This window comes from Narcine bancroftii, chromosome 2 (assembly GCF_036971445.1).
Source record: "Narcine bancroftii isolate sNarBan1 chromosome 2, sNarBan1.hap1, whole genome shotgun sequence".
Taxonomy (NCBI): Eukaryota; Metazoa; Chordata; class Chondrichthyes; order Torpediniformes; family Narcinidae; genus Narcine; species Narcine bancroftii.
This window is the reverse complement of record NC_091470.1, coordinates 235682588-235745309: the sequence shown is the minus strand read 5'-3', so window position 1 is coordinate 235745309 and position 62722 is coordinate 235682588. Positions and strand designations below refer to the sequence as shown.

At 40.3% G+C, this 62722-nt stretch overlaps 1 long non-coding RNA gene across 1 annotated transcript; it reads left to right on the top strand.

Moving 5' to 3' along the window:
- Window positions 1-29678: 29678 nt before the first annotated feature.
- LOC138752632 (uncharacterized) lies at window positions 29679-51904 on the top strand. Its single transcript, XR_011350787.1, has 3 exons — window positions 29679-29814; window positions 36509-36562; window positions 51823-51904. It is a non-coding gene; the product is annotated as an uncharacterized lncRNA (long non-coding RNA).
- The last annotated feature ends 10818 nt before the right edge of the window (window positions 51905-62722 follow it).

The following is a 62722-nucleotide window of genomic DNA, read 5'->3' as shown; positions in this document are numbered from 1 at the left end:
CAAACCCAGTCTTGGTTCATTTCTAGCATTGATCATTTGATCCTGATGACACTGGATTTTGTCACCGCTTTCAACCAAATTTAATTTGCTTGTGCATACTTCTTCCATGGTTCCTATTTCCCATTGGTATGAGCTCCACATGATGAAAAACATATGTTTATTCCTTGAAACTCGATTGCTTCTGCTTAAGGTCACAATGAGGTTTATGGCTCAACTCCTATTCAATTCTGGAAGCCAAATGTGATTGAATCAAGCTCAAACCATCTCTTCTTTTTTCATGTATATATCCTATGGTATTCAAATAATTTATTTTGTACTTCAAACAGGAATCGGGCATGCTGAGTTCTGAACATATTCATGTCATGTAGTTATAGACCTTGACCCCCTTATAATATGTTCTATAGTGGATTATGAACATGTGTTTGATATCTATCGATTTTAATGACCATCAGAAAACAGCCATTCCTTTTTTTTAAAAAAAGTCTATGGTACTTTCTGAAGATAAGCATTTGGACATCATTGGTTCTGCAAAGAACATTTTCATAGGTACCACCCAAACCTTCTAAATGAGATTTCAATAATACTTGATCACTAGGGAAATGAGGAAAGCAAAGAGGAGTTCCTGCAAATTCTTTCACATTGACTATTAAAGCAGGTTTAGTTTGGAGGTTTGGACAAAACGATTTCTGTCAAAGATTTTCAATTGTATCTAGACCATAACTCGATCAATCACAAGTCTGCTTCAACACTTCCACCCCCACCTGTCTTAGCACTGGAGTGGACAGAAAGAAATTTGCTGCTAAGTTTCTCCTGTGGTCACTTTGTGGCTCTTTGCACCATATCCATTTCCAACAAATAAAGCAATAGTATGAATACCGTGCAAGGTCTGGAAGTGATAATGCACAGTGATTCAGCATCCTTAACAATAACATGAACTCTGCTGCATTTTAAGGCTTTGGTACATGGGTGATGTCACCTATTTTTCTAATTCACTGATTGTAGGCCTTTGGCATTAACTTTTAAACAGAGGTATATTCTTTAAAAAAAAAACATTTGTTTCACTTCACCTTTATGTTGTGCTTATGTAATCTGTGGAACATTTCTTCAGTTTCACCATTATGTCTAGAGTATAAGCATCATTAATTTTTCTATCGCCATTTTGTTCTAGCCAGTCCAGTTCTTTCTAAAGTATAGGGGACTCCGCCTACCACATTTCAGTTCCTTATGTGGTCTGAAACAAATGTCAGCTTTGTACCCTGTCGTGTTAGTACAGCTGTCTCTGAACATATCGACAACCCTTCCCAAAAATATCTCAAGGATCATATCGAAACATTCTCCCATTTTAGATTGAATTATATCAGACAGCCCTTCCCCATTAAATCTGCCTGTTTTCATTGATTGCTGCCATAATGAGCATCTGTACTTGATGTCCTTTGTGTTAGACTGTGCATTTCATTCGTTCTCAGATAAAGTAAAGGAGCTTTATGCCAGTGGGATAACTGGTTGCAGTTGTAGGCACGTAGAATGGTAATCAACATCCTAATTCAAAGGTCTGTCTGATTGCTGATGTAAATTCTAATTGCAAAGATAGCTACAATCCTTCTTCCTCATGGTCTAAATGAGCTTCCAAAGTATGAGCCCTTTCTTTCTCTTGCTGACGTTGTTACTAAAATTGACTTTATTGCTTGTCCTGGCCTTGGATCTTCTGGAATTTAAAATGTGGGCTTTCTTTAGCAAAATAAAATCTGCTGGTGGAGCTCAGTGGGTCAAACAGCAATGAGTTGTTTCAGGGCAAAATTCTTCATCAAGCCTTTGCTCCCAATTAACACATTCCCCCCCCAGGTGTCTCAACAATTTACCTAATTCACACCATATTTTCTCCTCCCTCTCCCACCTCCACCTTTCCCCACCCTAGTTCACCAATCTCCTACTGACTCCTGCCTCACCTCTCCTAAGGCACTTTCAGCCGCACGTTTAGGCAATATGCGGCTGTTTTGAGGCCACCTGAATGTGCAGGAGGCGCTCTTGAGACGAGAGGGATAATCAGCTCAGCTCAGTGGCTCCCCCAGCCACCTGAATGCAGCTGACTGAAAGAGGATGCTTAAGGGTCAGGCTGCTGATCATAGCTGACACTGGGCAGGAGCCGGAGTGGGCTCAGAGCCGCATCCTGGGCAGCTGTGTCTTTCAGGTGGCCACCGTTGTGCTTTAAACGCTGCCACCTGAACGGCAATTTAAAGGGCCGCTTCTGCTTCTTCAGGCACATTCTTAGCGGAGAATGCACCTGAAAAAGCCTCTAGTCTCTTCCTCATACTGGCATTTTTCAGATTGCACAACCAGTTTTTACCTGAACCCGTTCTGATACAATCATTGAAATGATTATGACCTTCCTGTATCTGCCTGAAATGGACTCATTAGCATGGTGTTGTATCTATGGACAATGCCTTGCCCACACATTGAGAATGGTCATGCCACTAGAATGCCCACCATAGGCAGACAAAATTCTCTAACATTCTTGTATGCAAATTGGAATGGCAAATGTTGCATCCTCGACTGCTTTGACTGGATTTGCTTACCTGCCTGATGACAGTTATATACTGTACATTATCTCAAGCATAATCTAACAGATCCCATGATTGCAATAGGAAAACATTTCAAATGAAGGAATATACCTGTAATAATTAATCATCTAGCCCTTCGTCTGGTAGAAGATTTCAAACTTTAAGTTCTAAGTTGCTTCTAATGCACCTGGTTGAAGTAATAATCCAATTTTTGCAGATCTTTTGCACATCCTTCATCTAATATAATGCGAGGATCTTTATCAGTATGCCATGTCTCTGAATCAAGCTTTGTCAGAAATATTATGCTCTCCCAGTACACCATATGTCATCATTTTCCCCTTGGATCATCAATATGTTTTTCTTTACTTTAAATGTCTATTTATTCGATAGTCTGTGTCATATTAACTGAGGCTCCAGCAAAGCAGCTGGGTTGTCACTGAGAAACTTGATAATGTTTAAAATTTGACTTTAACAAGGTTTTGGAAGTAAAAGTTTCTCCTCTGAAATTCTAAAACTTGGCAATACTGGAACTTGAGTCACGTATTCAAGACTCAATGCCCATATCAGAAATTAGGACGACCTGCTACAGATCTCAAAGAGATATAATCATGACCACCTTAATCAAAATAGACAAATCCAATGGCAATAACTACAGAGTGGTCTTCTTAATGTCTGTCTGAGAGGAAATCACCAGCAAGGTAAGGGCTCAAGCCCAAAACATCAGTGATACATCTTTACCTTTGCTACATAAAGGCACTGTTTGACCTGCTGAGTTTCTCCAGCATTGGTGTTTTTTTTCCACCACCAAGGTCTTCCTTGGTTACCTTTTCCTAGTGGCCAAAGCACTGCTCACTAAAGCACAAGCATTTCTGACAAATTGAGAATGATCTGAGTGTGACTACTCAAAATGTATCAGAACGGGTTCAGGTAAAAACTGGTTGTGCAATCTGAAAAATGCCAGTATAAGGAAGAGACTAGAGGCTTTTCCAGGTGCATTCTCCGCTAAGAATGCGCCTGAAGAAGCAGAAGCGGCCCTTTAAATTGCTGTTCAGGTTTAAAGAACAATGCTGGCCACCTGAAAGAAACAGCTGCCCAGGATGCGGCTCTGACCCTTAGCAGTAAAAGCTATTATACATAGATTTAAAGGCATTTGGAAGGTCAAATATGGCTATCAATTAAAACAGACTGTTGAGCATCCATCTCCAATTTCTGGGTGACTCGTGATAGTGTTCAACTGAGATCATAACTAATTAATCCACAACAGATACAATCTCAGTGTATGAGGGTGGCAAGCGAGGCTTCATCATTTACCCAACACTTTCCTCAGTGTTTGTCTTCATCATGCTGCACCTCACCTCCAACAAGTTGGAGGAGGATTGAGCTGCAGGACAAATGGAAAACTATTCAACTCATGCCAGCTCCAGTCCAAAACCAAGATTACCCTGTTTTTGTCAATGAGCTGCAAAATGTAGGCAATGCCTGCAAACCTGGATGGCCAGACACTGAGCTTCATGTCATTCAGGTGGCCAAAATCCCCGATTGTAAAGCCGCATATTATGCCAATATTCTGCTGTCGGGAGGCCACTTGAAAGCGCAGGAGGTGTATGCGAGGCAAACTTTGTATCCCTCCTCCGGGAGGGATAATCGTCGGAGCACTGAGGACCCCACCCCCTCCTGGCACCTGAATTCAGCCACCTGTATTCAGCTACCTGAAAGTGGCTGCTAAAGGGATGACAATCAGCTGGCGAGCACCTGAGAGCCCCCTTCCCAGCTCCCCCTGCCCCCCCACCGTGGGACGTCAGAGCAGGAGCAGCTGGTGCAGGCTGTCCCCATACTGATCCCACGCCCCGCTCTCTTCCCACAGCCCTATATCAGTCCCCACACTGTGGGGCGGCCAGTGCTATCCCAGCTCTGACAGGCAGCCATCCCGACCCTGACAGCATAAAGGGACAGGAGCCGGAGTGCGCTCCAAGGCACCTCCCTTGAAGCTGTCCCTTTCAGATGGCCAGCGCTGCACTTTCACATGTCTGAATCCGCTTCTGCAGGCACATTCTAGGTGAAGAATTCACCTGAAGAAGCCTATTGTCAACTCCTTCACTGAAATGCACAAGAGAATAATAAGCCTTACACTTAACACCCACAAAACCAAGATCCTCTACCAACCACACTTCTCTCTACAGCACTGTCATTGACAAAACTCAAGAAAACATTATAGACCATTTGTCATTTTCAGGAGATTTGGCTCAGCAAAAGCTGACATTAATAATGATATTCATTGTGTCAGCAAAGATTTGGCCACCGGAAGAAAAATTCAATGTGCGAAATTTGACAAAGATCATGGTAATCAGGCAACCGTGTCCCCTGATTGCTGTATGTTTCTGAGACATAGAAATTTCTGTCTACTCAGAGCAGAAATTTATATTTGGTTGCATTGTTTATCGACATGTCTTACCTTAATACAGTGAAAACATTGTTTTGTGTCCAATCCACACAAGTCATCCTTGTCAGTAGTGCAAATTAAATCAAAGCCCCAGAGGGTTACTACAATGGCATTTCCGTAAATTATGCCAAATACACTCCAAAGAAAGGGTCCTGGGAGTAACGTGCATATAAATGATCACTAGCTCTGCTAGAAAAATCTTCATTATGTGAATGAGTGAAAATAAAATCTGCATCTTTAGTTGACTTCTCAATGGAACTGGTGCAATGGTACACATCTCATGTACAGATTTTACATGATTTATTCACTTTGAAAACATCTATATTATGTTTATCTTGAAGAAAAGAACACCATGTTCAACCTGAAAATGTTAAGTTAAACTGGCAAATTCGAGTCCTATTTTCTGATTTGTGAATACCTTAAAACCTGTTTTCATAAAATATTATTTCCCGAGGCAACACTGCGTACTTGCTTTTAATTAAAATTGTATTGAATTTGATGTTGGCAAAGTTCTCATCAATAGTTGATTAGTTCTGTAAAATAGCTGGAATGTGCAGGCAGCGCTCCATCAGTGAAGGTTACCTTAAGCTTGTCAATCGAAAGCCACAGTCATCCTAATGAAGTACTATTGAAGATGTGCAGTGTTTGGCTCATCACAGACAAGTATTGATTATTCCCAACAGCCTCTATTTAGAATGATTAATAGTTTAACATTGCCAGCATTAACTAATTGTACATGGCAGCAACAAATTAGTTATAAGTTCCTGAATCTAGATTTATAGAAAATACCTTCCTATAATCTTATGAAACTAAGTTCCAACCAGAGTTGGAAGCGTTAGGTTGGTATTTGAGTATTACAATGGGCAATTTTAAGACTATGCACAGCAGAAAGCAGGTGGGAAATGTAAATTGCTATTTGGGTTAGCCTAATCTTCAGGATTCTTTTAAGGTAAAAGTTATAGATAGCACAGATAAAGGCTGATCACCCCAACTGTCCATGCAAACCAAGCTATTTGCATTCATTAACCCCATAATTGTCCCACATTTTCCTTTACATTTACCTGTTGAAATGCATTTTAAACCATGCCTCTGCCACTTCCTCCAGCATCTCATTCCATCTATCGACAACCCTGTGTGAAGAAAGTACCTCTTAACCAGCGTGGGGGACATGTGATTCTCCAGGACGTTTCGAAACCTGACCGGGACAAGTGGGTCAATGGTCTCGAAGCCTTGCAGTGTGCCCTGCACCTGGAAAAGACCATCAACCAGTCTCTCCTGGACCTCCACAAACTTGCTTCTGACAAGAATGAACCTCATATGTGTGACTTCCTGGAGATTCACTACCTGCATGAGTAGGTCGAGGCCATAAAGAAGCTTGGAGACATGATCACCAATCTGACCCGCATGGGCGCTCCTCAGTCTGGCATGGCCGAGTATCTGTTTGACAAGCATACACTAGGAGAGAGCAGCTAGGACAGCACACCTCAGGAAATCAGTGTGCCAACCATTCCATTTTCAGCACGCTGATGCTTTTCTCTAGATTATCTTTTCCCCAATTGTGAATCTGTTTTGGTGACGTCAATTTTAAATGGTGTTGACTTGTTTGTGAATTAAGTGGGAGAAGTAAATCAAATGTGAAACAAACTTTGTACTTGGTTTCTATTAAAAGAAGGAAAAACATGTAAACTGGCACAACTGAGAATCTGTTGCTAAATAAAAGTTGGCAAAAGTTAAAAAAAAAGAAAGTACCTCTTAGATTCCTTCTAAATCTTTCCTCTCTCTCACCTTAAATCTATGCCCTTTAGTCTTGTTCAGTTATAACATGATGTCCCTGCTCCTGTATACAGTGCCCTTGACCGATGAAGGTAAATGTATTTTCTCCAATCTGTCTGAATACCCAGCCATTAAAAAAAAAATGATGCTCCTATACCTTCAAGACTCAATTCTGCAAGCCTCTCCATGGCTCTCACCTTTCACTGTGTAAGCCCCGTTCTGGTTTAAACTACCATAGTCAAACTATCAACATCTGAGTTAAATTTCATCTGCTATTGCTTAGCTGACTTTTCTCATTAATCTGTATCCTGTTGTAATCTCAGATAACTTTATTCACTGTTGACTATGCTATCAAATTGGTGTCACCTGCAAACCTATTAATCAAGCGAACTCCATTGCCATCCAAGTCATTAATATAGGTGACAAACACCAGTGGATGAACACTGATCCTTGTGAAAACTGCTGAAACAAGACCAAATACACTTGATAAATGTGATTAATGTATAAATGAAGAAAGAACACTGTCATATGTTTCGATTATGTCCTTCTCTTTCCAATTTTTGGGAAAGGTTATTTTGTACCTTGTCTTTAGTTCTTAATGTTAATTTGACTCCAATCCTTTTATTGCTCTTTTTTGGAATAAGTGGGCCATCTGATTTAAATCTGACTGTTTCACATGGTTGCCCTCGCCTCTTCTATCGCAAGAGGCTATCCCTCCCGTATCAATAGTTGATGATTTGTTGGCATGTCTGACTTTGGAAAAAATTAGATGTTCCACAACTGAAATTAATCTCAACTTTGTTTCTTTATGGCGTTCTTTTCTTAATTACACTTTCAACATTTGTAAGATTAACTTGTTTTTCGTGTTTGAACCCAATGTTTACCTTTTTTTATTATTAGTGTTGGGCTGTTTGTGTTAGTCAGTAGCCTCCGAAGGGAGGGGATTGAATTAGATATTTAGTATAGTGTTTTTCTTTTTGATGTAACCTATATAGCTATTTATAGTGTTATATAAGACTTGTTAATACTTTATTTTATTGTTATATACCTATGGAACATTAATTTGATAAAACCAATAAAAATATTGAAAAAGAAATATGTTTGATAAACACAGTGTAAGTCCTGCTATTAAAGTAACAGTAAATTTATTAAGAAAATTATCAGATGTATCACGAGATCACAATCTTTCCTCATAGCTCCGAAACACAACTGATTTTCCATTGCATAGAGAGAGAAATTATTTAAAAGAGACCAAGGGTTGAAATCTCAAATAAATTGATCAGTTATTCAGAGTAGAGATGATAAAGAAGTTGCAGGTTAGTGATTCTTTGGAATTCTCCGCACATTATTATTGTGGTAACACGTTGCTCAGTAAAATTCAAGACAGAGTTTGATGTGGCTGACAGCAAATTAAGGAATATGGGGTTAGTGCAGGAAAATGATACTGGATTAAAGGTTAGCCATTATTTAAAAGAATAGTGGAGCAAACTCAAAGGAGCTGAATAATTCATCCCCCTTTTATATCTTGAGTTTTCATGCAACTTAAAACCCAATCTGGAATTGAAACAATTTTTTCCCAATTACAAATCAATTCAGCACCAAAAGGATATTACACTTTCAAGGTGCCAGATTTCATATGATGTGTGAACCAGAGACCCCTCCTGCCTATTCAGGTGATCTTTGGTCAGCACAATTTAAAGAATAGCATATTAACAGATTACAATGCAGGATAATTATGAAAGAGCACAGCTAAAACTCTCAATCAACAGACCATTGATCTCATCGCGGTTGCATAATCTTGCTATGAGCAAGTTTCCAGATATGTTTGTCTGCAGGACAAAAATGGTCAGTTTTTGACTTTAAAAAAATTAGACATACAGCACAGTTACAGGCTATTTCAGCCCAATTTACACCCAAGTAACCTACACCACCAGTAGGCTTTGAATGGTGGGAGGAAACCAAAGCCCCCGGAAAAAGCCCAAGAAGTCACAGGGAGAACTGGCTGGCGCTGTAAAGGCATAGTGCTAACTTCTACACTAAATGCACCGCTTTATTTGTTACAAAGTTAATTTGATCGAGTGAGCTCTCTGTTATCATCATAAAATTTAGTGTTCAACTCACACCGATGTATAACCCTTCTTCGCAGCTTTATTTCTAAGAAAACATTTTATCTTGTATTAAGTCATATTTAATATTTATTCTGCAAGCTTTAGGTCAACAATAATAAAACGGAATCGAAACCCTCTTTCCATCAATAATTCAGTGTTACATTTTAAAGATTCATTGCTTCAAATTTAAGAAAATATGAACAAACAAAAAGTACAAATATCAAGAAGTAATGGTTTCAAAATTACATTCTGAATCCTGAAAGATTTATTTTATTTTATCTACTTGCTCATGCTCAAGTCTATCCAACCAAAACCAGCCTTTTAAGACATTTCAAAAATACCAAGTTAAAGCATCTAAAATATTATATTTGACAGGAATAGATGAGTGAAACCTGCACATTACAGGGATAACTTGTCCTCTCTAGGATTTATTTTGAATGCCTGGCCAGCCTTCATTTCCCTTTGACCAAATTAAAACAATGGTCTCAGGTACTTTTTGGGCTCTGAGCTGTTGAATTAGTGTGTATTCAAATCTGGAGAAATAAGCTGGGGAAAGGGTTGTGTTTCTAGAGGTGTGGTGCGCTGTTAGCCAGAATCAGACACACACAAGGTAAAGACTGTACAACAGGCTTTAATCCACAAAGACTTCCACTACAGAGCCAGGCTGGCTGTAGCTACAGTAACTCCAAATGAGACTTCGGGAGGCCGGTGCAGGCTTATATCCGAGAGGGTGATTGACACCTGACCGGGTGGGGCTTGATCCATTCAGGTCAACTGATCGACAGCCAGTTAGGTGTTGTCCTGTCCCCTTACACTCCTCCAGGTACAGAGGTTTCCCCCTGCAGTAGGCCGGCGGTACACTCCTGCAGGTACAGAGGTTGGCCCCTGCAGTAGGCCGGTGGTGTACCATCACACGAGGGTTGGACGCACTTGGTGCCCAAATACATCTTCTCAGAATTCTGAAGGGCATTCTTGCATCCATTTACATTAAATGAAATGATTTATCTTTCCAATATAATTGGACAACTCATTAATACTAGGCAGAATACACACATTATGGCCCAAAGTAGGCTAGAGCCCAACTTAAATACAGAAAATAGTTGTGCCCAATCTTTGGCCTAATGCCATGGCTCATTATTCTGAGAACTCAGACAAAATATTCGTACCCATAGCAATTGCTTAATCCCTCCACTATTTACATACTTTGGCATTAAAATGTATAGCACCTATAAAATGAACTGATCTCTCATCTTGGTCCCTCTGAAAGCATCTGCTAACACTATGCTCTCTATTAACCACTAAGGTGATGTGGTTAGTATAGCAATTAGCGCAATGACACTAGGTATTATTCTATTTAGTTGCCCATTCAGAGCCAGCTCTTCAGCGCTTGATGTCCTGCTTTGCGGAAACTGCCAAAATGTTTGGCCTGGAAGTCAGCCTGAAGAAAACTGAGGTCCTCCATCAGCCAGATCCCCACCATGACTACCAGCCCCCCCACATCTCCATCGGGCACACAAAACTCAAAACGGTCAACCAGTTTACCTATCTCGGCTGCACCATTTCATCAGATGCAAGGATCGACAATGAGATAGACAACAGACTCGCCAAGGCAAATAGCACCTTTGGAAGACTACACAAAAGAGTCTGGAAAAACAACCAACTGAAAAACCTCACAAAGATAAGCGTATACAGAGCCGTTGTCATACCCACACTCCTGTTCGGCTCCGAATCATGGGTCCTCTACCGGCACCACCTACGGCTCCTAGAACGCTTCCACCAGTGTTGTCTCCGCTCCATCCTCAACATCCATTGGAGCGCTTTCATCCCTAACGTCGAAGTACTCGAGATGGCAGAGGTCGACAGCATCGAGTCCACGCTGCTGAAGATCCAGCTGCGCTGGATGGGTCACGTCTCCAGAATGGAGGACCATCGTCTTCCCAAGATCGTGTTATATGGCGAGCTCTCCACTGGCCACCGTGACAGAGGTGCACCAAAGAAAAGGTACAAGGACTGCCTAAAGAAATCTCTTGGTGCCTGCCACATTGACCACCGCCAGTGGGTTGATAACACCTCAAACCGTGCATCTTGGCGCCTCACAGTTTGGCGGACAGCAACCTCCTTTGAAGAAGACCGCAGAGCCCACCTCACTGACAAAAGGCAAAGGAGGAAAAACCCAACACCCAACCCCAACCAACCAATTTTCCCCTGCAACCGCTGCAACCGTGTCTGCCTGTCCCGCATCGGACTTGTCAGCCACAAACGAGCCTGCAGCTGACGTGGACTTTTTACCCCCTCCATAAATCTTCGTCCGCGAAGCCAAGCCAAAGAAGAAGAAAAGTATCCCAGTTTTAAATAGCCACTGACTGCAAGAAGTTTGTAGGTTCACCCCATTTTCACATGTTCCAGATTCCTCCAATGTTCCAAAGACAAATGGGTGTAGTAGGTTAATTGGTCAGTGCAACCTTATGTGCCAGAAGGGCCTGTTTCTTTATTGTATCTGTAAATTTCAAACCTGAGATCATTGTTTTAATTTGGTCAAAGGGAAATGAAGGCTGGCCAAGCATTCAAAATAAATCCTAGAGAGGACAAGTTATCCCTGTAATGTGCAGGTTTCACTCTTCTATTACTGTCAAATATAATATTTTAGATGCTTTAACCTGGTATTTTTGAAATGCTCCAAGCTCTCCTCCAAGTTGTATGCTCCCTGATTTGAAAATGTATTATCATTCCTTCATCATATCTGTCTCCAAACCCTGGAACGTTTTCATCAAAACCATAAAAACTGCATGCATGCAAGCTGATGGCTTACCATAGATTCTCAAGGGCAATTAGGAACTGCCAATAAATAATGGCTTTGCTTGTAGTATACATATTACAAAATACGAAGTAAGTATATGAAGGAGTGCACAATGTCATGCTCTCTCCTCTAATTTGGGGTCATAATCTCATGCTTTTCTTACTTAGCAGATTGTATCTCTCGATTGATGGAATTAGTTTGAGTCTGAAGTTCTAGTTCAAGCTTACACATCCATCTAGAAAAAGTAGGGCCAAAGGAGCGACTTGACTGACTCAAACTCAGGTTTACCACTTGGCCAGACACTTCATCTACAGAAGTCATGGGAGCACAGGAGGTGGCAGAGGTGGTGCGATTCACAGACACTCGATGTCTCTGAATGGACTCTCTTTTGCTTCCCTTTCTTGTCTTAATAGTGCTGTTGGACCAGGAGTGTCATTCTGTGTGCCTTTATGGACAAATAAAAATAAACTAATTTTGTGTGCATATCAATGAAAAAAAGAAATCTTGATCTTAAATCCCCACTAAGGGTTAAGATGCCTTTTATGTTAAATTACCAGTCAAGATCAGTGCATGGAATCAGGCCCAAAGAATATACATCCAGAACTGTAAGAGGTTCAATGACATGTATAGTCAAGGTCAATGAATATATCTTTGAAAGCATTTCTCACCAATCATTGCTGATACTATATCTGTCAAATTGGATTTGGACCTGATATTAAGCACACCCTCGAACACTTACCATTATTCCAGGCTTTATGTGGTCCTCTGACAACATGCTGTCTCAGCAGCTTCAGCTAAGCTAGCAATGAGGCGACCATGAATGGTGTTGGAGGACCACGCTAGGAAGTGTCGGGACTATTGCGGAAAGAGGCAGAGCGAGGTCTTGACAGCCAGAGAGGTTGGGGCAGGGCTTTGTGCAAGCAAGTTTAAAAGGGAGCAGAAAGGGGGGCAGCTCAACTGGAGGGTCCAGTGTAAAGATTCCAGTGAGTGAGTGCCACAGTGAAGGAGTGAGACTTTGAGTCTTTGGCCCTCGAGCATTCAGCTAGGAGGCACAGGTAATGCTTTTGCAATGGTTATATAAAAGTCACCAAATTACAGGTAATTAAATAAAGTAAGTATGCAAGGTCAAGTGATGTAGCTACATGATGTGGGAGCAAGAAGACCCTGTTGTCCATCCTGATGACTACATCTGCAGCAAGTACTGGTTGCTTGAAGAATTCAGGCTTAAAATTTATGACCTTAAATCTGACCTTCAAACAATGCGGCACATCAGAGAGGGGGAGAAGTACCTGGACACTGTTTCAGGAGGCAGTCAAACCCATTAGAATAGCTACCACAAATTTGACCTCTGATCAGGGACAAGAGAGTGTGAACAGGAGTGAAGCAGGAAGTGGGATCCAAGAGACTGGAGGATCCTCAGCCCTTGATTCTCTCTCACATCCAAGATTCTTACTCCTTGTGTTGGGAAAAAAGTGAGGGCTGTAGGAAGGATAAGCAACTTCATCAAGGCACCCAGGTTCAGGAACCCATTCAAAAGCGGTGAAAATAGAGAAATGTAGTGGTAATTTGGGATAGTATAGTTAGGGGAATAGACAAATTCCTCTGTCACAGGTTTAGAGCATCATGAAGGTTGTGTTGCATGCCTGGTTCCTGGGTTCGGGACATCTTATCTGACCTCCAGAGGAATTTGCAGTAGAAGGGGAAAGTTCTAGTTATCATGACCTATGTGGGGATAAATGACGGAGGTGGAATGAGGAAAAACATTCTCCTAAGGGAATTTGAGGAGCTTGTAAAGGTTTTTGCTTCTTAGTAATTTTGTGTTTGTTTCTTTAAGAAAAGTATTGTTTGCAGAGATACCGTAGCAACTGTGACATGATATGTCATAATATCCGTGCAGACTAAGAGCTTCCATTGCATTCTTCGACGAACTATGAAGGGAGCGTGAGCTCGAGTTGATTTTCTTTGAATTTGTCTTATTTATTCTTGTATATCTCTTTAAAATTGAATATAGTTATATCTTTAAATACAAAAGCAAAAGAGTCCATTCATAAACATTGAGTGTCTGTGAATGGCACCACCTCTGTCACCTCCTCTGCTCCTATAACCTCTGTAGATGCAGTGTCTGGCCAAGTGGTAAACCTGAGTTTGAGTCGTTCAGGTCGCTCCCTTGTCTCTACTTCCAAATTTCTGATGCAATTGGGAAGCTGCAATGCCTGAGGGCCTTTGAGAACACTGCTTGCCATTGGCACGCTCACAAATCCCAGTTCCCAAAATCTAATCACCATCAGCCCATAGCTGGGTGTGAGGCCCTTAGCCATCAGTCTCTACGCTGGTCCTCTGCTGTGGAATCCTATCCTGTACGATCCTCTCCCAGGTTTCCTCTTAGTGGGTTGTGGGGGCTTCTCCCACTCTTATGTCTGGTGCTATACCACTGCTCCCCTGGAGCCCTCTACCCTCAAAGCCTGGGCTGCTGAACATGGGCACACCATTTTGGGTGCCAGGCCAACAATGGTAAGATGAGAATCCACTCCTGATACAAAGGGGTGATTTATCTAGATTTATCTAGATGGAATAAGGAGAATATTCCCTATCAGGATGATAGCAAATGGTGGAATCATTTAAAAGACGTTTGCTTACCCAAAATTGAGATGTTAATTGGATTAGATGTACCAAAAGCTCTTGAACCTTGAGAAGTTATAAGGAGTCAAAATGACGGACCTTATGCCGTAAGAACGTTATTTGGATGGACAATTAATGGACCATTAAGAGGAAAAATGAATAATGATCTGGAGTCGTCGAATGTAAATGTCAACCGAATTTCAGTTGTCAAACTTAATGATCTGTGGGAAACAGTTCAAAAATTAATTTCCCTGACTGTCTCATGGATATTCAAGAACCATCGAAGGAGGACAAGCAGTTTCTGGATTTAGTTTTAAATTCTGTGAAACTTGTTGATGCTCATTAGTGTATAGCATTACCTTTGAAGAAAAATTTTAATGCCAGATAATAAAATAATTGCAGAACAGTGCATGCTAAATCTGAAGAGAAAATTCAAGAGAAATTCTTCCTTTCATTTGGAATGTACAAATGACATGTCGGATATGATAACCAGGGTTATGTAGAAAAGGTATCAGAAGATATCTTGGAACAGAAAGATGGTACAAAATAGTATTTTCCTCATCATGGAGTTCTATGTCCACAAAAGGAGAAGCGACATGTAGTATTTGATTGTGGAGCATCATTTCAAGGTGTTTCATAGAATTCTCAACTTTTACAGGTCCAGATTTAAGCAGTATTTTAATAAGTGTTCTGAAAAGATATTGTAAAGAGCCTATTGTAATTGCTGCAGATATTCAAGTGATGTTTCATCAAGTAAAAGTACCATCAGAAGATCGCGATTTTCTATAATTGTTATGGTGGACTAAAGGAAATACAGTAAAGACATTATTCAGTACAGAATGACAGTTCATCTATTTGGAGCCACTTCATAACTGAGTTGTGCAACTTTTACTCTCAGGAAATGTGTTGAAGATAATGAAGAGCAATTTAAAATATAAACATCATCAGAAATAGTTTCTATGTTGATGACAGCCTTACTTCAGTGGTTTCAGAAAAAAGAAGCAATAGACTTTTACCATGAGTTAGAAGAGATCTGTAATAAAGGAGGTTTCTACCTTACAAAATGGATTAGCAACAGTCAAGATGTGTTCCTGAGGCAGTGGAGCAAAGGAGGTAAAATGTTTCAACTTGGATTGTGAAAGAATTCTAGCGGTGCAATGGTGTGTTCAATCTGATGTTTTCAAATTCAAAATTGTTTTGAAAAAATGGCATTTAACAAGAAAAGGTATTCTTTTGCAAGTTCAATATGCCATCCTTTGGGAATATGGGCACCAGTAGCATTACTAGCCAAGAAAATTCTTCAAGAATTGTGCAGAGAAAAATTTGGATGGGATGAAAATCTACCAGATTCCATTGCAAAAGATTGGATGAATTGGATTGAGAGTCTTCCAATGTTAGAAAATTTTGAAGTCAACAGATATTTTAAACCTACAGACTTTGGTATTGGCACATTTGCTCAATTACACCATTTTGCTGGTGCAAGCAAAGGTGGTTTTGGTACGGTCAGTCAATAATTTAGTACAGCAAAATAACCAAGCGCGAGTACATTGTGCAGTTGTAATGGGAAAAGCCAAAGTGGCTTCACTAAAGCCAGTCACCATACCTCAAATGGGGGCACTGCAAGTCACCTTGGACTCCCAGGCATGAGTGTGGACCTCGGGCACTACAATTTAGTTTTAAACAATTTACAATTGAAAATTGCCGCGACTAAGACACTATGTTTAGAAGAGAATTACAGATGAAATTAGCAGATTCCATGTTTTGGACTGATAGTATATCAGTGCTTAAATACATTAAACCGTGCATCTTGGCGCCTCACAGTTTGGCGGGCAGCAACCTCCTTTGAAGAAGACCGCAGAGCCCACCTCACTGACAAAAGGCAAAGGAGGAAAAACCCAACACCCAACCCCAACCAACCAATTTTCCCCTGCAACCGCTGCAATCGTGTCTGCCTGTCCCGCATCGGACTTGTCAGCCACAAACGAGCCTGCAGCTGACGTGGACTTTTTACCCCCTCCATAAATCTTCGTCCGTGAAGCCAAGCCAAAGAAATACATTAAGAACAAAACCATGAGGTTTTGTACCCTTGTGATGAACAGAATTTATGAGATCAAGAATGTTGCACATGCTAATCAATGGAGATGTGTTAAAACAGTAGATAATCTAGCTGACATGGCTTCAATGATCAAAAGTTCAATCATTTCTGAGAAGAGCCAACACTTGAGTGTCAGGTCCTCAATTTCTTTCTCAATCTCAAGAAGAATGGCCTCAAAATCCAGAACAGTTAAAAGAATTTTCAATGGAGGATTATGAAATCTAAAACACTAATATGAATACCTTTCAAATATCTAATGAAAATGATCTGATCATTCAATTAATTCACTCTCCTTCTTCATGGTTTCATTTGAGAAAGCCTGTAGCATGCATTCTTAGATTAAAAACTATGCTTTTAAAGCATAAGAAGAAAGAGAATCTGGTCTCAAAAGAGCTGTTACCTTACAGCTCTTGGTGAATGCTGAATTGGAGATAATTTGTTTTTGTCAAAAAAAAGGCATTTGATAACAAGACATCACAATTGAAGGAATTATATTCTGATAATGGATCTAACTTTACAGGAGCTCAGTTAGAGTTATGAAAAACAATTCAAAATTGGAATCAACATCAAATTCATGATGCATTACTTCAGAAAGAAATTAGTTGGATATTTAACCCTCCCACAGGATAACATCATGGAGGTGTGTGGGAAAGAATGATTAAACCAATCAAGAAAATTCTTAATTCCATTTTGAATAGTCAAATACTCAATTATGACACTCTTCAGACAGTATTATGCAAAATTGAAACTATTTTAAATAGTCATTCAAAAACTAAGATTTCTGTTGATTCAAATGACATCGAGGCTCTTACAGCAAATCATCTCTTACTTCTTAAATCTAAACACTTAATGACTCTGGGTCAATTTCAGGAAGAAGATATTTATGTAAGACGCAGATGGAAACAAGTGCAATTTATTGCGGATTTATTCTGGAAAAAACGGGTTAAAGAATATCTCTCATTATTACAAGAACAACAAAAAATGGTATAAAGCTAAACACAATTTTGTATGTGGAGGCATTGTAATTATCATGGACGATTCTGCACCAAGAAATTTTCTATGAGGAAAATCATGGCTACAGTTCCAGATAAGAAAGGTTTCATTCAGCAAATGCAGATTAAAACCAAGACTGTTTACTTAAATCGACCTATTACTAAAATCTGTCTTTTTCAAGAAACAGAAAGTTTTGATTTCTAATCTTATACGTAGCATATTTAGTTTAATATTTGTAATAGTAATAATTATGTATTAGCCATTAATGTCTATTACAATAATTAGGGGCCGAAATGTAACGGTTAAAACCTTGTGTTTTTGATTTTTAGTTAATTTTGTGCTCATCTCTTGAAGAAAGTATTATTTGTAGTGTTACCAAAGTGTTGATGACATATGTCACAACATTCGTGGAGAACAAGATCTTGCATCTCATTCTTTGATGAACCATGAAGGAGATGTAAACTCGAGATAATTTTCTTTGAATTCAGCTTATTTAGTCTTGTCTATCTCTTTAAAGTTGAATATCTTTATATCTTTAAATACAGTATTCTTTGTTTATTCATTGTTATGAAAATCTTAATGTAAAGTTATGCAAAATATTTATCCATTTTATCAATGAATTAAAGCCAATTAAAAAGCAGAACCAAAAAGGTGGTAATCTCTGGATTACTACCATAGCAACATGTAAATTTCCATAGGGTCCAGAAGATTGGAGAGTTAAATGCATGGCTCAAGGAACAACAGTTATCATGCACATAGATTGGGGAATCAGGTTGGTCAAGGCAGCTTTCATGAAGACTTCTAGAATGCACACATGATAGCTTTATTGTGTGTGATCAGCACATTACTGAACCTACAAGGGAACATGCTATCTTGCATATGGTCCTGTGAAATTAGACAGGTAAAATGAGCAATTTTGTAGTTAGGGATCCTATTAAAGAGTGATCACAATATAATTGAGTTTATCATACAAATAGAGGGTACAATGTTCGGTCTAACACAAATGTAGTATGCCTAAACAAGGGAAACTACAAAGGGATGAGGGAAGAATTGGCCAGGGTAGACTGGGAACACTGGCAATATGGAGGAACAATCGAGGAACATTGGAAGACAATGCAAAAAAAAAACAGTATATTCCAGTTATAAGCAAGGATAGTAGGTGTGGGAATAGTCAGCCTTGGATAACTAAAGAAATAATGAAAGGCATCAAACTAAAACCAAGAGCAATGAGAAACTAGAAGATTGGGAAATAATAAGTAACAGAAAATCACAAAGTGAGCAATAAAGAGAAGGAAGGCAGATTATTTGAAAAAAATTAACACAAAATATTAAAAAAATGGACAGTAAACATTTTTATAATTAAATAAAGCACAAAAGGATAACTAAAATGTTAGCTCCAAGATTAATTCTATCACGGTTAAATACAAGGTTAACAGGCACAGGGAACCTTGGCTTTCTGGTTCAGAGGAAGAGTATAGCAGGGTCTGGGAACAGAACAAATGAGATACTTGAGGAGTATAAAAAATACAAGCCTCAAGAAAGAAATTAGGAAGGCAAAAAGATGACATGAGGTTGCTTTGGCAGACATGTGAAGGAAAATCCTGAGGGTTTTGACAGATATATTAAGAGCAAAAGGCTAGTAAGGGACAAAATTGGTCCCCTTTAAGATCCGAGTGGTCAACTTTGTATGGAGCCAAAAAAAGATGGGGCAGATCTTAATGTTTTCCCCCCCATGAGTGTTTACTCAGGAAATGGGTAGAGTCATGGGAAGGAAGGAAAACAAGCAGTGAGGTCATGGAACCTATAGAGATTAAAGGGGAGCAGGTGCTTGCTGTTTTAAAATAAATAAGGGTGGATATATCCCCAGCAGATGACAAGATATTCCCTCGGACCTTAAAGGCAGCTAGTGTAGAAATTGCAGGGCCTGTGGCAGAAATATTTAAAATGTCCTTAGCTATAGGTGTGGTGCCAGAAGATTAGAGGGTAGCTCATGTTGTTGCATTGTTTAAAAAAGGCTGCAAAAGTAACCATGGAAATTATAGGCCAGTGAACCTGCCATCAGTAGTAGGTAAATTATTGGAAGGTATTCTAAGAGATCAGATAGACAATAAGCTAGATATACAAAAACTGATAAGGGATAGACAACATGGTTTTGTGCATGGAAGGTTGAGTTTAACAAATCTTGAGGTTTTTTTTAGGTTACCAAGAAAGTTGATGAAGAAAAGGCCATGGATGTTGTCTGCATGGACTCAGTAAGGCCTTTGACAAGGTCCCACGTGGGAGGTTAGTCAGAAATAAATTCATTCATTTCGTATTTATGGTGAGGTAGTAAACTGGATTCAACATCGGGTTCATGGGAAAAGCCAGAAACTGGATTGGCTCTCTGATGGGAAGCCTGTAACTAGTTGTGTACCTGAAGGATTAGTGCTGGGTTCTTTGTTGTTTGTCATCTACATCAATGATTTAGATGATAATGTGGTAAATTAAATCAGCAAATTTGCTATTGATGGAAAGATTAGAGGGCAGTGTGTAGTGGACAGTGAGGAAGGCTTTCAAACCTTGCAAAGGGATATGGATCAGCTGAAAATGGGCCGAAAAATGGTAGATGGAATTTAATAGACATGTGTGAGGTGTTGCATTTTGGAAGGACAAACCAAGAAAGGACATATATGATAAATGGTAGGGCTCTGAGGAGTGTGGTCGAACAGATCTGGGAATACAGATATATAGTTTAAATATTTTTTTTTTAATTAAATATTTAAAATGTCCTTCGCCACAGGTGAGGTGCTGGAGGATTGGAGGGGAGCTCATGTCTTCCATTGTTTATAAAAGGCTCCAAAAGTAACCCTGGAAATTACAGACTGGTGAGCCTGATATCAGTAGTCAGTAAATTATTGGAAGGTGTTCCAAGGATTGGATATACACATATTTGGATAGCCAAGGACTGATTTGGGATAGTCAACATGGCTTGTGTGTAGTAGGTCGTGTTTAACCAATCTGATAGGTTTTCAAGGTGGTTACAAGAAAATTTGAAAGAAAGGCTGTGGATGTTTACAAGGACTTTAGTCAGTCCTTTCACAAGATCTCACGTGGTAAGTTCGTCAGGAAGGTTCAGACTCTCCGTATTCATGGTGAGGTAGTAAATTGGATTTGACAATGGCTACAGGAGAAGTCAGAGAGTGATGGTGGAGGATTGCTTCTCAGATTGGGAGTTTGTGGCTAATGGTGTGCCTCAGGGATCAGTGCTGGGACCATGGTTGTTTGTCATCTATATCAATGATCTGTATGATATGGTAAATTGGATCAGCAAGTTTGCAGATGACACAAAGATTGAAGGTGTCGTGGACAGCAACAAAAATTTTCAAAGCTTGCAGAGGGATATGGACCAGCTGGCAAAATGGGTTGCAAGGTGACAGAATTTAATGCAGACAAATGTGAGGTATTGCATTTTGGAAGGACAAACCAAAGAAGGGCATATCTGGTAAATGATTGGGCACTGAGGAGTGTGGTAAAACAGAGGGAATCTGGGAATTTATACAAAATTCTCTGAAAGTGGCATCACAGGTAGACAGGGTTATAAAGAGAGCTTTTTACACACTGGCCTTCATCAATCAAATATTGAGTATCGAAGTTGGGATGTTATTGTACCATTGTAGAAGATATTGATGAGACAAAATTAGTATTGTTGTAATCAGTTTTGGTTACCTAACTACAGGAATGTCATCAAAAACAGAGATTTACTCAGATGTTGTCAGAACTTAAGGACCTGAGTTACAGGGAAAGGTTAAACAGGTTAGCACTTTATTCCCTGGAGCTTAGAAGAAAGAGGTGTGATTTGATAAGGTAGACAAAATTATCATGGACATCAATGAAGTAAATGTAAATAGGCTTTTTCCACTAAGGTTAGGGGAGATACCAGCCAAAGGACACAGGTTAAGCCTGAAAGAGGAGAAGTTTAGGGGGGGATTTCTTCACACAGTGTGTGGTGGGAGTATGGAATGAGCTGTCAGCTGTAGTAGTGAATGCAGGCTTCATTTTTAACCTTTAAGAAAAATTTGGACAGGTACGTAAATGGGAGAGGTATGGAGGGACCTAGAATGGGTGCAGTGATTAAAAGGGCTGAAGGTCTTGTGTGCCTGTAATGTTCCATTGTTTTATGGTTCCAGCATATTTGTTGATTGAGGAGAGATTAAGCAGACTATGCCTGTTCTTACTTGCATTTAGATGAATGCAATGTGATCTTTAATTTATCAGAGGTTTGACAGGGTAGATATGATGTTAATCATACCCCAGTTGGGTCAACTCGAATAAGGGAGTACATTTTCAAAGTAAGATGACTGACCATCCAGGAGAGAGATGAGGATACATTTCTTCACCAAGGAATTGTGTAAGCTTGGACTTCTACCAATTGTGGCAAGTTACTTAGGATATCCAAGATAGATTAAGAATAGTTTGGATATTAAGGAAATCAGTGGAAAAGGTTCATGCAGTAATCTGGAAGCTCCGTTTCCCTCTCCTGTTTTTATCCTTCTTCTGGTCATTTGGTGTTATAGTTCTTTCTCCTGGACTTATCTTGGTCATGGCAAATTTATCCTTTTTTTAAAAATAATAAAATACCATTTAATAGTTTAAAAAAAAACAGGTAAATTGTCAGGTGTTTCTTCAATTACTTTATTGTCCCCTCATTGTAAAAATAAAAAGCCTTGTAATGAACGTCGAAAGAACCAAAGTCTTGTTGATCCAAACCAAGGCTTATATTAACTAAAAGACTGGAGCATATCACAAGTAGGTCGATCAGTCCAGAATGACCTGGTCTGGCTAGGAGCAATCCTTTAAGACCTGTCAGTAGGTGTGGCTACACTCTCAGCCAATCACAGTCATCCTACACCACAATCTATACATATTGGTGATAGAATCTGTACTATCACAGGCCTTAAATATATGGGTAATTAGATATCTGCCAAGCTTGTCGTTGTCCCATGGGAAATTTTTGAAGAGAATATATATGCTACATCTTAATTGGGAATATGACAACTTTCAAATAAGTGTCATCGTGAAATCCATGGTTTTAGTTCATAGCGGTTGTGTAATACGACTTGCCAATTTTCTGCTCGACACCTCAGAGCGGTGTGGCAATGCACCACTGTATATTATTACTGGCACTGTGCATATGTTTGGCTGGCCCACCTTCCCTCAGTGATTCCATCCCCTGGAATCCCCTAATAAAAGGGGTTATGCCAAGTCCCTCCCTCAGTATGAGTCCTGGAATCAAGCCAGAACATGAGCAATGGTACAAGTCTTATGGTATTAAAAGCCTGTCATCCTGCAACTCCAGTCATTTGGTATTATTGATAGTGTATCAAGCGGCTGGAAGGAAAATGCCGGAAACTGGTGTCTGGGCCTCCCAGCTACATCCCAAACTTTGTTACAAGACCCCAAATCAGCAAGTAACAAATTTGTAAATTAAGCAAGCAATTACAATAACAGTAATAAAAAATCTTTACTTTTATCCGGGAAAACACCAAACAGACCTGGGTCCAAGTCTTCAGCATCGGTTGTAGCTGGAATTGGCAACAGTTATTTCATTCCCAACATTGTCCTGTGCCATCCCGACCGAAGAAGTCACCTCGGGCTCCCAGGCAAGAGAGGGGGGACCTTGGGCTCCCAGGCAAGAGTGGGGGGATCTCAGGCTCCCAGGCAAGAGTGGGGGGACTTCGGGCTCCCAGGCAAGAGTGAGGGGACCTCGGGCTCCCAGGCAAGAGTGGGGGACCTCAGGCTCCCAGGAAAGAATGGGGGACCTTGGGCACTGCAATTTATTTTTAAACAATTTACCATTGTAAAATATTTGGATGGGGGAGATGATCTGGGACTAATGGCGGTGGCGGGGAAGTGTCAGGACTGGCGCTGACAGTGGTTGGGGACCAACAGCGGTGGTGGTGGGGAGGTGTCAGGACCGGCAGTGGTGGTGGGGTGGTGGCTGGGCCAGGTCCGCTTCTCTGGCCAGAATTTTAGAGTCATCTGTTTGTGTATCTGGCCGATAAGACCACCCATTCTTTTGGGTCCTTCAAGGGTCATCTTATCCGCCAAAATACCCTGTACAGAGTATCTACATTGGGTTAGTCTGGGCTGGGGAGAATCTGGTAATGATGAACATTGAGGGATTGAAATAATAAAACCTGACTTCTTCTTGGATCTTAATTTTTGTGCATGAAAGAGTATTTTGTAAAATCTATTTTACAATTAACATAGTGCAGGGGCAACTAGAGAAAAAAACTTTACAGTAAAGTTGGAACACACATGTGTTTAAAAAGTCAATAGACCTATTCCTGACATAAACAGCTTTGATTTTAAAATCAGGGCTGGAGAAACACTGAGCAAGTCATAGATGAGATGAGATCCTTCATTTTCCATCTGCCTAATCTCAATGCTTGTTTGAACACAATAATCTCATATTTGGAACAAGATTTGTTCTGTGCTATATTTCATTTTGTCAACCACTGCCCTGCCACCCACCCACCCACCCACCCACCCCCCCCCCCGCCCACTGAGGCAAGTTATCCATATTTATATAAGTTCATGTTCTTTAAGAACATGATTAATCACTAATGTGTGCATTCCAAACATTTTGACAGGCTTCTATTTCCTTAATAAATGTGAAATTTGTTGGCTTTAAACAGGTCAACCGTTTGCCCTAAGACTGCTACCCATCAGTAGCAAGGAATAGCAAAGTAGTTTCACACTAATGACTGGTCATCACTTTGCATGCATAAAATGGAGGCTGCAATTAGCACTAATGTCTGGGCAGGAAATGAAGTTGCCAGGGGGGGTGGGGGGTGAAGAGAAAGAAAAACATTTTTTTATAAGTAGTTGGGCTGTTTTCAGCCTGATTGTGAATAGGTGATGTGACACGTTCAGTTTCCATTGGCAGTTGCTTATAACGATTGGAACTTCTATGCCTTTGACATGAAGTAAAGTGTCTCACATTGAAGAATTTGCTCCATGGCATAAAAACATAAGTTGTTATGGAAATAAGGGAAAATATCAGGGGAAGGAACAGTTTTTTAAAAAAGATATAATTCTATGCCTTGTGTGGCACTGAGATATAGGCTCCACACTCTTTGTAGAGATGAATAGTATTTATTCCTGCAATGCACAACTGCATTCTGTGAAACCCAGCAATGAGTATGAAAATGAACAGAGTGTGTTTAAAAAAAATCAGGCAAGTGGGTACAATTAGCAGTATATCACTGTTCTTGTTGATTTCCTCAATTTGTATCTCCTGAGGGTTTATTCACTGTTTCTGAGTGTCTACAATGAGATTGTGGCACACGTTGCTCCAACTTCTGTCCATACAGCAGGGATGACCATCCTGAATATTCATTCCTTGCAACAGCAATGGTCAGCAGAATGGGTCATAGGATTGGCCAAATTTCAAAGTGGCCAGGATTCGAATAATGGTCACTATTGCATTAAAATATCTGTTGTGATTTTGCTTGCAATTTGTTCATAAAGTGCACATGAGACCAACTTGCAGATTCCAATAGTTTAATATCTCATCTGCCATTTAAATAATTTATTATGTTTCATTCCTCTGATATAAATTGCAATCTATTTTAATGTTTTCCCCTCTGCTCTGTCAGTCATTTATGCTAACTTCGAATATGATTTGGTTTTGAAGACTGGTGATCCTCATCTTTCAGTTTATCATGTTAAAATATTCCAAACTGTTGTAATGAATACACCATTTCATTGTAATTAAGCACAGGAATTTACAACATTCCAAACTGACTGATATGTTCTTTAAATATTTATTCAAAAATCCGTATCTTAATTGACAATTTTTTTTAATATAAAGGAGTGTGGCAACTGTTCAGCCCAACATCAATAATGAGTTTCCATCATATTGGAAAATAAAATTCATATTCCCAAATATTTAGTATTGAATATTTGTTGCTTATATTTTTGAGTGTCTTTCACTTTTGGGTTAAATTAATTGGAAATGACCTAATGTCTACTCACTCACAATGTTGAAAACACTATATTAATAAACTGAGTTTCATGTGTCAATTCATCCAATTACTGTATCTGCAATCACGCATGGGCTTTTTTTTTTCTCCTTTGGGCTCTTAATCATGTAAGTGCAAGATTAAAGTTTTGACACTGTTGAGTGAGTTTATAAAAGTGCTCATTTCACAAAGTCGATTTTTGGAATTTGGACTTCAAGAAGATTTTATTATTTACTTGGGAGGTCAGAGACCAATTATTTTATGATATTTTGTTTTCCATTCTGAGATTGCAATTATTTCAAATGTAGTAGAGATAAATTTGGATATTGTTAGTTTATTCAATGAGAAATTATTCCATTATTTTTATGACAACCATATAAGCAATGCACGGAAATGTTTTTAATTATTTTTTTCTCTAGTTGCCCCTGCACTACGTTAATTGCTAATTGATTAAAGCAATGACCTTACATATTCAAAATGTCAAAATATATTAAAAGTAGCATTTTGAAAATCAAAAGATGCTTCTGCGTTTGAATCCAATTGGGCATTGTAAATGTCACCAATGAAAACTCAAGATGGGATGTTAATCGATGATATGGTGATTTAAATTCTACCTGCCATTGTATTTCATTTCACTGACCAGAAACAAACTGATTTGTGGCTCATTATTGCATTGAAGCATTACAACCTGGAAATTGCTGTCCACATACAATGCCTATGTGATATTGACCCAAAATATTGCTGGTTCCAGTCCATAGGCAACAAAAAAATAATCAATTAACAGACAAAGGAATTCAAACTATTTCTTTCCCTATCTAGCTGAGAATCTCAGGGATCTATGTGTTGTCACTTATGTACTCTGACAATAAATCTAAATTTTGAACTTTGACACGCGTGATCAGGTATCAATAATCACCCCAAGTATTAAGAAGAAATGAAAACCTACAAAATGCTATATATTTTGTCACTGACTGAGAAAACCCAGTAGATCAGGGATTCAAATGTTTCTGAAAGGTGTCCATGTTAAAGAACCGTCTGCTTCTCCTCCAAAATATCAACATTGGGCATTGGAGATGTGGAACTGAGCCCTTCTCACCATCATCAAGGGTTCCAAACAGCCCTACCATGTAAGACAAAGATTTGTGTGTACTTCTAACCTCAATATTGGATTCAGTGCTCCTGATGTAGCCATCTTTTCATTAGTAAGGCTGAATGCATGCTCCAGGACTGTTCCATGGACTATCTACACTCCAGCTGCAATGGCTATCCTGGGGTCCTGGTGGATACCATTTCAACTCTTGGTTCCAGTCACACACCAACCAAGCTGTTGTGGATCTTCTCCAGTGTCAGAAGGAGGCAAAATGTAAACTAAAGGAACAACTATTCCACATGGGCAGTTGACAGGTAATGAATCCACTCATTCTAATTTCAGGTAATGAATCCACTCTCACTTGTGACCCTTCTGCTCTTCCCCTCTATATTGTCCCTTTTTCATCCACCCCACCCATCCCCCACCCATTCTGAATCCTCTTCTTTGGTCCATCTCTCTTCATCATTTCTCCAATAGATTCTTGTGCTCGCTCCTCCCTTGCTCATCCCACCCACCCCACAACTTTGGTTCTATCTGATTCCCCTTTATACTACCATTCTCAGCTTCTTTATACTGGTTCCTCTACATTTCCCCAGTCTCAAAAGTGGTTTAGTTCAAAATGTTGACCATTCTTTCTCTCCCACCGATTATGCTTGACCTGCCGAGTTCCTCTGGCAGAGTGTATTTAGCTTTGCAATCATTCCAGAGGAAGGCAGTTCCAGCACTGTCAGTAAAAATCCAGGAGATACTCAACTCTTCTGTGAGGATCATTTTGTTATGCATCGGAGATGTAGGTATTTCTTGAATTACACGCTGTTGATCTTCATATTTTCACTGTTATGCAATTGATTCCTTGGAGCAAGTTTTCAATTTACCAATCTATTTCTTCATAGAACAGAGTGGCACTGACCATAAGACAACCAAACCATCTACTGTGCTTCATGGGTTTGGATTTACACATTGTTAGTAAAACATTGTCAACATCTCTTTCGTACAGTAAGTTACATGATGGCCACACTGGATGAGAAAGGGAGAAACAGATTAATGCTATCAATGCTAGACATTTTTAATATACAACTAGGCAAATGAAAATATTAAGGTTATGCATAGTATTACATCATATAGAGTCACAATTGACCTTCAGGAAAGAGCATTGAAGCTGTGTCAATAAAAACAATGGACCAGATCCAATGACAACCATGGATAAAGTGATCCATTGAAGGTCCAGGTCGGTTTAATTTCTAAATTTACCCAATGGGGATTTAGAGATAATTCTGAATAATTCAACCAATACCTTAAGTAACTAATATTAATTGCCCAGTAATAAATTCTAAAGTTGGGTAATGCCAACCCTCCCTCTAGTTTAGATTTCTGTAAATATTTTTTCCCCAATCTAGGATTCTTGTTTTGCCAGATATACGAGGACAATTTAGAATCGACCTTATCAAAAAATTTTTCAATTAGCTCTATTTTGGGAGCTGCTCTCTCTTTTACTCTTACTAAATTATATAAACAAATTGATAATCCAATGGCTAAACATACACTACGTATATGGTTTCAATTCCGGAGATTTTTTGGCCTAAGTCATTTTATCTTGGAAACTCCTATTGTACTAAATTTCCTTTTTCATCCCTCTCTAATTGATCAAGCTTATTTACTCTGGAAAGTTAAAGGTATAACATGCTTTTCGGATTTATTCTTGGATAACTCTTTCATGTCATTTGAACAATTATCCATGAAATATGATTTACCTCGATCTCATTTCTTTCGATATTTGCAGATTAGGAGTTTCTTAGTTTCGACTTTACCCTCTTTTCCCCAATCGGGAGACTACGACTGTTTTAGAGGATATACTATATTCAAAATTCCCTCCAAAAGGTGTGATGTCTAAATTATATAATATAATTACAAAAATAAATTCTGGGACTTTTGAAAAGTTTAAAAATTATTGGGAAAGAGAACTCAACCTTCATATTTCTAATGAAAATTGGAATAAAATTCTGCGACTGGTAAACTCTTCTTCTCTATGTGCAAAACATTCACTAATACAGTTTAAAGTTGTTCATAGAGCTCATATGTCTAAAGATAAACTCCATCGCTTTTATTCTCATATCGATCCTATATGTGATAAATGTCACTTGGAAATAGCTTCCCTTACACATATGTTTTGGTCCTGTCCCTCTTTACAGAATTATTGGAAGGAAATTTTTTCCATTATATCTACTGTTTTGAATATTGATTTACAACCACATCCCATTACTGCAATTTTTGGATTACCTATGATAGATTTGACTTATTTATCTCTTCCTGCGGATTGTATGATTGCTTTTCTTACACTAATGGCTAGAAGATCTATACTATTAAATTGGAAAGAGGTAAATCCTCCCACTGTTTTCCAATGGTTTACTCAAACTATAATATGTTTAAATTTAGAGAAAATTAGAAACTCTGTCTATGAATCCCCTTCTAAGTTTGAGTTAACCTGGCGACCATTTATTCAATATTTTCATTTGTGGTGAGTTGATCTGGCTCTGTTTTCTTTCTATGATTATGTATGATAATTGGGCTGTAAGATGAGATCGGAGTGATCGGCGTGGTTTAGCTATATCTGTAGGTTTATTTTTAAGTTTTTTTTAATTCAGATTTGTTTTTTCTTCTTTTTTGGGTTTTTTTTTCTCTTTTTCATATATTGTTATTAATTATATCTTTTTTTTAGAGATAGTTCACACCCTTAACTGATCAAAAATTTTTTTTTTATGATATATTTTTATTCTGTAATATTATTGTTTAATATCTCTATTAATTCATTACTTACTATGTATTTTTTTATATCTCTTTGAACTGTATGTGTTTATAAATTATAACAATAATAAAAAGATTGAAAAAGAAAAGAAGGTCCAGGTCAGTGGTTCAGCAGAACTTATCTTGGATAAGCTTATAGATCCTGTACCAAAGCAAATTTCTCATTTGCAGCTTTCCCATGCTTAAGCTATCTTGTGTGCAAAAAGAGAGGATGCAATATTTACACCAATATATTGTACATTCAACAATTGTATGTGTTGATAGTGAAGGCTTGTCATAGCTTAATGATAACATAATGTCAGTAATAATAATCTACATTTGCAACTTTGACTATTTCTGTTTGGCTTCTGTCTGTAGCTGGTACAAATATGGCAATAACATTAAAGGCTCACAGAAGAACCAGTTCTTGCAGAAAAGCATCCTCGACTACGAAGGACAACATGGAAAATTGTCTCAAAATGAAATTACTTCAGAGCTTCTAGATTAGGATGCCTTTTATTTTAAAAGGTAGCCACAGTTCAGCTGCATATTCTGTGAGTAGACTAGATTTGACTTTAATCAAGGCTCAATTAGTAACCTCTCGAGCTAACAGGTTCAATGTTTGAAGTACTTCAGGAAAGCAGCCAAGACAGTTCCCCTGCCAGCCGCACTCTCTTCACCCCTTACCATTGGGCAATACACGAGTTTTAAAACATTTGGAATTCTCTGCGAGGAAATTAGTGGAGGTCAACTGATTAAATATATCTAGCATGCAGTTTGATAGCTTTTTGCAAAACGGGGGAATTAAAAGTTATGGGGAAAGGCAGGTGGGTGGAGTAGAGTCCATGGTCAAATCAGCTGGCTTGATCAGCCAAATGGCCCACCCCTGCAGCTAATTATGTTCTTATAAAATGAACACCTCCTGATTCAAGGATAGTTTATTCCCTACCAATGTCAGACTACTGAACAGACTTCATTAATAAAACAGCACTGTCCTTGTACTGTTTTAGCTGATTATCTATTACATTACACACAGCACTTGTCCACCCTGCTCCTCCTCTCCCCTCCCCCTCCCCCCTCAGTGTTTGCAATTGAAGGGAACCTCTGGGTATCTGGTCTAGGCCGGATAGCCCCGAGTGCTCCAGGAATTGCAACAAACTGGGATACATGCCAGCCCAATGCAGCACGGCCATCTAAAAAACCAAGGACTCCATAGAGAGGAAGTGTGGCAACCTTTGGGGAACCAAGCCACCTCAGCAGCACCAGTCTCAAATATGTTACCACTTATGCACAGGCTACAAGGGGATAATTGGCTAACACCACTACCCCCAGCAAGGTCAACAACCCCCTCCACCTCAACAGCTACTAAAGCTCTGATTGCAACAGAGACTGAGATCAGGGGTAGAGAGGAGACATCAAGCACATCAACCTCCCAACCTCAAACCCCAGCCACGTCTTGAGGCCCCAACTGTGAAGGCAGAGGCACTGGAGGAGGAAGCTGCAGAGGGAAAATGGCAGCTGGAGGGGAAAAGAAAGAAAACCCAAGAATCCCCAAGAAACCAGCAGTGGACACCACAACCTGAGGATGAAAAGGATCACATTGCAAGCCGAAGCCAGCAACATCTTGGCATCTGAGGAGGAAGCTAGAACAAGGGCTGGACACAGAGATAGCACAACAGAAAGGAAGAAAATTAATTACAATTAAGATTGACAGTAGGAGATGCAGCACCCAGCCCAAGGAGGCCATGAGCAAGGCAGAGGCCAGTGGCCGCCAGCCCCAGGAGACCAGAAGCAGTGGAGAGGCTGTCACCACTCCATCCCCCTCCCCCCAAGCTCCCCAGCTAATCAACTAACAGATGGAGGAGCAAGAGTACAGCCAGATCTCTCCTCAGTGACACCACCAGAAAGGGCCAAGGAGACTGCTCCCAGATGACCACACCCTTTTCCTGAGCCTGCAATCAGTACTGAAGTCCTCCTTCTACATTCAAGAGGGAGGAATTCAGAGGTGAAGAGTCAGCAAGCCTTGATATTCATCTCAGAGGCCTCAAAGATCATCTTCTTATCCAGAGTGTGCAGTGGAGCAGGAAAAGACACACTCTGCGTTGCTTCGTCGAAATATTTCAGAGGGAGCTCTGCAATCCACAGCCTTAAGGAAGAGGATGGCTCAGTCACATCCTTGCAGACAGGCATACAGAGGATCTGCAGATTCTTTTATGCCAGTCTGTATGGATTCCCAAAACTTTGTCCTCTATCAGAGTTCTTAGTTGTCAGCAAGTGGGAATGTCTAGATCAATAAATTACTCAGGGGGAGCTGACAGACTCCATCTGTTCCTTTGAGTCAAGTAAGACTCCTGGAAGCGATGGCCTACTGGCTGAGTTGTACAAGGTTCTGTGGGACTGGGTGGACCTGGATCTGCTTAAAATATACAACACTTTGCTCCTAGCAGGAACTGACAAAGCACACCATCACTCTCAACTTCAAACAGAAGGGTGATGAGGAGGAGGATATCAGGAATTGGAGACCCATTTCACAGCTAAATGTGGACTACAATATCCTGTCCAAGTCCATCGTCAAACAAGTCAAGTCTGCTCTGGTGCAGGTCATCCACTCTGACCAGTCCTGCATGGTTCCAAGAAAGAAGACCTCTGATAGCCTCGTGTTGGTCAGGGATATCATCGCCTATGTGCAGGACAGGGAGGTGGACACCTGCCTAGTCAGCTTGGAGCAGGAAAAGGCTTTTGACTGGATATCACACATGTATATGGATGTGCTCTCCAAAAATGGGCTTTGCGAAAGGAATCTGGAATTAGATTAAACTGCTTTACTCAGACATCTGTAGAGCAGTCCAAATCAATTAGCTTCCCCATCAAGTCTGGAGTTAGATAACATTGCCCACTGTCTCCCCTCTTGTGTGCTGCATAGAACCCTTTGTCAAATCCATCACAGTAGACTAGGGCAGAAGAGGAGTGATGTTGCCAGGCAGTGGAGTATGCAGGTCTATGTCTCCCTGTACATGTACAACATCATCTTCTGTTCGGATGCATGATCGGTCTGGAGGCTGAGTAGTATATGCAAGCATTTTGAGTATGCATCAGGGTAAACCAGAAGAGCGAGGCAATACTCTTCAGTAACTGGCCCAACCTGTCCACCATCCCCTTCTCAGTCAGATCTGACTAACTGAAGCTGTTGGGGATCTTGATTGGAGGGGGGTGAGATGTGCAACAACACTTGGTCGGAGCTGATCACAAAGATGGACCAAAACAATGGGCCTGTGCGCACAGCCCTCCCTCTTTATAACAGGGAGTCAACAGGTGCCCGGTGCACTTGGTACTGCTAAATGTGGTGCAGGTGTGGCCCATCCCTCATGCCTTCACCAGAGCAGTTTTACAATTCACATGGGGGGTCCAAAATGGATAGGGTCCAAAGGAGAACCATGTACAAGTCACCAGAAAATGGGGTCAAGGGCATACCCAACGTGACTCTCATCCAGAAGACTACTTTCATGTGTGGCTGTTCATGAAACCACAGCACGAGGGCACTATGCCACTCTGTGCTGAGGTTCTACATTTCCCAGGTGTTGCAAAGGACAGGCCTGGAACCTCGCAATATCCTAGTTATCTGGATACCCCACCTATCCTTCAATGAAAAGATTTTTCCGGAACACCTTCGACCAGCATGGAATGTCCTGCTGAAACAGGCAGAATGACTCGACGGATCCAGTAGGATGGTTCCCTGAGCAGACCATCCATGCCATCTGGTGAAATGCCTCATTGCCAGGGATTACAAAACAAGGACCAGGGATGGCCTGAGAGGAGCCTTCCCAGTCAAACACTTCTTGTACAATGAGGGCATCACTCACCATGCACGCGATCCTCTAGGTGACTGTGATAGAGTGGAGATTGTTGCATACCTCTGCTGAATACAGATTCGCAAAGATTTCAGATTTATTGTCAGACTACATACATTACATCACATACCACCCTGAGAATCTTTTTCAGCGGGCAAGGCAGAATTACTACCTTGGTAGTGCAAAAAGGTTTTCTTGTTTTGTAAATAAAGTATATTTTTGGGGGAAAAAAAAACTTTCCATCCCACCAGCCTCCCCATTCAATAGATCATCCTTTGCAATATTTGTCCAGTCCAGAAAGAGTCCATCACCTGACAAATATTCAACTTCTCTTCGCTTTCTGGATCTTGAGATCACACCTTTTTTTACACTCTGGTTAACTTCCTGGCATATGGCACTTTCTCCAGGCAATGACGTGTCACTAAGAACTTGTGTTGAACTGTATCAAGGAACTCTGCTCTAGATATCAATGGATCTGACATGGTTTCCTAAATTTCAACAGTGACAATAATTCAAAAGCATTTCATTGGCCTGAAAGTGCACTAACAAGAATTAAGACCGTATGAGATGCTTTATAAATTTAAGCCTTTCTTTTGAGGGAAGTACATTCCATTTATGACAACAACAGCTATAAGAAACAATTGATCGACATTCAAAGCTACCATGTTGCATGTCCAACATCAGAATTTTTATTTAAGTCATTGCACTTCAAAATATGCTTGGAGCATCAAAGATTCAGCGGATTTGCCAATTAAAATGGTTATGAATAATAACAGAGTCAAATTGAACTTCCTTTTTCCATATTTTTTTTGTTCTGTGATCCTTGAAACAGAATTCAAAATTCAGCTGATAGCATGTTTATTTACAATGGGATTCCTTGATGGACTGTGAATCAGTCTTTACTTTTAAAAAAAAAACCATTGAGGATTTGAACCCATTTGCACACAGTTCCACGATTTAAGGAACGAGTTCTGAATAATTAGGTCTTGGGCTTATTTTTAAACTTACCAAACTGTACAAGTTCCTTACCTACTTCTGTCGCACTTCACTATAATCTGCTGTGTATAGAATTGTAAATTAGTATGAATATAATTATCCTCTATAATCTGGTTCAAAACAGAAAGTTTCAATAATCAACACACAAAGTCCTGAAGCAGAAAAGGAAATATAATTGAATAATAGACCATATTAAAGGTTCAATAAGTTTCCCCGTGTTGTGAACCGCATGATCATTGTTTTCCTTGAGAACAAGTTTATTTTTGCATTGCATTTGTGCCTTTATGACACCAGCTACATTTTTAAAATGGAATCAAATAATATTCAGTTTTGATACAATTCAGATTAGCTGAGAAATTTTGCTTAAGTGTTGATCCAGTATTTCTGCAGCATTACGATCGCAAATACCAGAGGCCGTTTGTTGAAGATGAGAGCAAGAAAGTTTAGGGTAGTTGTCAAGAGGCACGTCTTCTTCCCCCACACAGAGGGTGGGTGGGTGCCTGGAATGCTTTGCAGGGGGTGATGAGGGAGGCTGGCACAACATGGAATCTTTAGTCTTTTTTTTTAAAAAGACAGAAATCCTGCTGTAAATAAGACCTGCCATTAAGCTGGCTTTGCTCGTTTGCACTGAATCAAAACAACAGTAGCATAATGCTGGGCTAGTGTATCATTTACAAAGCAACCCAGCATTCTGGAGAAAAAAAGGCAGGACATGTAAAACAAAAGCATAAGTGTTGGTGTCTAAATGTGATGTAGAACATACTGTCTTCTTCTTCTCTTCTTTGGCTTGGCTAAAGATATATGGAGGGGGTAAAAAGTCCACGTCAGCTGCAGGCTCGTTTGTGGCTGACCAGTCCGATGCGGGACAGGCAGACACGATTGCAGCGGTTGCAAGGGAAAATTGGTTGGTTGGGGTTGGGTGTTGGGTTTTTCCTCCTTTGCCTTTTGTCAGTGAGGTGGGCTCTGCGGTCTTCTTCAAAGGAGGCTGCTGCCCGCCAAACTGTGAGGCGCCAAGATGCACGGTTTGAGGCGTTATCAGCCCACTGGCGGTGGTCAATGTGGCAGGCACCAAGAGATTTCTTTAGGCAGTCCTTGTACCTTTTCTTTGGTGCACCTCTGTCACGGTGGCCAGTGGAGAGCTCGCCATATAATACGATCTTGGGAAGGCGATGGTCCTCCATTCTGGAGACGTGACCCATCCAGCGCAGCTGGATCTTCAGCAGCGTGGACTCGATGCTGTCGACCTCTGCCATCTCGAGTACCTCGACGTTAGGGGTGTGTTGTCTCCGCTCCATCCTCAACATCCATTGGAGCGCTCACACCCCTAAAGAACATACTGTATTTGATGGCTATATGACCCACTTTTATCCCCCCAAAAGAATGGCTCAGAAATATCCCCCAGGGCATACATGTGAAGTTGAAATTAGGTGACAATGGTGAGTAACACTGATAATCTTCACTGCATGGCTTACTAGCATCATCGCCATCTATCATTGGGGGCTTGTGGTGGGCTGCCACAGGGGAGGAGGGCAGTGGGATTAGCCTGGAGGTGGGTGCAGGCTATTGGGAGACTCTCCAGGTGGCCCACTGTTGGTCCCCACAATGATCCCACTAATCTCCCGGGGGGGGGGGGGGAGATTGGGAGATTGGGGCAGTGGGCCCCCGGGACAGAGCAGGCCAGCAGATTATTCCTGTTGCCCAAGTTGCATGTTTTGTCCAAGTTTCAAATGCTTACCTGTATTTACACTAAAAAATTCTTAATATTCCCTGCTGAAATGGGGTCAAATACAGTACACATACACATCCTTTCCACCATGGTCCCTTGATTGCCCTTTTTACAGCTCAGTGACCACCTCTTCTACCAGGTCAAAGGCAGGACTGCAATGACCTCCACCCCACCATTCCGTTTTACATAGAAGGTGAGGCACAATAAAGGGGCAATACTCCTGGATTAAAGTGGTTGTGTAAAAGGGGTTTTAGATACAGACTAGGATGCAGGAAAAATAGTTTGATGGGTGTGACGTAGGATTGTTGTGGAATAGGTTTAGTTAGGTTGGCACAACATCATGGACTGAATGGGCTGTACTGTGGTGTAATGTTCTGTCTAAGTTGCACATTACTGAACATTACCAAGTCATTTTTCATCACTGAAAATTTGACTGGGACTTCTCATCTGATATGATTTCAACATGAGATTTGATTCCCACATAACTGTATTACTGGAACAATTGAACCATGAGCAAATAACATTGGTTTAACTCCTGGATAACAACTTGATACCTTAATTATCTTCTCTTCCCAAGATGTTCCACTGTAGTTGTCCCTTGTAGCAGCTTGATTCCAAAACACCCCGTCTCAGCAGCATGCCAGTATGAGTGATAGATCTGTTACTTTGCTATTGCAGATACACAGGCTCCATCCTGACCTCAGGCTGCTGACAATGTGAAGAGAATAAAAGGTATGCTTAGTGTAGATTTCCTGTAAATGGGTAGCTGATAGTCCATTTACATTCATTTAACTCCATAATATCCCTGAGTGACATTCGACCCTATTCTACAGTAGATTTCCCACCCATATGCCTTGGCCCTCTCCACCCACACATGCAACAAAGCAGATTCCCCTTGACCTCAATAACCACCACATCAGCCTCTACATCCAGCATCATCCTCCACCATTACTGCCTACTACGTGATCCTGTCACCAGACACTTAATCCCCGCTCCAGCTTCTGCAGGGACCACTCACTCTGTGAACCCCCCCACCTCATCCACTCTTCCCTCCCTGTCAAGGTCACCTTGGCACTTACTCCTCTGATCACAGGACATGTTCCACTTGCACCCACATCTCCTCCAAACAGGGCCCCAAACAGTCCTTCGAAGTGAACCAACCCTTGACTTTTCAATCTGCAGGCTTATCTATTGCATCTCGTCCTCCCATTATGGTCTCCTCTGCATTGGAGGGACTAGACACCTACTAGGAGATTGCTTAGTTAAGCACCTTGGCTCTGTCCACCACAATAATATGGATCTCACAGTGGCCACACATTTCAATTCTCTATCCCACTCACTTGACCTCATGCACTTCCAGACTGAGACCAACTGCAAATTGGAGGAACGCCACATATTTCATCTCAGCACCCTCCAATTTGATGGCATTAACATCAACTTCTGGTCTCTGTTGGAAGCCCCTCACAAAATCTTTCCCCATGTCTCTCTCTTTCCCTGTCTCCTTTCTCAGAGCCAAAGTCAATTCTGACCTTCCCCTCTCCTGTCCTCCTATCATATCCAATGAACACCTTTTGCCTATTGGTCTCTACTCCTCTCTCTCCTTTGTCTCCATCCTTCAAGAGATGCCGGTCTCTCTTTTTAATTTTCTCCTACTTAAGGAAGGGCTCCGGCCCAAAACATTGGCAATATATCTTTACCTCCTAGACTGGCAGAGTTCCTCCAGCATCTGTGTTTTTACTACAATCAGAGCATCTTCAGACTTGTGTTTCACTCCATTCAGTTGCTCCACTGCAAGATCTCTTCGAGGGATGCCTACTCTAAATAAATTCTCCTCCTCTCTTTGAAAGGAATTCTGTGGGAGCCTCTCCCTCTGCACTTCCTGCTTTTCTCAAGCTCTACCACCATGTACTCACTCAGACTAGCTTCCATAGCTAGAAGTCTTTCCTGGCTACTTGTCTTCACCGCCATTTGCTGACATGCAGATTCCAACTCCCTTTCCAGGCCTCCCAGTTTGACCCCTACCATATCAGATAGCTGCACTGCACTGCATTGACTCCTGCCCTCTTCACTTCTCTCTCTCCATATCCTACAGACCACCCTCACCTTGATGAGCAGATACAAACACCTCTGTACCTCACCACCACCTGCCATGGACCTCTCCTCCATATCTAGCCATTCTTCTGTTGGTTCTTCCAACTTACCTAGCATCCATAAAACGTTGGAAGCTCACCTCCCTGGAGACTACTGCCTCTGTGACCACCCATGCATGTCATCACCATGGCATTGGTAGCCTACAGGAGTGAGCCTCTGAAGTGATCTCTCACCCTGAACTCAGTGACCTACAGGACCAAACTCCTGTCAGACAGCTCCATCTTTGCCCCAGCAATCCACAGGACCAGGCCACCATTGCAAACTCCTAGCCCCCATCACAACAGCTTACAGATCAAGCCTCTGACACAAATTCTCACACTAACCTTGGCAAACCACATGACTGAGCTTCCATAGTGTACTCTCCCTAGCCCCTCTCACCCTTCTCCTCCACTTCTGACTTCCCCAACCTTCACACCTCCCTCCACATCCTGATCTACCAGATCCTCCACTTCATTGATCATTCACCGAACTCCTGCCTGGTCTTCACCAACCCCTGACATTCCCCTCCTCAAAACAGAAAGTTCTGTTCTCAGATAAAGCCTCATTTTCATCCCCTTCACCAGCACCACAAGTTCTGCATGCTCCATGACCCTGAACTCTTATTTCTATCAAATCTGTGTCACTTCTACAACTACAATTCTTCACCTCTCTCTACAGTCCCCCACTCCCACTTTAAATCTTCATCTTCCTGGTCACCTCATTCGACCCTCTGGACCTTTATTTCTATCTACTGCAAAGTCAATCACATTGTATTCACCACTCCCCTTACTCATTTCAATCCCACCCTTCAGAAGGCCTGACCCTCTACTCTGCAATAAACCCAATCACCCCATTAAACCTGCAGACAAGGATGGCACTATTGTGTTATGACAAACTGATCTTTCTGGCCAAAGAGACAGCAACATTCAGATGTTTCTTCCAACCTACCCCTCCAACAGGATCCCAGCAAAACTCATCGAACCACTATCTCTGAAGACATTACTTCCAGTCATCTCCCAAGCATAGACTCCAACCTCCTTGTTATCCAACTCAGCACTGCCTTTTTGTCCTACACATGATCCACAAACCCAGTTGTCCTGGCAGGCCCATTGTTTTTGTGCACTCCTGGCCCACAGAACTGTTATCCCTTACCTTGACTCCATTTTGCTCCAGTAGTCCAGACCTTCCACACCTATATTCAGGATATTCCACAACTTTCACTCATCTGAACCTGATCATCTCATCTTTACCAGAGACATTCAATCACAATACACCTCCAACCCCCATACCAAAAGCCTCAAAGCCCTTGGTTTGAAACTTGATACAGACCAAACCAGTCATACTCCTTTACCACCTTCCTCCGGCTGGCGGAACTTGGTCTCACCCTCAATAACATCTCCTTTGACTCATCTCACTTTTACCAAGTCGAAAGGGGTAGCCATGGGTATCTGCATGAGGCCCAGCTATGCCTGCTTTTTTTTGGCTATATGGAGCAATCCATGCTACAAAGCTATGCAGGCATGGCCTCTCAACTCTTTCTCCATTTCATCAACAACTACTTTGGAGCTGCCTCATGTACCCATGATGAGCTTGTAGACTTTATCCACTTTGTTGCCAATCTCTGGCAACAAACTCCCTTTTCACAATCTCTCAGTCTCCATCTCAGGAGCCAAACTTCGGAGCAGCATCTTCTACAAACCCACCAACTTCCCACTCCACTCCATCCCTTTCCATCCTGTCCCATGTCAGGATTTCATCCCTTTCTCTCCATTTCTGCTCCCAGGACAAGGTCTTCCATGCAAGATCATGAGAGATCCTCCTTCAAACAAAGTGGCTTCACCTCCAACATCAACTCAGCACTCACCCACATATCCTCCAGCAACCACACCTGCCCTGGAGACTTCCACCCCAACACGCATCAAGAACAGCATTCCCCTCATCCTCGCCAATCAATCCACCAGTCTTTTGAAGTTCAGTTGCAATGATTTCAATCAAAGCCAACCTCAAGGTGCAAATTTTAGAATATGGTCAGGTCACTTAGCATCTGAGGAAATGGTTAAAGTTTCAAATTGCAGACCTCAAACCTGAATATACCATACATTTTCAGTCTTCTGTCAAAAAATCTTTGTGAGCGCAGACGTAAATTTTATTCCATTTTATTGCAAATGAAACATCCAGAACAGATCTTTCCTGAGTACAGAGAGAGTGTTACAGGAACTAACTTTTAAATTCATGGAATTGATCTGAACTTGACAAGAAAATATCTGGAAAATGGAAATGTACTTTTTGGCATGCTTTATTAACAAGAGTTCACTGTGACAGATTGTCAATACTGTAAGAGACAGAAGTGATGAAACAGTATCTGTTTCCAATCATGGAACCGATGAACATTACAACATCAAAATAAGCCCCTTCAGCCCTTCAAGTCTGTGTTGAATTATTTTTCTGCCTAGTTCCACTAACCTGCAACCAGCCCATTGCCCTTCATTCCTCCCCATCCATGTACTGGTCCAAATTCTTCTTAAATTTTAAAATTGAGCCTACATTCACCTCTTCAGCTGGGAGCTTGTTCCACACTCCCATCACCCACTGTGAAGAGGTTCCCCCTAAACCTTTTCCCTTTCACCCTTAACCCATCCTCTGGTTTGTTTCTCACCTACCCTCAGTAGAAAAAGTCTATCTACATTTTATCTCCTTCATAATTTTATCAAATCTCCACTCATTCTTCTACACTGCAGGGAATAAAGTCCTAATCTGTTTGACCTTTCTCTGAAATTCAGTTAAGCATGTAAAGGCAGAAAGGAAGAGAGGAAAATTTCAGTCAAAAACCTAACTGAGACTGAAATTCTTCAGTTAAAGCATTTTATTTATATTTAATCTCTAAAGATTTATCATTCAGTCATTTATTTCTTATTGACCACACAGTCTATCAGGAAGGATGAATGGAAGTTTTAATTTAGTTTTTGCATCATATTATTTTTCACTATTTACCAGCATACAAGCCTTTATAAATTTAAACCTTCACTTTTACAATATATTTCACAATTCAGCATGGGTTTTTTAATCCTGTCCTGAGTCAATTTGCAGCACTCTTCATCTGGTGGCACCCATCATGTGTCCTATTAGAGTAGTTATTTTGAATATCTGTATCAATGTGGGGTGATGCCATCATTAACTCCCTCTCATCAGATTACAAACTGCTTTTAGTGATGTGTTTTTCCAAAAGTAGTGAAGTGCCAAGCTTCTGCCCTTCTCTCAGGCTCAGGAACATTCACATTAACAATAAGCATCAAGAATCTAGAAATTTCTTTCAGCATGAACACTGGGGAAGAAGTAACCATGATGAGTTGTACTGCGGTTACTTTGAATATTTACTGTGTCATATGTCTTTATTGTCTCTCAATTAGTTTACTATTACAGTTTTTCTTTAAAGGTATCTGTTCGAATACAGCAATAATTTTTGTGAATATGAATGCTCTATAAATTGTGCAATAATAAACTCATCAATAATATAATTGTTTTAATAAATCATTTTTCTACAAGAGGATTTTCCATCATAAATATGTAAAATCATATGGAAGCCGCTGATTGTGGTTGAACATTCAAAATACATGATCACAATGTGGAAAAAAATACCAGAAATATTTAAAATGCACTCCATTCTCAGCATCTTTGAATTAATGTTTAATGTGGCTCGTGAATAATGATTCATGAAGAGCAGATTCATTGATGAATCATCAGGAATATTGGGCCCATTACTTTAAGAAATAAATTTGCTGGAAAAGTAGCTTTCCAACCCTTCACCTCTTATGTTCTTTATACTCTTCTTAACATCACTACTGTTAACCATGCCTTTACCGTAATCACAGATTTAATGCTTTGGAATTCCTTTCCTAAAATCTTTTTCCTTTCCATCTTACTTCAAGATCAGGCAATGATGCACATGAAACTTTGAAATACTTGGTTAAGAGGGATTTCCAGTTCTCTTAATCTCTACATGTCTTTGCCAGACATGTTATGAGACTGAGGAAGACAATTTAAAGCCTGCATGGAACTGTTGGAAGTTGGACTGACCGGCAGAAGGGTGTTAAATGGGAAAAGGGTTGTACAAAATGGGATTAATGTACATTCATGGTTGATAATGGAATAGACTGAAGTTTGTAGAAGCTATTTTCATTCTTCGACTTAAAATGCTTCAAATATAACCTATAAAAGAGTGTAACATCTACCCAAAACTTTCATGCAGAACAGACTTGTCCTCAAAGGCCAATGAAAACCAGGTGTCTTGAGTATTTTAAAAGTACAGCTGGAAATGCTGGTGTGTGGGAGTGGAAGGTTACAATGTGTGGGAGTGGAAGGTTACAATGTGTGGGAGTGGAAGGTTACAATGTGTGGGAGTGGAAGGTTACAATGTGTGGGAGAGGAAGGTTACAATGTGTGGGAGAGGAAGGTTACAATGTGTGGGAGAGGAAGGTTACAATGTGTGGGAGTGGAAGGTTACAATGTGTGGGAGTGGAAGGTTACAATGTGTGGGAGAGGAAGGTTACAATGTGTGGGAGAGGAAGGTTACAATGTGTGGGAGAGGAAGGTTACAATGTGTGGGAGAGGAAGGTTACAATGTGTAGATAAGAATCAGAAATCAAGGTCTCAATCAGATCAATCTTGAATTTATTAAATACTAAGGCAGGATTGAAAATATCATGCATTTTATTCCTGCTCCTCTTTGTATATTCATAGAGAAGGAGTTAGCTTTTGGTGATGCTTTATCTCAAAAAAGGTTAAGAGTGGAGCTTTCTGCGAAGACTTGGAAAAGCAAAGAGATTTGCATGTAAGTACTGCTGCTTTTTGGATGAGATACTATTTCAGAAATACAGGGAAGTTAAAAAGCCAAACATTTTTTGAATAGTTAATCTCTCAGTATTCTGTGAGACACTGTGAGTTGGAATCTGACTCCCAACACTTCAGGAGATGCTTGAGGTGGAGAGCTGGTTGAATGCTCTGTGGCTGATAAAAATTTTTAGGTGAGACATTAAACTGAATCTCCATTTATTCTGGGCTGGAACAAAACGATTCTCAACTAGAAATATACCACTGAACAAAGCAGCAGCACTGTATTCCACTCCTTTTCACCGGCTATCCTCGTGCCTCTAATCATAAAAGAACCAGAACCATGGACTTGCGTCTTAGCCACATTTTCCTCTTCAATTAACATAATTAAAAATAGTTCAGTGATCAATTTCTCATTGATGTTTGATAATCAGCTGCTCTGCTTTCTCATTCTAATTGCAGTGATCATACTTCAAAAGTACCGATTTGCAATGTGAAAATGTTAAGCAAAAGTTCCTTCTTTTACTGTTCCTTCTGAATAAAGGTTCTAGATGGTTTATCATTAACACAAGTGGCCACCAGGACTCTGTCTGTCTCTTATAAATCCAGTTGGAAGGAAGGCAGTAACAGATACATCAGAAATAATGATGCAATCTTCAATTCAGTCATCATCGGGAATACCCTTGTGACACAGATCTGTCAACAACAAGCTACAAAATCCTCACAACCAGATAAATCCTCAGTTCTATTTTTTTCTCCTTTGCCATAGTTTAGCACATTACATTTTAAGCTTTTAGACTCAAAAATCTTGCTTCTGCAGCCATGTGATCACTAAGTATATTTGCGATGGTTTAATTTGTTCTCACAGGGCAACAGTTAATTTCATTTCCCTCTTGTGCACTAGTTGGTAAGTTGATCAGATATTGTCAGAGTGAGATAAACCATCGAGGACCTGAGTGATTGTTGGTTTAACGAGGAGAAAATTGATGGAAAATAAAGTTTTTAAAAAATACTTTGTGAAAAGCTACAAAAATTGTCTGCTCTACCTGACCTGCTTTAACGAGAGTGCTCAGATGGTGTGAATCCAGGAGAGCAGGAATTGGAGAAACAGCAATCCCCTGCGGGGTCCAACTGCTCAGTCCAACTTCCAACAGTTCCATGCAGGCTTTAAACAGCCTCTTAACAGAGCTGACAGTGTTCTATTTAACATCCTTTGACTGTCGGGTCTGGGCCCAAGATGCCGGTTCCTGTGTTCAGCAGCAGCCTCGAGGGGTTGCAGACTCTGAGGGAGCAGTGGACTGGCACAGAGCACCAGCAACAGGGAGAATATCCCCTTAGAGAAGGGGAAGCAGAAGAGACAACCCTAAAGACGGTGATCATGGTGGTGGACCAGCAAGGGCCTCTGTGTCTGCAGGCCACAGACAGCAGGTGGGCTGTTGTCGACTGTTGAGGAACCCACACAGACTGTTGGCTGCTGGAGACTGGCTCAAGAGAACAAAGTATCGGAACAGAGATTTGAGGATGCTAAGGGCAAAGAGGGCTTTCAAAGAGCCCTGGGTGCTGAAGGCCTCATGTCGGTTTTGATCTGGAACTCAGGTTGCCAATGGTTTGATCTGAACTTGAGTCTTTTACAGCTGCAGAAGCTGAAAGAGTGCTGGATGTGAGCAAGTCCACAGCCACTTGGTGACTCTCTTTTCCTTCTCTTTCTCTGACTGCAAGGGGTGCTGGGCAATGCTAATGACAAACTTTTCTTTGCCTTGTGGCAGATTTATGTAATATCTGAATCTGAACAAAATTGTACTTTTTTTTTTATTTTTGACGTAAAGCACGATAACACGCCTTTCGGGACCATAAGCCGATGTGCCTCCCAAATATACAAATTAGCTGTCAACCCTGATATATTTTGAAGGGTGGGAGGAAACCAGAGCACCTGGGGAAAACCCATGCAGACAGGAGGAGAATGTACAAACTCTTTACGAACAGCTCTGGATTCGAACCCATGTCGTTGGGGCTGTAACAGTGTTGCACCAACTGTGCCGCAAAAAAAAATTGGGAAAAAAAATGAGACAGCACGTTTCTACCAGTTAAATCTGATGCCAGCAAGGCTGCTCGGCAGTAATTACCGTTCATCACATAGCACTGACTTGTAATATCTTTCTGTGGCAATTTTTATATCCACCAAGCAATTACAGCAACTTCAACCTTTCAATGCATTTCAATTGTGAGACAGATGGCAAGATGCTAATTTCATGAAAGATAATCAAAGAGCAGCAGGAAACTTTGAAGGAACTTGCATTCACTCCTTATCTACAGATGTAATTTCATTTGCACTTTGGCCTAATCATTACCTGAACTGGCAAATGCAGTCTGTAATCATCCATATCAGCTACTTTTCTGGAAATAATTAGAATTACTTTTGTGCAAATAATTAGAATTGATGGTAAAAGAGCAACAGGTATAACTGATGTAGGTGCCTGTGAACAAGAATTTAGGGATTGTTTTACCATCATTGAGGGGCTCCATTGAATTGGCAAGGTTGCATCTTATTGAGTTTACACAGCTCATGAGATCAAATTCTTTCAGCAATAATAACTAATGCTGGTTTTCTTTTTCCATATTATATATTTTGGAATTTTATAAAAACGTCTAATAGATTAAATCAGCAGAACTACAGATTTTCCATTAAGAAATGTTATTTAACTCTGATACTAATAAATGGGAATTAGGCCAAGGCATAATTATCTCAGTGCAGAAGCCCAGTAAGTGAACATTTTCCAGGAGGCTTATCCTCCATGGGTCATTGGGAATACTGTACATCTGCCTCATAGCAATCCCTATGTCCTGCAACCCAGTTTCGCCAAGGTCACTGGCATCTTCTACCACAGAGACAATTCTAGCCACAAATCCGTGCCTGGGCCATTCCATTTGTGGTAGTGAGACATTAGTTGCTTTCTGGCTAATTGAATAAGACTTCACAAAGGCACATTTTGAAAGTATAGGTAAATGTATCTCTAGCTTATGGGGCAGGAACCAACAGGCAGCATAAGCACATGGACGTGTAGGATCTTGCAGGCACCTTCAAGTATGTTTCAACAAATCCATTTTAGATTTGAGGCTAATGTTCAGATTTATCCTAGTTGATAGATTGCTTATTCAAATGCACTCCTTGATTCTTTTTGAAAGATTGGGTGTTTGATGGCTTTGGGGATCAGGCAGAGGATCAGAGTCAGATCAGCCATAATCAGATTGAATGGAGAAGCAGGTCTGAGGAATCTTGTTGTTTATTCCTGCTCCTGCTCCTTTTTTCTCGTGTTCCACTCATCCTATTTATTAGGACTGGTGATGGTTGTTGCTTTTTATTGTCCTGTTCAACTAAATAAAAGCCATGTCAACACATGCTATTTTGGGCAAATGAACATCCAAGATGACCAAGATGATATAGAAAACCAAAATGTTAGGCTTTGCAGGGAAGGGATCCATGAATTAGGTCTTAGGGAGGTGGTTAAAAAAATGACCGAATGAACCAAACAATTAGTGATGAGAACATGATTGGTTGCTTAAGAACTATAACCTTCAAATACAAGTCTTTCCTTGCTTATTTCATAGAATTTGCTGATCATATTTAAATAGAAACAGAAATATCAAAAGTTATAGCAGAAGGCCATTCAGCATTTTGAGACTGCTCCACCATTCAATGGCTATACATACAACTTCAGCAATCTAAATACAAGTTTAGAATGGAGATATTAATATAATATCATTCCATTTTTCCATAAACCCTCAAAACCGAACTGTTGGAACATCTACAGTGAGATCCATGCAGATTGCACACCACAAGATACTCCTAAACAAAGGTATTGATGTAATGCAATGATACAATTCAAATATCAACTGGCCAAATTAAACAGAACTTGAACAACTGCATCCTTTACAGCTAAGAGATATGACATTTGGTCTATTTATCATGCTTTATTTAGTAAGTAAAGTTGGCTTAATGGTGCCTCAACAACTGTGCACTCAATGTCAAAACTAAGGACCTGATTGTCATCTTCAGGAAAGGAAAGCCAGAGGTTTACAATCCAGTGTTCATTGGGGGGTCAGAGGTGGAGAGGGTGAGCAAATTAAGTTCTTGGGAGTCACTATCTTGGAGAATCTTTCCTGGACCCAACACACTTCAGAAAGCATGTCAGTGCTTATATTTCTGTGACAGTATTTTGAGGTGGCTTGGGGTGAATTGCTAGAGTAGCTTGCACACAAACACATTTTAAAAACACAATTTTTGCAGGACTTTTGCAGAATGCTTTTTGCAAAAAGAGCAACAAAGTTGTAGAACACAGCTGGCCCGGGAGAGCATGTGATTTTTGCAGGCAGGCAGAACAATTTTGCTCTCAAGATGTGAGAAGTGCCTTCACGTTCACAAAATATGCTCGAATCAAAAGTTGAGAACAAAGAACATTTATTTGCATTTACAACATTGCAAGGTTGGGTACTCTCCCCCTACCTCGGGAAAGTACACCGAGGGCAGGAAGCTTCTTTGTTTTTATACATTTTTCAATTCACCTCCCCTTACATTTTTCTTACATTTATCCTTCTTGGATTGGTTTGGCACTTTTCCCTATTCGCCTGACTCTTGACTGACTCCGACTTTCTCCTATCCCGTACTCACACCTCCTTTCCCCACCCCCTATTAAACAAGCCCTTTGTGTGTATGTGCATATTTCTATATCTCCTTAAATTCCTCTGTTATCTTGTCTACTTTTTCATGTGCCATTTTACACAAAGAACATTTTAGCTATTTCCTTGCTTTTTCTACCTTCTATAACTATTTCTAAACTCCTACAATAATCAAAAAGTAACTGTTTCTAAACTCCTACAAAGAGAGGGAGGGAGTGAAACAGAGGAGAGACACAGAAATCAGTTCCAGAGGGACAAGCTGGCAAACTGTGGAAGGCTGCCTGGTCAAAAGAGAAGACTGGCAGTCTGAAAGGTGACCTAAAAGAAAGAGGATCATCTGGAAAATCCTGAAGGGGGCAAGTTTTGTCAGCAAGACTGATTGAGAAAGAATCAGTTGCAGATGTCCTGGAAAAGGAATTTCTCTCTCTGAACACCAGCGAGAACCCTCCTGTTGAGTCTGATGGAGGGTTCTTAAATCTGGTGGTATGAGTCTTGTGGCACTTGTGCCTCTTTCCTGGTGGCAGTTGTGAGAACTGAGCATATGCTAAGTGTTGTAGATCCTTGATGTTGCTGCCCTCCAACTGTAGTGTTCCCTGTAGATGTTCTCAATAGTGGGTAGGGGTTGCCTGTGATGTCCTGAGTTGTGTCCATTACCTTTTGCAGGGCTTTATTTTCAGGGGTATTGGTGTCCCCATACCAGACTATGATACAGCTGATCGCACTCTCCACCACACATCTGTAGAATTTTGCCAGTGATAATGTAAACAAACTGAAATTCAGAGAAAAAAGATCAATACAATGCACAAGTAAGTGTCCTCTATCTTTATTCTTCTTTCCTCAAGCTCTATCTCCCTCTTTGCTTTCCCTGCTCTCTCCTTTGCTTCAGTTCTGCATTCACAGAGCCACCCCTCTGAGAAATTCTCACCTTTCCTGGCTTTGGAGGCAGTGCAGAGGAGGTCACCAGGTTGATTCCAGAGATGAGGGGCTTAACCTAAGAGGAGAGATTAAGTGGAGTGGGACTGTGCTCGCTGTAATTCTAGAATGAGAGGGGATCTTATAAAAATGAATAAAATTCAGGGTAGCAGATTTAGGTAAGAGATGAGGATGAACTGCTATTCCCAGAGGATGGTGAATCTATGGAATTCATTGCCCATTGAAACAGTGGACACTACCAAAGTTGATAGATTTAGGACAAATGTGGATAGATTTTTATATAGTTGGGGAATTAAGTGTGACAGAGTATATAGATAAATATAGATATTTTTGGGGGAGATAAATTGGGAAAGGTTTGTTAGAGTAGGTCACATTCAAACACTAAAACAGATCTTATTTAAAATAGTGGAGCTCTGCCCCATGGTAGATGTATCAGCTCCAGAGGTTTTGCAAGAGCTTTGAAGAGTGCTCAAGAGACTTCATTAATGGATTGTTGTTTACAAAAGGCAACAGATGAAAGAGCATACCTGGAAGAGAACTTGCTGTTCTGAGAGGGTCATGTGGTTTTTCAAGCAGAGGGAGTCAAACAGGCTTAGAGAGAGAAATACAGAAATCATTTCTACAGACAGCAGCTGGGACTGGAACAGGACAAGCTGGCAAGCTTATGGAAAGCCCAGTTGTAAGATGGCCTGGTCAAACCCCTTGTGGTTCAAGCAAGAGGAGAGGACTGGCTGTCTAATGTTACCTTGGAATAAGGGAAACAAAAAGGAATTCTGATGAGCTGAAAGAAAGAGGTTATCATCTGAGAACTCTGAATGGGCAAGTTTTGTAAGCCAAGACACTGAAGTGGCTGATTAAAAAGGAACAGCAAATCTCTCTCTGAAAACCAACAGGAACCTTCCTGAGCAGTAACCATTTACCTTTCAAGCACCAAAGCCTGGTGAACTTTATAATTGTTAAATTCTGTGCACGGTATAAGAATTGCTTGCAACCAGTGAACTTTGAGGAATGAGAAGTGAGATTAGACTGTGAAGAACTTTTCTAAACTTACACACACATTACATACACATGCACTTAGAACTAGAAGGGGGTTGTTGGGTTAAGTAAGTCAATAGAGAGGAGTTAAAGTTTGATTCTATTTTCACGTTTAAACATAATTAAAAGCAACTTTTGTTTAAGTAACCATTTGTTGAGGTGAATATCCATTGATGCTGGGTTTTGGGGTCCTCTGGGCTTGTAACATAAGAAATATGGGGAAAGGGAAGGTAGGTGGAGATAAGCCCATCATAAGATCAGCCATGGCCTCATTGAATGGGAGAACAGGTTCGACAGGCCCAATGACCAATTCCTACTCCTATTTCTTATGTTCTTACACCTTCTTCCTGTCCTATCTACAGTCAATTATCACCTTCTCCTCAGCCTTTTAATTCGGGTACCTGCCAGCTTTTTAATCATACCTTTAAAAAATGGCTCAAGCCTAAGACCTCACTTATTTATCTTTACCTCGCATGGACACTGCAAGGCCTGCTAGGTTTCTCCAGCATTTCTGTGTTTTTACTACAATCACTGCATCTGCAGACATGAGCATTTCACTCCCGATGTCATATAATGATGATCATTTTTACGTAAAATAATTTTTCACCAGTCAGATTAAAGGTTTATGCTCTCTATGATTTCCTGAAATTTGATCACAATATCCTGTTATTCCTTTTACTCGTGGGTACTTTACCTTTTTCATAACACCTCATTCAAACAATTCAGATTCTGAAGCCTGGCAGGCAACCCCTAACAGGAACATTAGAACAGGCATAATTTAGCTCCACAAATCTTTTCTGACATTGTGAGATCATGGCTACTTTATGTTCTGCCTCATTTTACCCATTTTGTTTTGGGTATTCATTCACAATTTTGATTAAAGATCCTCTCCCAGTCTCAGATTTAACATTAAGAAATGTCACCCTTAATTATCAGTTATGAAGTAGAGTTTCAAATTTGCACCAGTGTTTGCTAATTATATGTTGAATAGATGATTCTTTTAAACAAGGCATCAAATCATACTTTCATCAATAGTGGGTTCTCACTCTGTTTCTCTCAGTGCCTTGAAATATTCAATCATGGCAAATTTTCAATAAATGCATTCTTAGTGTGTAGACTCACTCTCTCTCTGGCATTTACTTTAATTCATGCTAACTTTGTAAAAATGTCATTATGCACCTTAGCCCTAGTGTGTAGGTAAGTGGTTGAATCAGCAGGGAGTTCATGGGGAGAATGAAAGGTGTAAATGGGTGGTTGATTGTTAGCATGAACTCAGTGGGCTGAATGGCCTGTGACATGCTATAGCTCTATACAGCTGTCCTTTTTATGCATGAATGCCTAGAACACCAGGTTCATGGTGAGGAGCAGATGCAGGATTACACATGATTATCCAGAGGATGTTTTCTGCTTCCGCTACTGCCCCAATGGCCTTCTCTCGCTTTCAACTTTCCATTAACAAGCAGCAAATGGCTGAAGTTGCTGCATTTCCACATTTAGAGATACCAAATAAACTTTCCCAGGACACAGTGAAGTAATTTCAAATCTCAACACCTTTTTAAGGATCTGCTTCTAACGACCTCTTATCAACATAGCTAACATGGAAATTTAACTTTATTTATAGCTGTATCTAATGGCAATGTTTAAATCCAAGATTTAAATTTTTAAGTTTTTAAATTTTCTCTACCATCATTTTGATCTCTGTTTCATAATCCAATTTTCTCTTACCTCTTATTTATTTTGAATAATTTTTGCATTTTGTACTGTTTGTTTAGCAGCCATTCAATTGGAAATATACCAGTGGTTGACCCATTCACTTGCCCGATGATAGCCTCTTTCTCTTGTGCTGTTTGCAACTCCTATTGGCCTGAACATCTCACACAATTTATCAGCCTCAGTATGCAAGGACAGGTTTAAATAATGGCATCCAGTTATACATGGGATATGGGGCAAATGCAGGCAAACAGGATGAGCCCAGAGGGCAACACCCAAAAGTCATGCTGAATGACCTTATCTCTACGGCTCCATCACTCTACTGGATAATTAAGTGTTGAGTCTGTAAAAGTGCATGTTATATGAACATTCTACCCCTGCATAACCTCAAACATTCAACCATCGGAACCAGAGGCCAACAGACATTTTGGCAACTGTATCTCAGAAGTTGACATAGCATTTGACATCCTGTTGTAGATCTATGCAACACCCTGTAGAAAGGCCAACTATCTGATAAGGATATAACTTCTCATTAATTCCTTCAAAAGTTTGACCTCAAATTACAATGGACAACATTCCCCCCTCCCCCAGAAGGTTTGCCTCATGAGATAAATAGGGATAATGATAGACAACTTCAAACTGAAAGCAAAAATAATTTCCAATTTGCTGTATCGTATACTCAGGATATCGTGACCTCAGGACCAATGTGCCAAGAGGAGGAGTGAAGGGTTTGGGAGCACGGTGTGTGCAGGGAACTAGCTGAGGTGAGTGTGTTTTAAAAAGAGTACTGGTTGGGTCTTGGGACACTGCAACCGCAGGACCAATGTGGCAAGAGGAGTGAAGGGCTTGGGAGCGTGGTGTTCAGGGAACCAGCTGAGGTGAGTGCATTTTAAAAAGAGCATGGAGGGCAATTGAAGGGTTAAATGAGTGTGATTTGTGGGAATGGGTATTTGAGATAATCAGCAGGGATAAACAAAAGGAGGCGAAGCTCAAGCAGAGCAGCAAGTTTGAATGGACCAGTGTAGGAGTGGGACTAAGAGGCTTTGGCTAGCTGAAGATAAACTTGATTCCAAGAAAAAAAGGACTTTGATTTTAAGGTAGGAAGTGTTAATGGAGCAGTGGAATGGCCTCTAGGACAACATAATTGTCCCTGATGAATACACGTGCATGAGATGCATCCATTTGCAGCTTTTAGGAGACTATGAGGAAGCTGGATAAACTCCAGATTTTTTGAGAGGCAGAGACAGACAGTACAGAGCAACCCTGTAGCCATTCCCCGCCACCCCAAGAATATGGTTTTAGATACTGTTGTATGGGGAGGGGTGAGACAATCTACCAGGGACAAGTAAGTGGTCACGTCTCTAGCACAAAGGCAGCACCCACCCACCCCAGCTTATTGGGGAAAGGCATGGGAGAAAGAGGAGGAGAACTATGATAATTGAGGACATTGGTTAGGAGAGCAGACTTGGTGAATGAGATGGAGGCTCCTTGATGTATGTTACCTCCAAAGTGCCAGGTGTTGCTTGTGAGGAAACCAATTTGGTAGGTCTTAAAGGCAAGGGCTGTGGACATGGACACATATATGTATTCACCTCAGTACATTAAATAATCAAGGAAAAATTATTACAAAGCCCCCAGCACTCTTTGACTTACTGAAGGCAGTTTTATGTTACCAGGAGCACAAATTAAATGATCCCAGCCTTTTAAAACAGTGCACATCTTACCAGCAATTTTGCCACTGTCCTTTCACAGTCCTAGGCCTGGAGTGAATCAAGGTAGTCCCAAGCTAGCAAAAAGGAAGAATTAAGCACACATGGCTCTTTTTATAGTGGTAGAGGGATGGGAGGACCAGTTCAGGTCATTAGTAGAGAACTAATGGCTTGGAGCCAGCAAGGTTAATCTGATTTCAATGGGCCAAGATCAGGCAGGCAGGCAAGTCCAGTCCAGGTAATTTACTGAGAGCCAATGGCTCAGTGCCAGCAAGGTTAAGCTAATTACAATGGCCAAGTATAAAGGAATGTAAATTGACTAATGGCAAGGTGTGTACTAATTTGTGGAGCAGAGCCAAACCTTGATTGGCAGGTGTATGCTCTCTAATTAAGTAGGAGGGGCAGGCAGTGCTATCATGTGATGGCCATAACTCTTCTCAATTCACAGAGTCAGGGATGTCTCTGATTGAGTTCATAGCATCCTGAAGGGGAGAAGCAGCCAGATGCCATCATCCACATGGGGACCAATGCCATAGATAGGAATAGGGAATGAGGCCTGAATAGAGAGAGTTAGGAAAGAAGTTTAAAAAGCAAGACCTCAACAATCGTAATCTCAGGATTGCTGTCTATGGTATCTGCCAGAGAGGATAGGAACTGAAAGTTGTGGCAGATGAACATGTGGCTGAAAATTTGGTGCAGTGGTTCAGATTTCTAGATCATTGGGATCTCTTTTATGGGTTTGACCTGTATAAAAAGGATGGGGTATACCTGAACTGGAGAAGGACCAACATCCTGATGGGCAAGTTTGCTAGAGGAGTTGGGGAAGGTTTAAACTAGCTTGGCAGGAGTGTGGGATTTATAGATTAGGGTAGAAGGTCAAAGCACAATGATATGTGTTCCGAGTTGGTGAGGAAGGACAGGCAAGGGACAAAACATAAAGGTTGACAGTTAGAGGGATTGAAATGTGACTTTTTCACTGCTATGAGTATTAGGAGGAAAAAGGAGATGAACCTAGAGTATAGATCAGTATGTGGATATACAAAGTTGTAGCTGTTACTGAAACTTGGCTGGAGGAAGGGTAAGATTGGCTGATGCAGGTATCAGGGTTTGGGTGTTTTAAAAAGAATAGGATGGGAGGTAGAAAATGGGGGAGTAGCATTACAGATCAGGAGTAGTATGGCTATAGAAAGGGAGGACACTGCAGATGGAGTGGGAGGAAGGCTGGGAATAATCTATAAGCTTCAAAATAGTCCTCAGGACACTGAGGAGATGATGAGCAGGCTGATTTTAGAATGGTGCAGGAAATGGAGGGTTGAGGTTATGGGTGATTTCAACTTCCCTAATATTGACTGACACCTACTGACTACAAGAGGGTTAGATGGGGCTGAATTTGTCAGGTGTGTTCAAGAAGGATTCCTATCACAGTATGTGGACTGGCTGACAAGAGGAGAGGCCTTATTGGATCTGGTTCAGGGCAATGAACCTGGTCAGGTGGAAGACCTCTTGGTGGACAAGCATTTTGGTGAAGGTGACCACAATTCCCTTAGCTTCAAAATAGCTTTGGAAAAGGATAAAAATAGTCACACTGGAAGTGATTAATTGGGGATGGGCTAATTACAAAGGGACAACTTGTAAGGATCTGTTCTGGGACCACTGCTCTGTGATTATTAATAATGACCTGGATGAAGAAGTGAAAGGATGGGTTAATAAATTTGTGGATTACAAGAAGGCTGGAGGGATTATGAATGGAGCTGAAGGTTGTTTGAATATTTTATTTCCGATCAACGCATGTATAATCAACAAATACCACATCACATTATTATAAAACTTAATTAAATACATGTTGACATACAAAGAGAAAGAGAAAAACTACAAAAAAAATCTAAGTCCTAAATAAACCCTCCCTCCCAACCCCTACTACCCCCACTTAAAAAAAAAATCAAGTTGCATATTGGATTGCTTCAGAAAATGCTCAAAGATCCCAAGAACATTTCACAAGAAAACATTATTTATTTTTCAGGGAAGACTTTTCCAGTCAAGAGGATTCAAAGGGGTTATTTATAATTTCAAACATAATGTTCAAGCATACAAGCTCAAATCTGTAAAACTACAGAATATTTACCTCTCAAATTATATGTTTTTTTTTATAATGGAATATAACTTTGAATCTCAGTTTGCCATACTCCTAATGTTAATGAAACATCTGATTTCCAGGTAACAGCAATACATTTCCTTGCTATCACCAAAGCTAATTTAACATTGCATAGGAGTTGTATTTGCAAAATTTCCCATCAATAATATCTCTGAGTTCAACAAAAAAAAACACTTACAAGTTGTAAAAACTGTTGTAAAATCTTACTAATACAAATTCAAAATGGTTTAACTTTTGAACAAGACCAGGTGGAATGAATAAAAGTTCCAATATCTTCACCACATCTAAAAAAAATGATCTGATATATTCAATTTCTGAGATGTAATATATAATTGATGTAAAAAATTATAATTATCTTACATTAATTATATTGGATTGTTATGAGCCTAAAGGACCCCAAAATCTAGCAGCAATAGATATTCACCACGACAAGTGGTTATTTAAGCAAAAGTTGTTTTTAATTAACTTTAAACATGAAAATAGAATCAAACTTTAACTTACCTCTATTTACTTAACTAACCCAAATTAACCCCCTCCTAAGCGCACGTGTATGATGTGTGTGTAAATTTAAGAAAAGCTCTTTGGTTCACAGTTCAATCTCACTTCTCCTTCTTCCAAGTTCTCTGGATGCAGGGAATTCTTATACAGTGCACAGGATTTAACAGAATTTAAGGTTCTTGTAGGGTTTGCAGAGAGATATTTGTTGTTCCAGGATTTCCACAACTGAGGTACCACCATTAGTCACCTCAATGTCTCGCTGATGAAACTGGCCCCACCAGGGTTCTTCAGATGATAACCTCCTTCTTTCAGGCTATTACAGAGTTTCTTTCTGTTTCACTTATTCCAAGAGAAACATCACACAGATAGCATTTCCATCCATCCACTGCTAACCAGGCCTTCATAGATCGAGAGAAAGATGGGAGTTGGACTTGGGTATTACAATTGATGAGAGATGCTGATACAACCTGTGCCGGGAAAGTATAACCAAGCTCATTAATGCAAGGTATAGGCTGGTCCAGTATAACATTTTTGCACTAGTTTTACATAACGCCACAGAAAATCAACAGATCAAAACCATAACCCTGGATCAATGCTTTAGGTGCAGTGTTGCAGCTGGAACATTTGTACCTGCAACCTGGTCATATGCCAAGGTGAGGCCATTTTGGGTGGATCTAGGCCAAGTCCTGGAAAAAGATATAGGTAAACAATTCCCCCAGGAGCCAGAGATGTTCTTGTTGGGGAATATAATGGACGTAAGGCTTACATTGAAGCTGTCCAAATTTCAATCCAATTTGTGTTAATCGCATTGGCAGTGGCCAGGAAGTCCATTGTGGTGACTTGGAAGTCCGACTCTATTCTTAGTATCAAGTGATGGAACAAGGAAATGCAAAGCTGTGTTTGCCTGGAGAAAACAACTTACAATCTGAGAAATAAATACAACATCTTTTGGAAGATTTGGCAGCCATTTATGCATTATATAGGTGCATGGAAGTGATTGTTCTACCGTTCCCTGCTACGGCTCCCTCTCTCCCGACTGGTTCCGTTCAAGGAAATTCAAGAATGAACACTGACACAGAAGCCGTCCGTTGAGCCGTGATGGTCCCTGTTTCTTTTTTTATTATTATTTGTGTTCTTATTCATTTCCTTAATGTTTGTTATTGTTATCGACATTGGAGTATGAATGAATCATTTAGTTTTATAGGTGGGGGGAGGGCTGGGCAATGACACGGGCTTGTATATATAGTGATAGAGAAAAAGAATACATGTACATATATATGAGATTGTGAACTGCCATCATTGGCGGGTCACGGTATATGACTGAACAGGCCTGTGTGAAAAATTATAAATAAAATATTTTTAAAAAGGATTTGGAAGCTATGGAGAGGGTGCAGAGGAGATTTACTAGGATGTTGCCTGGATTGGGAAACGTCTAATTAGGCAAGGTTAGCAGAGCTGGGACTTTTTTCTCTTTGGAGCATTGAAGGATGAGAGGAGACTTGATAGAAATCTACAAGATTGAGAGGCATAGATGGGGTGGACAGACAGCACCTGTTTCCCAAGGCAGGATCAGAAAACACCAGAAAACATACATACAAAGTTAAGGGGGGGAAGTTTAGGGGAATTTTTTTTTTTTTACAGAGCATTGTAAGTGCCTGGAATACCTTGCCCGCGTCTTGGGTTTACTCCTCAGTGACATTTTCTCTACAATTTCCTGAAAGCTAGCAAATCCAGTAAAGACCTATTTCCGGTGCACATCAAGTTTCCATTTGCTTTAGCATTGTGTTTGGAAACAAATGGCCCACCACAAAATGGCTTTTACCCCGACTAAATTAATTATTATTTTGATATTCCTTCAAATGCACTCATTTGCACCATTTAAAAAAAAGGCTTTTCATTTTAAAATTGTTGTCGACATGTATAGGAAGCTTTTAAATATTCCCTTTTTTAAACTTCAAAATATGAAGGTTATATATTGATGAAACTAGCTAATGATATTTTAATGTAATTTTCATTATTTAAAATGGGTTACTTACAGGAAAAGGCCAGATAATGCAATTTAAAATATTATATTTTAATGAAAAAATTGTTTTTATTTATATTAAAAAGCATCTCCATGCGGTTACCACTCTTCAACATAACAAGGAGTTGCATTTAATACATATTTTCTTTCTTTTAAAATATTTTTATTGATTTTAACAGATAACAAACCTTTATACATGACATTTTTTTTGAAAATAATGTATTTTTTATGTTCTAAAATGTAATCAAATTGAATTGAGATATAACAGATTTCTAGCATTTTTAAATGGAAACCTGAGCATTTTTTTTAATGCTTCTGCAATTTCCAAATGAACTTGTGTGCACCACTTTGCACCTGACCTCTTTTCTCAGCAGAACTGGAGGAGAGGTAAACAAGAAGTCTGCAGATGCTGGATAACTAGAGCAGTACACAAACGTGTTGGAGAAACTCAGCAGGTCGCAGAGCATCTCTTGAAAGCAACAGGGAGTCAACGTTTTGGGCCTCAGCTCTTCAACAGGTTTATCCCAGTCACATAGCAATACACAAACACGCTGGAGAAACTCGGCAGCTCACACAACATCCTTAGTTTTGGGCCTCAGCCCTTCACCTACACTTCAACAAATGTATCCAATCACTGATCCTATCATGGACAAGCCTTTTTTTTAAATCATGAACTAAAAGAGAACATCTTCCTGCCTCCCGAGAATGACCTTCTGCCACTAATTGTCATCTTCAGATTGGTAGTTGCATGATTCAAACGTCACAACCCTATTTAATGTAGGCAGGCTTGGTAAATATGTCCTTTTCCATTCCTGACAAATACAAGCAATTCAAAACAGATGAAGAGTTAAAGTCAAAGCAGCTGAACTGATCCAGAATAGGAAATTCATCAGTTTTCCTAGAACATCCCATTGTTGAAGCTAATTTCCTTGTGAGGAATTCATGTTCCCATGTTCATTCTCTCTGTCAGAAATGGATTCCAGATTGCACACGGCTATTTTACTCACTCAATGCACTACATAGTGCACCACGTGAGACAATACTGCATTTCTGGTGTTAAGCACCCAGGAAGGTGAAATTGGATCCAGTTTCAAATCTGAGTAGAAAATGAGAGAACATTTTGCCCAGTATCCCTGTCCAACAGCATTAGAAATGTTTATGGTTGTTATTGTCATTCAAGTGTGGCAGAGACATCAGTATCAGTTGAAGGATTACACAATGCCCCATTAAATATGATACTGGGGGATTAAAGCCTGGCTGTGATCGATTTAGGACGTTTTCTAGCTTCAGTGGCCATAGGCATAGTCAGGCCAATTGGTTGCACAACAAAATGGATGGAGTAGACTAGCAATCTCTTTATAGATACAAGGGAACATTCCATTTGTTAACTAGAAATCAGTACTCAGAAATAGATGAGACCAGAAAGAGTAGGAAAATGCTGTTCTGTTCTGTTGACAATAAATCAGTCAGCTCCCTTTGTTAAAAGATAACATGGAGGTATTTCAATAAGAGCATTAAAATCTGGATTAAGAAAAACAATGTTTGGAGAATTATATTCATCATGTAACTAACTAACACAGTATGGAATTTGTGGTTGGAATAAGCCCAAGTATATTCCACACCTGCAGTGGTAGACCAGAAGAGATGATAGCTTCTTTGCTCTTGAAACTGAGCTTTGGATGTGGAAAGGAGCTGATCAGTAAAGACAAAGTGGCAGAAGGTTGTTTTAGAAGTTGGAAATATTGTCAAGAAACACTTCAAGAAAGTAAACTCAAAAAAATAGTCTATCACAGATTGTGTGATTCTGATCTGGAATTTGCTGCCTGCAAGAGTGTTGCAAACAACCTCTCAGGGCTTCCAAAAAAGGGAGTGAATTTGTGGTAGTCTTGGGAGAGAGCTGAATTGATTGCCTTGAGAAGGACTAATAGTCTGATCAATGTTTGGATTATCTTCCTCCTGTGCCCTTTAAATTCTGTAACTGACGTGGTCGAATCCGCAAGAAAGCAGATATCCTGAGCAAGGAATATATACTTCAGAACAAGTGTATTCTTTTCATCGCTGTCATTTGCCTGAAGTTTAAATTTGCTTCTCCATCAAGCATTGAATGGTTAAGATGCTAATGAATTACTACTTGATTCATTCCAAGTGAGCTCCTGCCCTAAGCTAACTTCCACTTTAGTTCTATAAGTTTTGAATCGAGGATAGCTTTGGAAAGCTAGAACTCCATGTGATGCAATCAGCACTATTTGAACTCGACTTCACAGAAATTGTGTGCTGTGTGCCTAATAAAGTAGTAAAATCTGGCGAAGGACAAAAGCAGCAGATGCTGGAATCTGGAGCAGACAAAGAATTGCTGGAGGTACTCAGAAGGTAAGTCAATTTTATTGTTATCTCATTGTATGAGTACAAACCAACAAAACAGCGTTCTTTGATCCTCAGTGCAAAACATGCAGATATACAACCAGACATAACACACATACAGACAAATAATAAATATGCAGGACAAGTATTTTGTCGATAAAAATAAAGAAATAAAAATTGTTTTGTACAAATAAGAGTCTCAGATGGTTAGTGTGAGCAGTTCTTTTGGTCATTCAGCATTCTCTCTGCTCGTGGGAAGAAGCTGTTCCTCAGCCTGGTGGTGCTGGCTCTGATACTCCTTTATCTTTTTCCCCGACAGGAGCAGATGAAAAATACTGTGTGCAGGATGAGAGGGGTCCTCAATGATTTTGTGTGCCCTCTTCAGACCATGACTCCAGTAGATGATGTTGATGGCGAGGGTTGGGGGGGGGGGGAGAGACTCCAGTGATCCTCTCTGTCACTCTTGTGTTCTTGTGGATTGACCTCCGATCTATTTGTCTGCAGCTCTTGATAGAGCTCCTATAGAAGGTTGACATAATAGTGGCCGGTAGCCTTACCCACTTCAGTCTTCTCAGGGGATGCAGTCATCCTACATAGTCTCTCCTCACAGAACCACATGGTCACCCTGAATATCAGGCTTGTGAATTTGTGGTGTTCTGCCTCCAAGGCAAGTGGAGCTCTACCTATTTGTATAAAAACAAAGTCGCACCCTGGTGTGTTCTCATCAAAGCCCTGAGCCAGTCTTGTAAGATCTCCTCACCTTCGTATTCCTAATGCTTTCCATTAAAGATCAAAATTGCTGGGGGGCGAGGCAAGATGGCGTAAGGATCAGACGTGCCTTCCAGTCCTCTCCTGACTCTATCTTATTGTTTTGTCTAGAAATGCCTGTTAAAATTCTTAAAAAGTTTAGATAATTTCAGTGCTGTTAATTTAACTTATGATGGTACAATTGGTGGAAAAGAGCAAAAAAAAACGACAACAGATCATCAAAAAACTACATTTTCCAAAAGTTCAAGTTTTGAAGCCTACCTACAGGAAAGACACCGGAACTCAGCGTGAAATGGATCCCAGGAGAGAGGTACAGTGTTCAGATGTAGAGCTCTATGTTACATCGGAAGAGCCCCCTAAAGAGGGCACCAAACAGCCTTTAGAACAAAGAGTTACTCAAAGGGATTTATCAACTGTAGAGGTGGCGCTGCAAACTGCATCTTTTGAAATAGAAGAACCGATACAACTTGATGTACTGGGAGAACTTAATACATTATGGACTGAGGAAAACCCCGGCCAGCATCCTCCAGTCATTGCTGGAGAGGCTGTGGCTGGGGTTTCCACACGCAGTCATACTATAAGGAAGGCAACCAGAATGAAGGAAGGAACAGAAGATCCTTTGGTTATGCAGAAGAAGCAGGAATCTGTTGAGGCAAAATCTCTTCCAATTGAAAAGATTTTTGTGAATCTTGAATCTAAATTATTTTATACAATGCAGGGATTATCCAAGATTATGACTGAACTTGGTACTAGGTTTAATACTCTGGTGAAAATACATTCTCAACAGATGGCTGAGTTTGGAGCTTTTAAGCTTGAAGTGAGAGATAAATTTAATTCGTGTGAAGAAGATATAGATGAAATACGGGATCAAGTTTTTGATGTGACCAAAATGGTCGAAGACTTACAAACTCAAAATAAAAATTTGGTGCAAAAGATTGATTATTTGGAAAACCAATCCAGACGGAACAATATAAAGATTATTGGTTTGCCGGAAGGTATGGAGGGACCAGACCCAAGAAAATGTTTTACTGAATGGATTCCGCAGGTGCTGGGTCAAGAACATTTCCCAGAAGGTATAATACTGGAACGTGCTCACAGAGCCTTGCGTAGAAGATCTATTTCAGGTTAAAGTCCAAGACCTGTTTTGGTTTGTTGCTTGAATTATTACGACAGAGAAATAAGTTTACGAGTGGCTATTAGAAATGCACAACAGAGAAAATCACCCTTGATGATTCAAAATAATCGAGTTTTCTTCTATGCGGATTTGAGTCAAGATGTTATGTTCCAATGACGGGAATTCTATCCTGCTAAAGAGTTGTTGTGGAAGAAAGGTTACAAGGCAACCTTTAGATATCCAGCTGTTTTGAAGGTTTTCCAAGATGGTTGCCAACCAAAGTCCTTTGATTCTCCAAAGGAAGCTATAGCATTTGCTCAAGAGCTGTCAATTACTCAGTTTCAACAGAGACATAGTCCGCCGCGATCTCTAAGGAGAGAAGAGATGGAAGAAAAGAGCTGTGCTCCAAGAAGGAATGGTTGTAATGGTGACTCGGCAGTTGGAGCTGATTAAAAGAAGAGTTGTCCTTTTTTCTTCTAATGTTTTTTTTATATAGTTTAAGATGAAGTGAGAGTTGGGGGAGAGAACTGGATAGGCACTATTTCCTGAAAGTCATCTGCTACGTGTGAGTTATCTCACACCCATTTTTTTTTTGGGAGTTACTGCATTGCGCGGTTTAGACGGGAGGGGGTATTTTTAACCTCCTACCTGTTTTTTTTCTTTTTTTTTGTATTATTAGATTAAAGAGTGAAGGGGTTTTTTTGTTTAAATATTTTAAAAAAGCATAAGTAAGTATTTGATTGTTTAAAAAACTAAAAATTGATGTGGTTTTTTTTGTAAAGTTTATTCAGTAGATAAGGAATATTTGCAATTTAAATGTGAATGGGATGGATAAGTTTTTTTTATATTTTTTCTTTAACTTTAAGGTGAAAGGAGTGGTAATTCTGGTGTATATTATTTTGCTATTTTAGTTATAGAACGAAGGGAATTATGGTGAAAGTTATAAATTGAATTGTAC